Raw genomic sequence first — 72,089 nt, 5'->3', positions numbered from 1 at the left:
ATCCGATCCAAACAATATACCCGTGGTGGCGTGCCACCCGATCCGCACAAAAAGAATCTATAAGAAAATACTTACTGAGCTAAAATGCTCTTTACTACAAAATATCCGAATATCTGACACAAGAACGCTCAGTGCACAATATCATCCCTGGAAGGACCGATAGTGCCATACGCTACAAAACTCAAGTACAACTAAGGTGTGATATATGATATGAATCTCGAGAGCCATCCTGCTCACATAACACCATCGCTACGCGGAACCTCATCACATAAGAAATTTATCAAGCCATTTCATAACTCACACGGCACAATATAGTATTACATGAAATAACCGACAACAAAATGACATCCAACGTCTGAATACTCCACCATAGAGAGCTTTTATGCTGAAATGAACACATTCGGCCTGATATTGAGCCCGTATTCATATTTAAATCCATCCACATACCTCAAGCCGATTCTGATCGCACTGTACTAGGCTAATAACCTTTCAAGGATCCATAATAACCTTTTTTCCCATAACACACAAGAATAGCCATCATAATCGGAACAACTTCCACAGTCCAAAACCAAATGAACAGAGTGCCCTCTATGCATAAATTCTCGAATCAGCGATATTACCACAATCTTCATACTTGGTTTCAATCTTCACTCAATCAAGTAATTACATGTCACTCTTACACAATCTTTCCGTGAGACACGCTCCCACGACCTTTCGCACCAGGTAACAAATCTGCACATCCATGCTACCGGTTACACTAATGTTGTAAAGCATATCAAGAATCCACAAATTAATACACAAGGTCTCTTACACCTGACATCGACCTTAGATGATGCCAAAAACAATACCATCTTACTTTAAACATCTAAATCCCTTTCCTGCTCATCCGAGATCATGACATCCTTGTCAACACCGAACCGAAATCTTAAATCCTCAACTTTCGAATCCCATGCTACTTAGTGCACTTAACTACGCCAATGCGCAGGAGTACAAGAATTCCATCATAACTCCCGAACCACTAATAGGGTAAACACTTCATCATATAGAAACCTTCTTCTTAACTCATTTCAAGAGAACCATTGCAACACGTGACTGAATTCCCATATCCGTAAAAAATACCAGCCTCGAGTAGTGGTCTAAACCACCATAACTCTTCTAGGGATCCCTCTACACATAACATGTCTTAATACTTGAATTTCTCCAAATAAAATCAACTACGGCGACCGTCAAGACTCGCACGTACCGCCACAAATCACATGCATAATTCAATGCGCTGAAGGAACTGATCATTGCCACCATCGTGTCGATTCAACCATTGTGAGCTGATTCGTCTTTTCTCAATTTACTCTCAACTTGCCGTAGAAATAATAATGGTTCCATTCATTACATCACGAACTCAAATCCGCACTCATCCCAAGTGACCTTATTTCACGAGACCACGCTATTTCAAAACCCACTAATTATCTCATATCCATTCTTGTGCTCAATTTTTACATCTTCAACTAGTACACCCATTCTGATACTTCTTTTATGAATCCGAAGTTATTTTCTTCCGTTCTTCCAATGCTACACCACAACCTGAAGATAACATAGAGTACTCTAAGCCCCGTTTCATAATCTGCTACAAAAGCTCGATACTCAACCATACTATAGACTCGAGATCCTTAGACACCACACTTTAAATTTTTTTTTGAATCCACTAGGACCGTTATCAAGAGTCACTTGCTCTGACTTGTTCCCAAACATGATCAATTCCAAGGCCCTGCTAGCACATGGACACTTTATCAAGGAAACATCCGACTATTTCACTTTCCTGTGTATTACATCTACACGAAGCATAAACTCTGAGTCTTCCAAAAATCTGAATATGAATTAATAAGGCCAAATATGGCGCACATTCCTAAAATATTTTGCTCAAATTACTACTGATATTTTCTTTCCTTAGTTGCAATGACCCACCAATACACCGATAACCAGGAATCGCACAAGTTGACACTACGCAATCCAATCATAGACGGTGGGTCTTTCCCACTTAGCTTGAAGCTACAATTATAAAATTTTGGAATCCACCGAGATTCTTTCTTCATCGTTGACATGATCCTGCACACGCAACTCGCCAAATTTCTCAGAATCTTTCTATTAAACTTTAATAAACACTCCGAACCACTATCCACATTTACATATTAAATCTCTTATCGGGTAGCCAGTAAAATTCTTCGCAGAAGCTTTGTCAACACTACGCGACCGCTAACCTGTTCAAAGGAGATAACCCACCCGTGAAAATTACATGCCGACATATGCCAACGCCGCTGCACTGGGTGCAAATACTATAAAATCAGTAGATCATCCTGAGTCTAGGCTCATTCACTAGCTGCACCAGTCCGTTCACGCCTCATGGACGTCAACTAGAGGTGCGACAATACCTTCCAATCCAAAGTCATGTTGTATCCTTCTTCATATCAAGCAACTCCCTCATGTTGTATCCAATCTTCCTCAATATAGCAGCTAATATTGCAACTTAAGTCCGTAGACCTAGTCATTGTCCATTCTACATCCCAAATCACTCCAAACGTTCCTCAAGACGTGTAATCATCCTACCACGTAACCCATGTGCTACCTTAGCACTTTCCCACTTTGGTCAACCATTTCCTTTAAGCAACTACTCTGCTTCTGTTTTCTTATACTTGGCCTTTTCGGAGCCTAACCACCGCAAGGCACCTACCACATGTCCTTCCTCATCCTTCGCTGCCCAGTTGTTGTTTTAACTCAAAATCCATCTCTATAGCACTTGAACCAATAGCTCGTTACCAGCTTTAAACCATTCTGACGATCATCCTTCTTGAGACATCAACACTAGAAATGATGCTTCGATCCTGAATCACTGCACACCACGATCTATAACGACTGCTTCCCCTATACCAATTCCTAACTCCCCATCATGAAGGCGAGTTGAAGAAAACCATAACACCGACGAACCTTAACGCATTTTACAAGGCGATGACACCACATCAAAATTGAGAACCCTACCACACTCGAAAATATCAAGCTTCGTTAATCCATCAACCCCAAACCTGAACATTCATAGTCCGATTTCCTTTTCTCCGCTGGAATTAAAACATGGAACCTTTGAATCATGTACTGAGAAAACCTTCTTTCAAGTCGTTTACTGCCCCGATACATAGACGGGCATTTTACCATTTCATAAACACTGTGCGATAACAACGCACGAATCGTCATAACAATCAATGCCAAATCTCAAAACCTTAGGTAGTATTGATACTTAATTTGAAATGATAGAGCGGCCTTTCGCAAAGCGACGACAATAGCCCAATTAATTACACAGGGAGAAGCATCTTGTACTACATCTGTAGTACCATTAAAAATTTCCTCAATCCCCAATTTATAACAAGCGCTTCACATCGCATAAGATTGAATATGAAAGAAATGTAGGCATAAGCCTCAAAGGAATAGAATCGGACGCTGAGGAATCAAAAAGGGAAGTATTCCTAACAGCCCTGTAGCCTCTCGAGGATAAGCACAGACGTCTCTGTACCGATCCGCAAGACTCTACTAGACTTGCTCATGACTCGTGAGACCTACGTGAACCTAGTGCTCTGATACCATGTTGTCACGACCCAATTTCACCTATAGGTCGTGATGGCGCCCAACACTACAGCTAGGCAAGCCAACTAATAAACCAAACATATATTGATTAAACTTTTAATCCAAGAAAATCATAAAATACCAAATTCTATCAATGTGTGTGCTAAGACCCGGTATCACAAGTGCATGAGCATCTAGTAGATTATACAAAACTCCAAATACTGTCTGAAATGAAATAGACAGAATGTAAATATAAGAAGAGACACTGATAGCTGCAGAACGACTCAGAAAGGCAGCTCACCACTATGCCTCGGAATGGCGTGGATATGTGATGATAGGCCCTCCACTAGCACCTATCTCAGATCATGCACAAAAGGTGCAGCAAATGTAGTATGAGTACGTAAACAACGTGTACCCAGTAAGTATCAAGCCTAATCTCGAAGTGGTAGAGACGAGATGACCGACTTTGATACTCACTATGAGTCAATAATAATAATTAAAATAAACTAGAATATTTAAATCAGCATGATTCACAGAATATAACAATAATTTATTTAACCAACAAAAATAATTAAATTCTTTCAAATATATATATATATATATATATATTAAATCCTTCAATTTCAATAAAAATTTCAATTTATCAAATAGCTTTACAAGCTGCAATTCAATTTCAATTAATTTTCAATTTATCAAATAGCTTTGTAAGCTGCAAATTTCAATTCAATTTCAATAAATTTTCAATTTATCAAATAGCTTTACAAGCTGCAATTTAATTTCAATGAATTTCCAATTTATCAAATAGCTTTACAAGCTGCAATAAATCGTCAAAGTATCGTGTAATTATTATTATTATTATTATTATTAAGCACGATTTCTGCCGAGGACGTACGGCCCGATCCAGAGTGTCGTGTACACTGCCGAGGGACGTGCTGCGCGATCAATAGATGCATCTATCCTGCCGAGGCGTTCGGCCCGCTCCACAAGAAAGGAGGACATTTTCTTATGTACCTCCGGAAGGAGAGTATATTTATTAAGAGATAAATTCGGGAGGAAGAATAATTTCTTTTAACAATTAATTAATTTAAACGGAAAATCAAGCATATAAGGTTTCTATCCTTTAATATCTTTATCTAACAATTCACAATATATATTCATATATATCAATTAATATTAATTAAACAAAGAATATAATTTACACAAGTAATTCATGCTTTGAGTCCTAAACTACCCGGACTTTAGCATTAATAGTAGCTACGCACGGACTCTCGTCACCTCGTGCGTACGTAGCCCCCGCAATTATCAATAATTATTCAATTTAATCCCTATGAGGTAATTTCCCCCTCACAAGATTAGACAAGAGACTTACCTCGTCTTGCTCCAATTTAATCCACTATAAGGCCTTTTCCACGATAATCCAACTCTGTCTAGCTCCAATCTAGCCAAAATAATTTGATACAATCACTAAAAATTATAGGAATCAATTCTATAAGAAAACACTACATTTTTAATAAAAATCCCGAAATTAATTAAAAATTTATCTGTATGGCCCATATCTCGAAATCCGGTGAAAGTTATTAAATCCGACAACCCATTCAATTACGAGTCCAACCATACAAATTTTATCAAATTCCGACATCAACTCGAACCTCAAATCTTCAATTAAAATCTTTGAAGATTTTTACCATTTTCAACCCAATCTATACCCATTTGAACTCAACAATCTTTCCATAAACCTTATTGATATGTATAAATGATACTGTTACACCCAAGAATCATACTCTTAATCACCCATCTTTGCCCAAACTCGAAATTGAAGACTAGGGGTTAGAACCTTACCTTTTGGGTGAAGATCTTGTGATATTTCCTTGTTGGATTTCAAAGCTTGAATAAGATTTTGATGAACAAAGTACTTGAGCTTCTTCCTCTCTCTAGAACACTCTCCCTTCTCTCTAAAAATATCAGATTTTTTTGCTCCAAAATGAGCTTCAAGGCTTATTTATTGAAGTTGGGTCGGGTTATAACAATAGAAGAATGGATACTCCAAAAATTCCGGACCAGACTACAGACCTGGCCTCGCCAGGCTAAAGCCTGGTCTTAGCGCGCGACAGGCCTGGCCTCGCCAGGCTAAAGCCTGGTATTACACCTGGCCTCGCCAGGCCAAAGCCTGGTCTTACACCTGGCCTCGCCAGGCTAAAGCCTGGTCTTACACCTGGCCTTGCGAGCTCTGTAGCGAGCTACACGACAGCCTTTGGGTATTTGATCGTAACTTCTTGTAGGAATGTCCGAATGACGAACGGTTAAAAGCGTTAGAAACTAGACTCGAAGATATTTCATTTGATAGGTAGATCATCACATAACGCCATATATATATATATATATGTAGATATTCTCGTTCAAAGTTGGATCTTGTGCGAACTCACTTGAAACTTTAGTCTTATGAAATTTCCAACTTCTGCGAACTCACTTGAAATTTTAGTCTTATGAAATTTCCAACTTCTACATTCGATGCCGAAACCTATCGAATCAAGTCCGATTGACCTCAAATTTTACACACAAGTCATAAATGACATAATGGAGCTAAAAAAAATTTTGGAACTGGATTTCGACCCTTGTATCAAAAAGTCAACTCCTCAGTCAAACTTCCAAACTTAAATTCTTATTTTTAGCCATTTCAAGCCTAATTTAACTACGGACTTTCAAATAAAATTTCGAACATGCTCCTAAGTCCAAAATTACCATACGGAGCTGTTGGAATCATCAAAGTTCTATTCCGGGGTCGTTTTCACATAATTAGACATCCGGTCACTATTTGAACTTAAACATTTTAATTTTTCATCAAAATTCATATCTCGGTTAAGGGACCTCGAAATTTGATTTTGGGTATACGCCCAAGTCCCAAATCACGATACGGACCTACCGAAACTGCCAAAACACTGATCCAAATCTGTTTGCTCAAAATATTGACCAAAGTCAAACTTGGCCTTTTAAAGTCAACTTAAGGAACCAAGTGTTCCGATTTCAACCCAAACACTTTCAAATTACGAACCAACCATCTCCACAAGTCATAAATCATTTAAAGAACATACTGGGAGTTTTATTTAGGGGAAGGGGGTTCTAAAAGTCAAAACGACTCGTTGGGTCATTACAAAAAATGACAGAAAACTATTTTGGTTATATTAATTAGAGGAAGAAATTGAGTCATTAAAAATTAATATGACAATAAAGAAATAAATTTATCAATAATAAAAAATAATTATATAAATAATATACTACTATATAAAGAAATAATAATTTTGGGACCCTTAAGGGCCTAAAACAAGTGTTTCACTTGCTTTTGGGTCTGGCCGCCCCTGCGATATTATGGATTGTGCCGGCAAGCGCTACATAATCATTGTGCGTTAGAGGCGGATAGATAACAATGATTATGTAGCGCTAACTGAAAAAATAATAGAGTATTAAAATGTCGCATTTGCAATAATTTTTAAGTAAACCGTGTCTTAATGATTTTATAACCTCATTCAAGATCAAATAAGTTGAGATCTGATGAATAAGATTCATTTTGCCCCAATACGAATAGGGCCAATACAGAACACAATGAACACAATACAAGCATATGATACCGGAGTTCATGTCTTGAATTAGCTTTTTTCTGATTTCAAATGCGTTTCATTTAATTCTTTTAGTTGTTACTGTGAAATTTAGAAGAGCTGTAGACTTGTTTATTGTTGGTATTATTTTTACTTGATAATTCAAAGCCGAAAATTTCTTTGTGGTCCCTTTTTCTATTCTATTTTTTTTGTCTGTTGTGAATGACAAAGTGTCGCTCATTGGTTGTGGAAAGCCTTTTTCTTTTCCTTATATTGAATTGCTCTTTGTTGAGCTTGTAAATAGCTAGTAAAAAGGAGTGGTCTCGCGCACATAAGAAATTGGTCCTGAAGGCAAAACGGATTGATTTGCCATCCCCCAACCTTGTGCGCGAGGTTTACATGAGGCCTAATCTAAATCTGGTTTTGCTCAGAGGAATTTCAACTATTCAACCAAGGCATTTTATAATTGAACAACTTGTTTTGGAATTTTTTTTTTTTTGGGGGGGGGGGGGGGCGGGGGGGTGCTTTCACAGAGCCTTTAATTTTCATGATATAGAGCCTTCCTCTTTAATGGTCCTTAACAGCACATAAACCAAAATAAATAAGAACGAGACTTATCCATGGAAAATTTGATAGAAAAAGACCCAAAATCAACTCTCTACGATAATTGGCCTTTTGAAATATATGAAAACTACATAAACAAAAGAATGTTAGGAGCTTTCACGCCATTGCTTTTGAATTTCAAAGTAGTATTTGATATCCACATAGCATCTTTCTTTATCATCTATAACCTGAAACAGAAACAAAATTAATGTAGATACATCTCTAAGTTTTTGTTCATAAAAAATATTTACCTCATTCTATAAAGTAATTAAAGAAGTTACAAGGCTGCAATTACTTTAAGCTTTTAAATTCAATTATTTTTTTTTAAAAAGTAAAAATTATTTATTGGTGATGTCGCCGCCACCAGGGGTGGATGCGAACTAAAGACAAGGTGATTCAAAAAATATGCTAAATATTATAACTGCGAGTCAAGTTCATGGCCTGAAATAGAAGCAGAATTGAAAATAAGGAGATTCAAGAAATACGCTAAATATTATAACTGCAAGTCAAACTCATGACCTGAATTAATATTTAAATATTCTTTGTGGATGTTACACTAAAAATTCTATATTCTTTTTAACACAAAAAGTTTTATATGTAATTTTCTGAAGAAGGAGACTCAATTGATACCTCATGCTTATTCATTTAATACTCATAATAGTTGTTAATATTTTTAAAATAACTTGATTAAATTAAGACATTAAATTTCAAAGAGTTAATTTGGTTGCATTATTGGCATAGTTATACCTGTGTTCTTGCAGAATATAAGCCCCTTGCAAAGACACCAGAAGGTGTAACATCTTCCTCTAATTCATATACATATGGCTCTTTTCGAGGACTAAAATTTCCCAGCAACACTTGAGATTTATCAACTGCCATACCAATGAAATTATAAATCAATCAAAAACACTAATTAAAACTAAGGCTAAAAATAAAATTTATTCCGTCGCGGATATATGATGATAGAGTAAAAAAGAGTATTATTAATACATATTTTAGCATGTTGTAGTTAGTTACTTATTCTACGATACTAATTGTAGTAGGTTACTTGTTCTAGGATACGAATCTTGATTATTATGAATAAATACCTTGTAACTATCTTTAGATGACATAATAATATAAAATTTATATACTTTTTTGTCTCGATTTATGTGAAATACTTTTACCTTTAATGAGATAACTTATTGGTTATTGCCACATAAATGATTCTGGTTTATTTTAAATCACAAGTTTTTAAAAGAATTATTTTTTTTCTTAAACTAGGCACAGTCGAACACTGCCACATGCATAAATTGGAAAGAAATGAGTAGCATTCAGGGGCGGAGCTAGCTAGTGTCGACATTACGGATTCGGCTGAACCAAGTAACTTTGGTTCAAATTCTGTAGAGTATTATCTTAAGAAATTCATTGAACATGTGCAAAATATTAATTTAAAACCCAGTAACTTATAAATTAAATACTAGAATCTAGAATCCATAAGTTTTAAATACCGACTATGATCCGCCTCTGGACTATAATTTATGAGCAGTGGCGGAGCCACCTTATAGGAAGGGGTGTCAAATGGCATCCCTTCGCGAAAAAAATATACTGTGCAGGTAGGTAAAAAAAAAAATATATATGTATATTTATTATGTATTGACTCCCCTTAATTTTTTGGTATGTTTATTTTTATATATTTTGACACCGCTTAACGAAAATTCTGACTCCGCCACTGTTTATGAGTACTTTACTACGTACCTCTTACACCAGATTTCCAGGTAGTGTTGATGTATTTGAGACCAGAGACAGCGTTGTTTGAAACAGTAAAAGAAAATTTGAGCTTATAGCGACTTCCTTCCTTAAGTGTGAAGAGGCAAGCTTTAGGGCTGGAAATGAATGGCTCTGAAAGTTCTATATCTGATCGTCCTGGGCAAATTATGTATAGTCTTGGTTTTTGTACCTCTGGATCTTGGTTCTCTGCTTTGATTACAAGACAATAAAATAAAATCATAAATACTATTTATATTTTAATCAAAGTAAGTGCATGTTGATTCTGACACTATCGTTATAAAAAAGTACACTATCGTTATAAAAAAGTTACATCTATATTTTTTCCTAATCATTTAGAAAACATAAGAAGAAAGAAATGTCATCATGTTATGATCATAAGATACTCTTTGTGAAATAATTGGGGGATAAGTGCACATATGACAAGTGCACGTATAGTCATTCTCAGGGTTGCTATTTAAAGATTAATCAGTACTTATTTGTCCTGAATTTTTAAACTGAAAGTCTTAACTTCAAGACAATTCAGAATATTTTATACTGAAAAATTGAAATTCAGGATGCACTGGCTAATTACTAAATAGAAATCATTTAGAGTGGCTAGTTGGTGTCATTTCTACAATAATTGGTTCTTCTTGTTAAGTTGAACACTATGGGGATTTTTTTTTAAATGTATCTATAATTGGAGCATAAAGAAATTTAGTCTTATTTGAATTTTATGCAAATAAAATGATACCAAAATATTTATGAGTTAATTTGGACACCGAAGAGAGAGACCTTCAACTGCAAAGCCATCAACATTCCCAAGAAGCTGTTCCTTCCTCAAACTTTGATCATCCTTTAATTTCACGTAAACAAACAATTTTTAGTCATACATACAAGCATACAACTATATATCAGTAACCTTAATGATGTTCAATATTATCATAAAAATGCTTGAAAAATACTTTCATTTTCCGTTTCTGTGACACTATTTCCTTATTTATTTGATCAAAAATGAATGATACATTTCTCTATTTCGAACGAATTTAACTTTAAACTTCTTATTTTATTCTTAATGAAAAGAATTTTTGTAGTCCATAAGTTTCGAAAGTTTTTAGACATACAAATATTATAATGACATATTTAAATGGGCGTTTGGACATAACAATTGTAAAATTCCGAAAAAAAGTAAAAAAATTAAATTCAAGTGAAAATGGTATTTGAAAATTATAGTTGTATTTGGACATAAATACAATTTTGGGTTGTTTTTGGATTTTTATGAGTGATCTGAAGTGAAAATTTTGAAAATAATTTTTTAGAATTTTTAAATTTTCAAAAAATTTTAAAATTAATCTTTAAGTGAAAATTAAAAGTTTTATGGCCAAACACTGATTTCGGAAAAAAAGTAAATTTTTTTTATGGCCAAACAGGCCCTAAGATCACAAGTTTCAAATGATGTTCTTTCTATCTTAAAAATTGTATTGTTAAATTACATCACATAAATTATAATGCATGGAGTATTATACCAAGGATAACATACTTTATTTTCTTTCTCTAATTGTTCATTTTCAAAATTCACAGAATTAGCTCCACCATCCTCTTCATTCAAGGGTGATTTCTTGCACTCATTTGCTTCCTCTTCTTCTTGCTCATCAAATGCATCATTTCTCCTTATCATCTTCAAATTAGAATCATTAATGACTAAGGCCTTGTTTGGTGAAATTGGTTCAACCACAGCTGACATTCTGATTAACACCTTAATTAATTTTTTCAAATAATATTTGTTAATGAATTGAAGAAGAAAGGTTTGTGATGGTGATGATGAGCAGAAGAGAAGAAGTTGAAGTACAAAGAGGAGGAAATGATTATTTTTTCTTTGTCATGGAATGCAAAATAGAGCATCTAATTGTGTTCATTAACGTTGGAGGCTAAAATGGGAGGATGCAACAGAATTCTGTTTTATGCCAATGGATTTGAATGCCTGTTCTGTTATAGTTATGACTTTGAATATGTTATTATTATTATTATTATTATCATTATTATTATTATTATTATTATTATTATTATTATTATTATTATTATTATTATTATTATTATTATTATTATTATTAGTATTATTATTATTATTATTATAACAAAAAATTCAGTGTAATCCCACAAGTGGAGTCAACAAAGATAGTGTGCACTTAGACTTTGTCTTTACCTCGCGAAGATAAAAAAACTATTTCCAATAGATCCCCGTCCTAAAAAATTATTATTATTATTATTATTATTATTATTATTATTATTATTATTATTATTATTATTATTATTATTATTATTATTATTATTATTATTATTATTACGTACAGAGGGCCAAATATACCCCTCTACTTTCGAAAATGGTCTAAGAATACCCCTCGTTATACTATTGGGTTATCTATACCCTGCAGTCATACTTTGGGTTCAAATATACCCCTCATTTAAACGAAGGGACACATGTCGTCGTCCTGTTGGTCAATTCTAAATATCTCATAATTAATTAAAAAGACCCATTACCCATACTCGAAAAATATTTTTTTCTTAAAAAAACCTGGAAAAAACTAATTTTTTTTTACTAAAACCTGAAAATAACGAAAATATTTTTTTCCCAGTTTTTACAAAACAATGCTTTAAAAAAACTGAAAAATATTTTCTAAAACAATATTTTTGTAAAACCTGGAAAACAAAAATTGAAAAATAATTTTCTAAAGCAATTAAAAACTGGAAAAAACTGAAATATTTTTAACTAAAAACTGAAAAAAAGAAAATATTTGTTTTTTTCAGTTTTTACAAAAACATTGCTTTAGAAAATTGCTTTTTAGTGTTTGTTTTCAGTTTTTACAAAAATATTGTTTTAGAAAATATTTTTCAGTTTTTTTAAAGCAGTTTTTTCGTAAAAACTGGGAAAAAAATATTTTCATTTTTTTTCAGTTTTTAGTAAAAAATATTTCAATTTTTTCCAGTTTTTACAAAAAAAATTGCTTTAGAAAATTGATTTTCAGCTTTGTTTTTTCAGTTTTTACAAAAATATTGTTTTAGAAAATACTTTTCAATTTTTTCTAAAGCAGTTATTTTGTAAAAACTGAAAAAAAAAATATTTTCATTTTTTCAATTTTTAGTAAAAAAAATTCAGCTTTTTCTAGTTTTTTAAAAAAGATTGTTTTAAAAAATTATTTTTCGGGTATGGGTAATGAGTATTTTTAATTAATTAGGAGATATTTAGAATTGACCAACAGGACGATGACACGTGTCCCTTCGTTTAAATGATGGGTATATTTGAACCCAAAGTACGACTGCAGGGGTATAGATAACTCAATAGTATAACGAGGGTATTCTTAGACCATTTTCGAAAGTAGAGGGGTATATTTGTCCCTTTGCCGTTATTATTATTAGCAACAATAATAACAAACTCAATATAATTCCACAAGCGGGATTTCAGGAGGATAATGTGTACGCAGACCTTACTCTTATTTTGTGAAGGTAGAGTGACTGTTTTCGATAGACACTCGACTCGAAGAAATAATAATAATAATAATAATAATAATAATAATAATAATAATAATAATAATATTAAAATATAAGTCCTTCAATTACTATGAATAGTTACAAATATTAATATTAAATTAGAATTTCGTACTGCTAATTATTTTTAGAAATAAACTTTCTAATCTCAAATTAGTTACTCCCTCCGGTTCACAATAAGTGACAATTTTATATTTTTATTTTGGTTCAAAATAAGTGTCCATTTACATAATCAAGAAGGAATTAATTTTATTTTTTCAAAATTTGCCCTTATTTACATATTTCAATGTGTCAATGTAATAATTAATTAATGTTAATTTAGTGAATGCATCTTTTTTTTTTCTCTAGGAGTTTATATTTTTTTAATGGGTGTGTCAAAGGTAAAGGAGGAATTTTTAGAAACCACTATTGTTTAGTGGCTATTAACTTCCTATGGGTACCATATACATAATTACTTCCTATAGCTATTATTCAATTGTTACGGTAGTGTATTCACATGTATTCGCGCTGGTGTATTCATGAATACAACAGCAAAAAGTTTCTAAAATTAGGGCAGTCCAGTTGTACGTGCATGTATTCACGATATGTATTCATGAATACAACAATAAAAATCGCCTAAAATCAGGGCAGTCCAGTTGTACGCGCATGTATTCACATGTATTCGCGCCATGTATTCATGAATACAATAGCAAAATGCACCTAAAATCAAGGCAGTTCAGCTGTATAAAAGGCGCAATGTATTCATGAATACAGTAACGATAATCTCTTAAATGTCCAGTTATTTAAGAGAGAAGAAAAACATAAATAGCATATTTCGTGCCTCAATGGTAATATATACCATAAAATATTTATTTTGTTATAAAATATAAAAGATACATTTGCTACGAGTGGTAAAATTTCTAAGGTAAAACTGTTTGGACCGGAGCAAACAGTAGTAATTAATTTGAAATAAATCATACTTCTACGTAGAACATTTTAACTGAACGTGTCAGTTGCCAATGAACCGGCAACAGCCAGTCACCAATTCCCCCTCCAACCTCAACACTATTAAAAAGCCCAGAAATTTGATGCGCAGTTTCAACTTCTATTCTAATCAGATACCCTTAAGAAACCAAAAGACAAAGCAACAAGAAGAAGAAGTAGAAGAAAAAATAGAAGTTTCATAGCTATAGAAATCTTCTTTTGACACTGGTAAGTTCAATACACATAAATATTATAGATGCATATTCATGTCTGTTTATGCCCTCTATCTGTATGTGCACATTGATGGGAGATTTGTGTTATTTGCCTTGTCAAATTCCTCAACTTATGTTATAAGTTTCAAAGCCACGAAATGTTTTTTTTTCCCTTTACACTTTCACAAGAATCATGTATAATAATGTAGTGGTCATCCTTACGATATACTCCATATATACTTGAGATAAAGGGTGTGTTAATTAGGACATTGGTTTTTCTTTTATCCTTTGTTCAAATGAACTTTTAAGTTTGAAGAATCATTGGGGAGAAAAAAAAACTAATTTCTTGACTGCATTCACTAGGTCAATCCTTTCAACCAGTTTGGTGATTACTTTTGAATAGCTTATAGTTGATACAGTCGACCCTCTCTCTTTAACAGCCTCGTTTGTTTTGATATTATTAAGTTTTTATAGTGAATGGTTGTTATGGATAATAACGCTTAACGTTTAAATACTTTTTAGTTGTTATGGATAAAAATTATCCAAAAATCAATTGTTTTTCTTTTTTTAATGTTATATATAAAAGATAGGAAAGTTATTTAAATTTTAAATCTCAAAAGATATGCATATTTCACTAGTTAAATATTGAAGAGAGCTAATACATTATTAATAAATTCATAACTAAACATATAAAGATTTAAAATCTAAGGCAAGCATTTTAAAGCTACCTAGAAAAATATATTCTTAAGATTGATGGAAGAACTTCTTGTTTCGTAGATTTCATTCCCTTACTCCCTTACTAGTGATATAACGCTTGAATTGACGAAGATTCGTGTCCAAATCTTTAGCAAAAAGATATGCAATAGCTTTCCCTTGAAGACAATCTAATAGCTTAACAGTTAAATTTTTTATCTAAATATTATTTGAAATTTGTCCAATGGAAAAGATATCATGTGTAAATCTTCAAATCTTATTTGTTATGCAAGATAGAAACTTTGTTTAATGGAATAGATTGTGTGCATATTTTTAGAATTATTATTAGTAATCTTAAATATTCTATATGGTTGTTATAGAGAAGTGATTTTAAAAAGGGCGTTCTGCTATAAATATGGATGTTGATGTTATAGGTAAAAAGTTGTCATAGAGAGAATCTTATACAGATGGCTATCACTATCTCTCGGACAGTACCAAGTCCTCCTACAAGGCATTCTTGGCCGTGGAAAGGCATGTCTGGGTGCCTAAAGCTTTCAAGACCTTTGCTGACGCCAACAAGGACATAGTTCGAGACTTGATGTGGCACAAGGCTGGCCACCCCGTCTCTGTAAGTATCAAGGAATCAGCAGCCACTTCCCCTGCAGTTAAGTCCAAGTTGGAGTCTGAAAAGTTGTTTAGCGCAGTGTTAGGTTACCGGCCCTAGAGAATGATGTTCGTGCTGCGCTGCCCAAACTGTCCTCAACTTGTGTGAAGTGGTTTCCCCGTTCTGGGAGACAATGGGCGGTTATATGAAGGCAGATGCAATAAGAATTCGTCTACAGATTGTGCACGGGGTGGCCAGGGGAACATCCCGCTACATGCCTCCTGTTAAGTTGGACAACAACGTCACCATCGAGACGAGGAAGGAGGCACTCAACGAGCTCAAAAGGGTGGTCAAGGCGAATTCGCATAAAGTTGCGGTTGCCTACAGTTTTTACTGCGCCATGGCAGAAAATGCTGCCATGGTACGCATTCTCGCTGAAGAGTGAGTTGCCTTTGTCCTGAGCTCTTCAAAGACTTCAAGGCTGCCAAGGCAAAGGAGAGGACTGAGGGCAAGATGGAGATGCCCGAGAAGAATCTGATAAAGTAGATGTAACACTGGGCTAGCCATGCCGCACGCAGGGTAGTGGCAACTATGCCTTGCGCACCCCGGGTGAAGATGTGACACCGGACCTCCGCTCACGTCTAGCCTCAGGGGAGCGAGGTCTCTCGTCGTGGGACGAGGACTCCAGCCAGTCACCTGTTTGCGTGCACGAGCTCGTCAGTATAGGTTGGTGTGTGCGTCCTGGCCACAATGGTGGTCATGGCTATGTTAATTAGTAATGAATTAGATTCTAAAAAGGATATATATTCTCGTTGCCTACAAACATTGGTTTGGATAAAGATGATATCCAGTTTTTTTTGTATAAAACATTCTAATACTAATGTTCTATAACATTTAATGTGGTTTTTGGTGTAATGAACCATGAAGATGTTGTAAGTTTCAGATCCAAAAAGATGTTCAATTTTCTTAAAGATTTTCAAATAAATAGTTGAAAGTTATGCTTGTATTTCCTATTTTCGTTGCTTTTCTTGGTCATCCATTAGATATGAGTATAATGAAAAAGGAGTATTAGGATATTTCAGTTTGCTTTTTTCTTTTTCATTGTTTGAAATGAACTTTTAGGCTTATCATAAAGGAAAGCAACTAATTTCTTGACTATATTCTCTAGATCAATATTTTTTAAAAGTTTGATGATTTCTTTGGCATAGCTGAGTTGAGAATAACAAGAAAGTCATTGCCTGAGAAACTTTTTTGTATTATGGGTAATTTCATTGTTTAGGATTTCCAAATTTGTGAAAAAAACAGATTTTTAGCTTTCTTCTTTCTACTGGTGGTTTTGTGTGTATCAATTAATTTGTACTTACCAGAATATTATTATAGCACTCTCGGGCGGCCCTTCCATAAAGCAAGTAAAATAACTGCTTTAGGCCCCACATTTATGGAGGCCCCATTTTTTGTTATACCTAATAGGCTATGTATAAGTTTAAATGTTAATTTCTTTCTTTAACAAGTATAGAGAAGAAGAATTTGCAACTGCTATGATTTCTGCCAAGAAAATTGCACTTAGAAATGAATATTGAACCCGAATTTCGTAAGAAACGTATGATATATAGGATGTAACAATTTGATGAGAATATTGATAATAAAATCTCAAAATCTTTCGAATAGTCCTTTGGAATTGATTACTTTATACATAGTAGACAAGACTATTTTTTTCACTTCAAAATAGATTTGAACAATTCGAAGCATATGAAAATATATTTGGTTTTCTATTTAGCAGTAAAAATTAAGATCACTAGATGATGAAAATTTGAAAAAATATTGCCTTATTCTTGAATGTTCCTTAAAGCATAATAATCAATTCGATATTGATGGTTTAGATTTATTTTCGGAGTTAAAAATATTTAAAAAAATAGTATAATTAGAAGATAACAGTTTAATCGATACACTCGGTCAAATAAAAAAATTTGATTCTTTTTCCAATGCTTATATTATTTATGGAATAATGGTAATAGCTCTTATTTCCGTTGTTTCAGCGGAAGTAAATTTTCAAAATTAAAATTAATAAAATCTCACCTAATATAAATAATGTCTCAATAAAGCTTAAATGGATTAGCTATATTGTTAATTAAGAAAGACTTATTAGGAGTTATTGATTATAAGAAAATTGTTAATAACTTTGTATCTAAGAAATGCTAGAAAAATAGACTTCAAATAAATAAATAATTTAAAAAAAAAAATTAAGGCCCCTCGTAATATTTGGCTTTAGGCCACAAAACTCGTCGGGTCGCCCCTGATAGCACTGTACTGACAACACTGAACAACAGCCGCAGTATCAGAGCTTGGTACTATCATGGTTATATTCTGGCGTTTGATATTGGTAGTATTAAAAACTTAAACATGTCAACGTTTACGTGGCTAGGTCAATGTTTATGTGGCTATAGAAAGAGGTCATTTTTTTTGGAGGGTCATATAAACTAGATGGAAGAGTATTATTCTATGAGAAATAAATTATTATTCATTCTTTGTATTTCTAACAATGGAAATTTTACCTCCTACAGCAAAAGTAAAATTGTTGTAGGAAGAGTATTATTCTATGAGAAATAAATTATTATTCATTCTTTGTATCTCTAACAATGGAAAATTTACCTCCTACAGCAAAGGTATACACCGTATTTATTATAAATCAAAATTATTTTAAAATATTATTTTCTATAGTTACCTTTTATATTTTATAGCAAAATAAGTATTTTATGGTATATACTACCATTGAGGCATGAAATAAGGCAGGAAATACGCTATATATACATTTTCTCTCTCTTAGACAGCTAGACATACCTATTTTTAAGGGATTGCCGTTTCTGTATTCATGAATATATTGCGCGAATACATGTGAATACATGCGCGTACAGCTGTATTCATGAATACAGCAGCGCGAATACATATGAATACATACGCGTACAACTGTATTCATGAATACAGCAGCGCGAATACATATGAATACATGCGCGTACAGTTGGACTGCCCTGATTTTAGGCATTTTTTGCTGCTGTATTCATGAATACATGGCGCGAATACATGTGAATACATGCGCGTACAATTGGACTGTCCTGATTTTAGGCGCTTTTTACTGTTGTATTCATGAATACAGCAGCGCGAATACATGTGAATACATGCGCGTACAGCTGGACTGCCCTGAATTTAGGCATTTTTTTGGCTGTTGTATTTATGAATACATGATACGAATACATATGAATACATGTGCGTACAGCTGGGCTGCCATGATTTTAGGCGTTTTTGTTGCTGTATTCATGAATACAGCATCGCGAATACATATGAAAACATTACCATAACAACTGAATAGTAGCTATAGGAAGTAATTATGTATATGGTAGCTATAGCAATTTAATAGCCGCTAAACAATAGTGGTTTCTGAAAATTCCTCTATAACAATTCATATAATCCAACCACGCTAGTTAGGTGGGTTGGGTTGTTCTTCTCGTAACCCATTAATCATTTGGGTTCTAACTCTATATTTATTGATGGGATCTTTATACAAATAGCCGGTCATATTTATTATTTACTTTCTAATTATATACATAGGCTATACATTAAATATACATAATTATACACATATAATATATAAATTATACATTTATTATATATCCACCGGCTATTTTTAGTTTAAGCAATTGGATGAACGGCTATTTGGGTTAATTCTTCTTTATTGATTGGCCTCATTATCTTGGTTGGGCTGGTCCATAGGCCGAACATTAAAATTACAAGCACTCTGATTTTGAAGGGGTAAGCCGGTAAGGGCTCAAATAGCCACCTGGAGAACCGGTATTTAAAGAAAAGTCGAAATTTACAAAGTATTTAATGTTTAGCCACTTTAGAATCTAAAGAGAAAATTGCGGGTTTGGACTTTCAACTTTAGTTCGGGACTAAGTTGGGACTAGCCAAGCCTAACTTCAGACGTTTATTGAAGTTGAATTTTAAAATTTGAAATTTAGACCTTCGGGCTAAAATTTGAAAACTTTCAAATTAAAGATTTGAAGTTGAGAACTAGTTAAACCTAACTTCAGACTAAAATAACAGAAGTTCACTCTATTCATTTACAAGACATATAATAACTTATTTTTGGCATGGGACAAGGTGGCGATTTTGAATAATTCTACAATTCTTCGAAGAGTGTACTCAAAACCAGGCATATTTTTACCAACAACATCTAATTGAGAAGTAATCTATGATTTTGCTTCAGAAATTCGATTTGTATTACGAAAAATTTCAAGTGCTTATCCACCTAATAACTCATCCATCTATTTTCTTCAAACACGAGACCTAAGCAATCATCATCGCCCCCACCTCCCACAAAAAAAGAAAAAAGAAAAAAGGGAAAAGTAAAACCAAATTACAAATTTGTCTAAACTAACATCTTCATAGAGCAGCGGTGTTTGTTTGGAGTTGCCATCTTCAGGCTAAAATTTACTATTTTTATAAATTGGCTATTTTTTAAATAGCACATGTAAAAACAAATAACTCCAAATTCCACGCTTTCAAAAAAGCAGTTCACGAATCAGACCACGACATACATATGGCTAGATTGATTTGGCATTTTGAAGGTTCTTCCAATGATTGGACCAATAAATTTTATTATAGTCGTGCACAGAGGCGAAACATGATTTCAAACTTATAGGTTCAAGATCTTAACTTTTTTAAGTTATTGTATTCTAAATTAATAATTTATATATATTTAATAAACTTTTAAGATAAATACATGATTTGTACCAAAATTATTGAGTTCAGTAGAACTCGTAGCTGACACTTAGCTCCGCCTCGGACCTTGCATTAAATGGAGACCTAACTCAAGGTACAACTGATAAGACATAATCATTTTGGGGTAAGAATTTGTTTTCAAATGTCACTATAGAGTACAACCTATTTAATTTAAGATCATTTTGAGCCATTGCAATCAAATCCGTTAAAATTTAAAAGGATTACTTTGATTAATAAATTAAACTGGCACTCTAGTGGTGTAATTTATCCTAATTTATCTATCACTATTGCTATATTAATAATGTAAAGATTTTCTTAGCTATCAATCATCTAAAAGATACCTAAAGAAAAAGAAAAATTTATAATTTTCTGCTACATCATACTATAAAAATAATCTCGTTCCTCAAAAATATAAAGATAATCTGACACAAAAATGGACCTACCCTTTGGGTAGCGGGGTCACCGCTCCGTAACTTTGAAATATATATATATATTAAATAACAGATATATATTTTTATTGATACCATAGAATTTAAATCTTTCACGATTATATTAGTGGATTTGAAGGTTGCAATTTGACTTTTAGCGCATTGCTAGGTTCGATTCCAACTCCAACATTGGCTCAAAACAAACTTGGATTCAAGTCCAGGCCTCCGATTTGACAGTTATATTAAACTCTTTTTTCTTTTTCAGATCCACTAGTTTCCTTTCTTTAATTCTAAACTGAGCTGTCTTTACAGAGTTTCACACTTTCACTAAGCAAAACAAAAGAGCACGTCCAAAAATATAGATTAAAAAAGAAAGATAAAAAAGGTTGTCCCTTTCTTTTCTGTTATATTATTCTTTTCAATCTTTTTCTTAATCTCTTCTTCATCAAAGATCCGTGGACTCTTTTTAGGTACATTCGCTTCTATTTTTGCTCATTTTTCTACTTTTCAATGCTTAATGCAAAAAGGGTAATGTTCTTTTTTTGTGAACTGAATTTATGATTGCTGTATTTTAAAAATCTCACTTTTAACTCAGTATAGATTGTGTATTTAATTGGCGGGTCAACATTGGTTTTATCATTCTTGGAGGTTATTATACTAAAGATTATACTTTGGAATGTGGGTAGTGATGATTTCTTTAATTTGTATAGTTTTCCAGGTTTTAGGTTATTCACATTTGGATTTGCAATATAGTTTAAGAGTTTAAGGGCAAGTTTTAGTTTGTGATAAAGCTAAATAATTTTTGGTTTTCTCCAAGTTCAAAGTTTGAGAGAGGAGGAAGCTTTTTTTTTTTTAATAAAATCTTTTGGACTAGTAAAAAATTCCACTTTTAATTCACTGTAAAAATGTTTATTTAATTGGTGGGTCAACATTGGTTTTTATTATTCTTGGCGGTTATTATTAAAGATTAAATTTTGGAATGTGGGTTGTGATTATTTCTTAATTTTTATTTGCAGGTTTTAGGTTATTCACAATTTGATTTGCCATATTGTTGTTTATGAGTTTAAGGGCAAGTTCTAGTTTGTGACACAGCTAATAAATTTTGGGTTTTCTCCAAGTTCAAATTTTGAGTGAGGAGGAAGCTCTTTTTTTGACAATTAAGCTGTGGAAATAAATGGGAGGTAAGTTTTGGGATTTTACCTACTTGGGATTTAGTTATTTTGGTGTGTAAGTTCTTTTCTTTGTTATTGTTTCTGATGTAATAATAATGGATTTGACCAGGTAGTAAACTGACTAGTTCAACTTCCAGTCTGTGGTTAGCTCAAAACCCTAGCAAGAGATGGGGTGAAGTGTTCTTTCTGCTCTACACTCCCTTTTGGCTCACCTTGTGCCTTGGTGTTGTTGTCCCGTATAAGCTCTATGAGGTGTGTGACATGTAACTTATTAGCTACCGGTTCAACCGAACCTAGTATTTTTGACACAAAACATGTATATATATATTTATGTATGTGTGTATGTGTGAAAAGTCATTAAATTCTAACAATGTATTATATTTGAATCCATAATTACAAAAGTACAAAAAATTCAGTGCTTAGAATTTTTAAGGCTGAACTCCTCAAGTTTAAATCATGAATCCCCTTCTAGTTCGAATGCCATTGAATCGAGTGAACTTTCTCATCTAAAAGTTTAAGCTTTCGAGAGGAAGGATGCACTTGTATTTATTTATTTTGAATCTTAACAAATGCGTTAGAAACTTGGTGAGTTTCTGAAGGTTGTAGATTTTATTTGTCTGTTTAAACTGTGACTTCTTGTTCAGTTCGTGTTGATTTTTGAAAAATTTTCTATCAGGGGAAGTAGAATAGGGAAATCAGAGAAAAGGGTTGTGTAAAGGGAAGTAAATTTTCCTCATCACTATTGCCTATCGGAATGAAATTAGCCAGATAGATTGAAGTGTATGGATTTTATCAACAAAAAGGAAAAAAAGATTGGAGTGTATTGAGGATGCATACGGCCGACCCAATCAGATTGGAATTGCGACTTGTTGATAGATTGTCATATTGCCTACAGAAGGAACGAGCAATGTGCAAAATTTAATGGGCAGCCATAAATTTTGCAGGATTCAACTTGTGATGAAAGTTAGTGAAATCTTATAAATTTCTATGAGGCATCTTGAAATGTTGAAACATCAGATATAAATAATTAAAGATAGTAAATATTTCGATTCTGGTTTTGCTTGTGGGTAATGTTGTAAGAACCAACGGATTATCCTTATCTTCTAGGCACCCTAGAGACTTCCTATTTTATTAGGCACCATATTTTCATGTTGGGAAACAAGCCCCTGTGTAGAGGTCAGCATGTCCTAATTGTGTCTGTTGATACCGCTATAGTTGATACTTTTCAAGAAAAGAGTGACTCATTCTCCTATTTGATAGGCTTTGTTAATTGGCGGGCGGTGAGAGAGAGTGTGTTACAGACCAACTCCTTACTGTTGCTTAAATGGCTTCCCAGTTTCTTCTGATGAACTATCCTTCTTCTAGTCAAGCTTCTGCTGCTGAATGATGCAAAATTTTCTTTAAAATTTTAAATCGTGGCTTTACTAATATGATTATTCCTACTCACTCCCATGGTTACGTGGCTAAAAAGTTACATCTGATGGTTTACTAATTGTTGAGCTAATCTCTGTGTGTGTGTGTGTGTGTCTTGTATATAGTGAATTTTCGTGCTTTCTCTTGTTATGATACTGCATGCTTAGCATTTGTAACTTACAGAGTGGCTTATTGTGACAGAATTTTACAGAGTGGGAGTACCTCTTGCTGGGGCTTATTTCTGCACTTCCTGCTTTCTTTGTACCCGTGATATTTGTTGGAAAGGTAAATTGCTGTCTCCTTTTTCCTACTACTGGAGCTGTTTTAGTGAATCAACAATTTAAGAACTGGACCTGTAAAGGTTTCAGTGGCTAATTTAGCTGCAACGTGATTTTTGCAACCATATTTCTTATCAAATTACTACATTATCTTTTTGTCATCTTTTCTCATATCAAACTGCACTCAGTTAGGTCATTGTGGATCTGTTAATGAAGGAGACAAATTGCTCATTTTTGATAAAAAGGAGATAAATTACTCATAACTTTTGTGTTTAATATAGGAGATAAAACGACTTGTTATGAGTCTAAATTCTCATGTGCAAACTGTTGCATTTGAGTGATGAGCCTTTTCCTGTAATTAGCCAAGCTCTTGAGTGCAACTTCTTCATGTCAATTCTTGATGATATACATAACTAGTTAAATCAACATAGTTAAAAAGATGAGCTTTACAGGATTTACTAAAAAAACTAGTCACATGAAGGCTTACTATTACGTGTAACTTTTGCAGGCTGACAGGAGCATTCCTTGGAAGGATCGTTATTGGGTAAAGGCAAGTGTTCTTGAAGAAGAAATATCAATTTCTTGTCTGCAATTTTAAGGACCCATCTATAAGCCTCTATTATGATTGGTTTCTATATTCAATTTTCATATGACACATGGACAAAAGCAGACTCAGTTTGGAAAAATTCTCGTGGAGAAAAAAGATAAATATAAGTGACAGAAAAAGACAGGACATCATTTTTTGTGGCCATAGCTGCTTGTGAAATTGGGTTGTCTTTCTTGATTTATGATGCTTGAGCTCGCTCATCAGCATTTGGTGCTAACTGCTAAAAGACAACAACAACAACAACCCAGTATAATCCCACTAGTGGGGTCTGGGGAGGGTAGTGTGTACGCAGACCTTACCCCTACCCTGGGGTAGAGAGGCTGTTTCCGATAGACCCTCGGCTCCCTCCCTCTAAGAACTCCCACCTTGCTCTTGGGGTGACTCGAACTCACAACCTCTTGGTTGGAAGTGGAGGGTGCTCACCACTAGAGCAACCCACTCTTGTCTTTAATTGGCACAGGTTAATTTATTTCGGATTCTTAGTTGATTAATGTGGCATAGAAAAGAAATTTCCTTGCTACTTATTTCGTGATTTTACGATCCTATCTTTTGGTGCTTGTATGGACTACTGACTATTGACTTGCTGTTATACCAGGCTAATCTCTGGATAGCAATTTTCACTTATGTTGGGAATTACTTTTGGACCCACTATTTCTTCACTGTTTTGGGAGCTTCTTATACATTTCCATCTTGGAAGATGAATAATGTAAGCCACCTGTTAGGAATTTTTTCATTAGACCCCCATCCTTTACTTGGATTTTTCATCTTCTAAAAGCTTTATCGTCGTGTAACTCTGTGCAGGTACCCCATACAACTTTCCTTCTAGCACATGTTTGCTTCCTGTTTTACCATGTCTCGGCAAACATGACCCTTCGTAGACTACAACATGCTATTGCTGATTTGCCCGAGAATATTCAGTGGGCCTTCAGGGCTGGATGGATTCTGGCATATGCTTATTTTATAGCTTATTTGGAGACATTAGCTATTTCCAATGTAAGTGGTCCATTGTGAGAGTCCAGAAATATCTTACTTAAGGGTATATAGCCTTATCAGATGCCTTTGAGATATAAGCATAAGGTTATAAACACCACTTGTTTGTTTCTGACCTCTGCAGTTTCCATACTATGACTTCGTGGACCGAGCTATTATGTATAAAGTTGGCTCGTTGTTTTATGCAATCTACTTCATTGTAAGCTATCCAATGTTTTTCAGGTAAGAACTTCACCTGTAATTTCTGCCCCTGAAGTTCCCCTAGTGCAGATATCATTTATTTACAGCATAATTACAATGTCGCTTTTATAAAATCTTATAAATTTTTACTTTTGAGTGCATCAAAAAATTGAAGTAGAGTGAGATACTAGCAGATCAGTACTAAACTAGATTGGAAAATGAGGCAAATATGTAAGAAGATCGATGGATCACCACACAGACTATCTAAGTTACAACATATTTTTGCAATATTCAGTAGAATTGCTTTAAGATGCCTATTACCGGAGCAGCAACAAACAACAACAACACACCCAGTATATTCCCAGAATTCCCAGTGTGGGGTCTGGGGATTATGAGAGCAGCCAAAATTGAGTTTTTATGAGATGTACTTTGACAAGATTTCACATAAAAAGGGGAAAAGATTGTATGCTGAAAGGAACACGGGTTCTGAAGTTTAGCTTGCCTCACTCCATGTAGAGCAGTGAGATGCTCATTTTTTACTCTCCATATCCATTATGGCTTCTCTACCTTCACAAGGTAGAGGTAAGGTTTGCGTACATATTACCCAGACAAGTGGGATTATACTGGGTTTGTTGTGGTTGTTGTTGTAACATCCATTATGGCTCCAAAGGTTTTATTGGCCAACTGACTGACCTTGCAATTAAGTTTTGAGGAAGCAACAGATTAGTGCGTTATTGAGTTGATTGATGTTGCTCTAAGTGTTAAAGGGGCTATCTGAAGTCATGATCTTTCTTTTAGCGGTGCAGTAGCTCTCTTTGATATTTTCTAGATGGCCATTGATGAATATTACAACAAGATTTAGTGTACATTAAATATTGAATAGGAAAATGTAACGGTTCACTGGACATTAATTATTGAAATTTTTTACGTTTTGCTTTTGAAAGTGCGTTCTAGAACCGTCCGCAACACAAACACCCTTGTAACCATTTTGGATTTTAACCAAGATTAGGTGATCTAACACCATGTTGTCAGAGGCGGATCCAGGATTTAAACTTTCTCGCCTCGAGTTTGGGATTCTTCCACAACCCAATTTGGTTTACTCGGTTCAGGGTCTGAGCCAAAAGATCGGGTATGAATGAACCCATAACATATACACTACATCCGCCTCTGCATGTTATTCCAGTGTCGTTAGTTATTATAGCCAGGAACCTTATCATTTTAACGCTATGCTTCCTAACGAATCATTTGTGAGTTCTGTTGATGGTTGTTTGCTTTAATGCACAGGGTTGATGAGAAACCTGGTGATTCGTGGGACTTGCCAAGAGTGTCCATTGATGCTTTGGGTGCTGCAATGCTCGTCACAATTTTACTCGACTTATGGCGCCTTTTTCTAGGCCCCATTGTTCCAATGGCAGAAACCAAACAATGCCTTCAATCAGGACTCCCATGGTTTTCAGTGACATCTTGAAGGAGTTTCAATCGCGACGTGTGAAGTCAACAGCTTCTGCAAAATCAGAAGTTTAGGTCTCTTGAAATGATGTTGAGTGGATCAGTTTAGGCCCTTGTTGTACTCTTACCAACTTTAGACAACCTCAGAATGATGTTCACTTGTACTCTTCTTGAATTCTTATGTTTTATTAGCTTCTAAGGAACTGGAAAGCAAGTTAGCCAGTAAAAGCAGTTTCAGATTTCTTGGTGCCAATATTCTGAATTGGTTGATAAGAAAGAAGAAAAATAGGGGTAATAAAAGTGGATGAGTTGGTTACATTCTCATGTTAGCATTTTGAGCCCCTCTAAAATTGTATGGAGAAAAAACCAATCCTGCCAAAAAAAGGAAAATATTATAAATATTACTCAAAGTAACAATATAGAACAAGGAAAAATAAGCTAAGAGATATAGAGAGAAAGAGAGGAAGATATATTCTTATTTCTTCTTCAATTGTATGTATTTTTCTATTTATTACAAGGCCTTTATATAGGCATGAAAAGTGAAGAAAAATAGTCATTGGATATGTCATTAAGCATAGAAATATGTCATTGAATATATCATTAAGCATTTGAGAAGATCATGGAGGAAGAATAGACATCCACCATAATTTGATTTTTCTTATAACACTCTCTTTTGGATGTCGATAGATAATGTGCCTCGTTAAAACCTTATTAGGAAAAAACCCAATTGGAAAAAAAAAATTTAGTGAAGGAAAAAGAGTACACATGTTTCGAAATACGCCTTTTGGTTGCCTCGTTAAAAACCTTGCAAGAAAAACCCAGTGGGACAAAATCTTGTAAGGGAAAAAGAGTACAACGCGTCTTAACTCCCCCTGATGAGAGCATCAATTCACATCCTTGAGCCTTTGCATCCCAATCTTGTACACTAGTTTCTTGAAGGTTGATGCCGGTAGAGATTTGGTGAACAAATCAGCCATATTATCACTTGAACGGATCTGTTGCACATTGATATCACCATTCTTCTGAAGATCATGTGTGAAAAATAACTTTGGTGAAATGTGCTTTTCCTATCCCCTTTTATGAATTCTTCCTTCAATTGGGCTATGCATGCTGCATTGTCTTCATACAAAATTGTGGGTAGTTTGTCACACTTCAAACCATATTTGTCTCGAATAAGATGTATTACAGACCTCAACCATACACATTCTCGACTTGCTTCATGAATAGCAATTATCTTAGCATGATTAGATGAAGTAGCCACGATTGATTGCTTAGTCGATCACCAAGATATGACAGTGCCTCCATATGTAAACACATAGCCTGTTTGAGATCGAGCCTTGTGTGGGTCAGATAAATACCCAACATCGGCATAACCAACAAGATCAGGACTGCAATCATTGCCATAAAATAATCCCATATCGGTAGTCCCTTTTAGATACCGTAATATGTGTTTGATTCCATTCCAATGTCTCCTTGTAGGAGCAGAGCTATATCTTGCTAAGACATTAACTGAAAAAATTATGTCAGGCCTTGTAGTGTTAGCAAGATACATTAGTGCACTAATTGCACTAAGATATGGTACTTCGAGACCAAAAAGCTCTTCATTCTTTTCTTGAGGTCGGAACGGGTCCTTATTCACATCAAGTGATCGAATAATTATCAGAGTACTTAATGGATGTGCTCTATCCATGTAAAACCGTTTCAATACCTTTTCTATGTAGGCAGATTGATGAACAAAAGTCTCGTTTGCCAAATGTTCAATTTGCAAACCAAGACATAATTTTGTCTTTCCTAGATCTTTCATCTCGAATTCCTTCTTTAAATAATCAATTGCCTTTTGGAGTTCTGTAGGAGTTCCAATAAGGTTTATGTCATCAATATATATAGCAAGTACAACAAACTCCGATGTTGTTTTCTTTATAAAAACACATGGACAAATGGTATCATTTATATAACATTTCTTTAATAAATACTCATTAAGGCGGTTATACCACATTCTTCCTGATTGCTTTAGACCATATAAAGATCTTTGCTATTTGATTGAAAACATTTCCCAGGACTTCGAATTATGTGCGTCAGGCATTTTAAATCCCTCGAAAATTTTCATATATATCTCATTATCAAGTGAGCCGTAAAGGTAGGTTGTAACTACATCCATTAAATGCATGTCAAGCTTTTCATGGACAGCAAAACTAATGAGATAACGAAACGTTATAGCATCCATAACAGGAGAATACGTCTCTTCATAATCGATACCAGGCCTTTTGAAAATCCTTGTGCAACAAGGCGTGCCTTATATCTTTGTACCTCATTTTTATCATTACTTTTACGTACAAAAATCCATTTATAGCCAACAGGCTTAACACCATTTGGTGTTTGGACTACATGCCCAAAAACTTCACGTTTCGCAAGTGAAGTTAATTCTGTCTGGATAGAATCTTTCCATTTTGGCCAATCATTTCTCTGTCTACATTCATCAACAGATTTTGGTTCAAGATCCTCATCTTGTTGCATTATTTCAACAGCGACATTATAAACAAAAATGTTATCGATAACAATATTATTTTGGTTCCATATTTTTTCCGTTGAGACATAACTTATTGAGATCTCTCTATTCTCATTATTTTTAGGTACCTGAACCTCCCTTGAGGTTTTATCATTTGTTATGTCTCCGTGCTCTTCTTGAGCCACTACCTTCTTATTATGATCACTTTGATCATTTACTCCTTTTCTTTTTCGAGAATTTTTATCCTTAGAACCGATTGGTCTACCACGTTTCAAGCGTGTTTTAAACTCATTTGCTTTAATTGATTGTCCTATCGGGATATCAACTCGAATTGGAGCATTAACAGCTGAAATATGTGACTTAGTCACCCTTGGTAGGTCAGTGAATGCATCTGGTAGTTGATTTGTAATATTTTATAAATGAATTATCTTTTGAACCTCTTGTTCACATTGATTTGTTCGAGGATCTAAATGAGATAGTGTCACGACCCGAAAGTTTTTACCGACGGGACCATAATGGCGCCTAATATTTCACTTGCTAGGCAAGCCAACGTTAGAGAATCATTAAGCCAATTCCTTATTTTCATTCAGTAATTAACAATAATTAATTAAGATAAAATATAATAAGTGCGAAATCTCATAAAACTGTATTAATTACTACCACCCGAATCTGGAGTCACAATTCACGAGTATTCTAGAATTTACTACAAGTAATAGTCTGGAAGAAATACAATTGTCTGAATGAAAGAGAACAATAATGACATAAAAAGAAAACGGGGACTTCAAGGTCTGTGAACGCCGACAGATCTACCTTGAGTCTCCGGACAGCGGACCAATAGCAAAATCTCGATCAACCTGAACCGGTATCAAAGTCTGCACAGAAAGTGCAGAGTGCAGTATCAGTACAACCGACCCCATGTACTAGTAAGTGTCGAGCCTAACCTCGGCGAAGTAGTGACGAGGCTAGGACAAGACACCCACATATAACCTGAACAGTATAATCATGCTAGTGGCAACAACAATAAATAAAGCAATAACGTAGAAATAATGGGAAATGAGACATTCAGTGGGGGAAATACAACATAAAGAGTGAGAATAATGAAAAGACAGAATTAAACAGAAAATCCTTAGACGAATTGAGCAATTAAAACAACAAAGGAAAACTGCACGGCATCACCCTTCGTACTTTTACTCTCTTCCTCATAATATAAATAATTCATGCACGGCATCACCCTTCGTGCTTTACACTCTTTCTCACAATATAAAAAGATTATGCACGACATCACCCTTCGTGCTTTACACTCTTCCTCACAATATAATTAAATTATGCACGGCATCACCCTTCGTGATTTACACTCTTCCTCACAATATAATTAAATTATGCACGACATCACCCTTCGTGCTTTACACTCTTCCTCACAATATAGTTAGATTATGCACGGCATCACCCTTCGTGCTTTACACTCTTCCTCACAATATAGTTAGATTATGCACGGCATCACTCTTCGTGCTTTACACTCTTCCTCACAATTCACAGAATCAATAACAACGGATAGAGAGAAGTTTCACAATAAATCAATATTTCGTCAATGATTACTTTCATAATTTAACATCTCGACCTTGAATCAATATTCACAATTTTATCGACCTTGGTGGAACCGGATACAAGTCTCCCAAAATTTCAACAACAACAATAAGCATGGATAACAAGATTTAAGACTACAAATTTGCAAGAAATGGGATTTCACTCGCATGCTATGACTCGACCACAACGTATAGATGCTCGTCATCTCAACTATACGTCGTATTCAACAACAAAACACGTAGCAAATACACACACAATACCTATTCCCTCAAGCCAAAGTTAGACACAACACTTACCTCGCTCCGAAGGCCACTTAAATTCTCAATCACAGCTTTTCCTTTGGAATTCACCTCCAATTCACTCGTACCTATTCAAAAATGACTCAATAATATCAAATATTGCTAAAGGAATCAATTATATTTCATAAATTAAATTTCCCAAATTTTTCTCCAAAAAGTCGAAAAATCAACCCCAGGCCCGCTTGGTCAAAACCCGAGGTTCGGACCAAAATCTTTTTACCCATTCACCCCTGAGCCCGAATATGTAATTAGTTTTGGAATCCGACCTCAAATTGGGGTCTAAATCCTCAAATTCCCGAAATCCTTAGTTTCTACCATAATCCCTAATTCTACCATGAAAACTCTAGATTTTAGGTTGATAATTCATAAAATGTAATGGGTAATTGAAAGAAAATGGTTTAGAATCACTTACCAACACTTTGGGGAAGAAAATGACTCTTGAAAATCGCCTATACCCGTTTGACTCTTGAAAAATATTGAAGAAATGGCTTAAACTCGCGTTTGGAGTCTGTTTTAAGTCACTGGACATGCCTTCATCGCGTTCGCAAGAGGCCTGCTACGTTCGCGATGCACAGCGGCCTAAGGCCTTCGCGTTCGTGAGTCTTTCTACGTATTCTCATAAGGCAGCTCCCCCCAAGCCTTCATGTTCACGACCCCGTGGACGCGTTCGCGTAGAAGAACATGACCCCCCTCCCCCAGGTCCCTTAAACTATCGTGTTCGCGTGAGACAGATCGCGTTCGCGAAGGGTACCACCCCCAACGCTTCGCATTCGCGACTAGTCCTTCGCGTTCGCGAAGAAGAAAATTCCCTTGCCCCATTTTACCTTTCGCGTTCGCGACACTACCTACGCGAACGCGAAGAAGGGCACACCAGAACAGCTGCTGCAGCAAAAATGTCAGATTTTCTAAGTGCAAATCACCCCGTAGCCTATCCGAAACTCACCCGAGCCCTTGGGGCTCCAAACCAAACATGCACATAAGTCTAAAAACATCATATGGACCTGCAAATCAAATGAAATTCTCAAGAACACTTTAAAATTTCTATTTTCTCAACTGGACGTTCGAATCACGTCAAATCAACTCCGTTTCTCACCAAATTTCACAGACATGTCTTAAATATCATAATGAACATGTACCGGGCTCCGGAACCAAAATACGAACCCGATACTAACAATGCCAAATATCAATAAATTCTTAAAAACAAATAATTTCCAAACTTTTAATTTTCATAGAAAAAATCATAACTCAAGTTAGGGACTTCCGAATTGGATTCCGGATATACGCCCAGGTCCCATAATTTGATACGGACCTACCGGAACCGTCAAAGCACGTATCCGAGCCCGTTTACCAAAAATATTGATCGAAGTCAACTAAAATTAACTTTTAAGGCAAAAATTCTTATTTTCATTAGTTTTCAACATAAATGTAGGAGGGTAAAAATAAGATTTTTAAGGCTTAAGAGCGCATATTCGAGTTCTAAAATATAAGATGACCTTTTGGGTCATCATAGATAGTGATAATACAATCCAATCTAAATCCTTTCTGAGCTGCTTATTTTCTCCCCCTAATGTTGGGTATACTGATTCATCAAAATGGCAATCAGAAAATCTTGCAGTAAAAAAATCTCCAGTCATAGGCTCCAGATATTTTATAATAGAAGGAGATTCATACCAACATATATCCCCAACCTTCTTTGGAGACCCATCTTTGTGCGTTGTGGTTGAGCAATTGGAACATATACCGCACATCCAAATATTCTAAGATGGGAAATATTTGGCTCCTGACCAAAATCCAATTGCAATGGGGAGACTTTATGATAACTTGTGGGCCTTATCCGCACAAGTGATGCTGCATGCAAAATAACATGACCCCATACTGAAATGGAGAGTTTTGTTCTCATAAGCATTGGTCTAGCAATTAATTGGAGGCGTTTGATCAATGATTCTGCTAGACCATTTTGTGTATGAACATGAGCAGCCGAATGCTCAATTGTTATCCAGTTGATATACAATAATCAGTAAAGGCCTGAGATGTAAACTCACCAGCATTATCAAGACGAATTGTCTTAATTGTATAATCTGGAAATTGTGCTCTTAGCTTTATTATTTGAGCCAACAATCTCGCAAATGCCATATTGCGAGTTGATAATAAGCACACATGTGACCATCTTGCAGATGCATCTACCAAAATCATATAATATCTAAATAGTCCACATGGAGGGTGAATGGGCCCACATATATCACCCTGTATACGTTCCAGAAATGTAGGGGATTCCATCCTAACTTTAATAGTTGATGGTCTAATAATTAATTTGCCTTGAGAACATGCAGCACAAGAGAATTCCTTAAATTGAAGAATCTTTTGGTTTTTCATTGAATGTCCATGTGAATTCTCAATTATTTTATGCATCATAGTAGAACCAGGATGACCCAACCGGTCATGCCAAATAATAAAATTATCTTGATTAGTAAACTTTTCATTTACTATGGCATGCGTTTCAATCCTGCTAATACTTGTGTAATATAAGCCGGAGGAAATGGCAGGTAATATTTCAAGCACATATTTCTTACCCGACTTTATTGTAGTAATATAAAGATATTCAATCTTTTTATTATTTGTAGTCTCAATGTGATATCCAATTTGGCGAATATCTTTGAAACTTAGTAAGTTTCTTTGAGACTTACTACAATATAATGCTTCGTTAATAACCAAATTTGTTCCTCCGGGTAGTAATAAATTTGCTCTTCCTGAGCCTTCAATTAATCTTGTACTATCAGATATTGTATTAACATTGGCTTCTTTCATCACCAAATAAGAGAAATATCTTGTATCTCTTAAAATAGTATGTGTTATAGCACTATCAAAAAGACATATATCATCTTTATTGATCTTGGATCTAACTGAAGACTGGAGAATTTTCATATTCTTCATAAATAAACAAAAAGTATATCACAAGAAATACGAAAGACTATAAATAAAAAAAATATTAGAAATTACACGAGGAATATAGAAACTAACATATATGATGCTTTAGGAAAGTACACTTAAGAAGAACAAACTACATAAAGACATAATATGAAAATAATAACTTTTCTTAAAGCTTTATTCCCCAGTAAGATAATCAATTCCTCAGTCAATATCTTCAAAGAAGTCTCCAGCTTCTAAATGAGTAATATCTGCAAGGCCTCCAAAATCATCATCTTTATATGCAAGATTTATCTCAACATCATCATATTTGTTTGAGGGGCCTGCTTTATCATCATCAATTTGAAAAGTCAAGTGTGCCTCCACATTATTATCTTTTCTTTTATTGGATGCTTGATAAAGTTTAACAAAATGGTCAGCTGTACGACAAACACGAACCCAATGACCTTTCATACCACACTTGTGGCAAATATTAACTCTGCCTTTCAAAGGATTATTTTGAGGATCCTTATTGTTTTCTTGTTTATTTCCGCCATGATGATGATAATTATTTCGTCCCCTTCCATGTCCTTGTCCATGTCCACGACTATGGCCACGGCCACGACCACGATAATGATTTTGTCTTCTTTCATACTTTTGAGTAGCTGCTACCATATTCACTTCGGAAAATGGTGCAGATCCAGTGGGACGAGCTTCATAATTTTTTATTAAAAGGGTATTATGTTGCTCAGCCACCAGGAGGCATGAGATTAATTTAGAATATTTCTTTAAACCCTTTTCACGGTATTGTTGCTGCAATACCATATTTGATGCATGAAAAGTAGAAAGAGTCTTTTCCAGTAAATCCTTATCATTCACAATTTTCCCACATAATTTAAGTTGGGAAGTTATCCTGAATACAACAGAATTATATTCACTTACATTTTTAAAATCTTGTAACCGTAAGTGAATCCATTCATATCGAGCTCTTGGCAATATCGTTGCCTTCATATCGTTCCTTCAAACTGCTCCATAATTCAAATGAATCCTTTAGGGTTAAGTATTCGGTCTTTAACCCTTCATCGAGATGATGATGAAGGAAAATCATAGCCTTTGCTTTATCCCGGCATGATGTTTCATTTTCTTGTATAATAGTATTTTCAAGAGCTTTTTGCAGCAAGGTGAATTTCAGCATCAAGGACCCATGATAAATAATTCTTTCCGGAGATGTCAAGTGCCACAAATTCAAGCTTTGATAAATTTGACATAATGAAAATAAAAAGCAGAGTGGTGGTAGCTAGTGTGTACCGGATCAGACTTGAGTAGAAGCTAATTCGTGTTGATAACGTATTATAAATATTACTAAAAGTAATAATATAGAACAAGGAAAAACAAGCTAAGAGATATAGAGAGAAAGAGAGGAAGAGACATTCTTATATCTTCTTCAATTGTGTGTATTTTTCTATCTATTATAAGGCCTTTATATATGCATAAAAAGTGAAGAAAAATATGTCATTGAATATGTCATTAAACATAGAAATATGTCATTGAATATATCATTAAGCATTTGAGAAGATCATGGAGGAAGAATAGACATAGACATCTACCATAATTTGATTTTTCTTATAACAGAAAAGAAGTAGTGATTAGTGATATTAGTGGAAGTTTTCACCAACCATGTTGTTGATTATTAAGGCTTAATATTGTGTCATAGCTTCATACTACTTTCAAAATGGTTTTACAGAAACTCTTATTTTGAAATATTTTTGTAACCTATAGGTCACGGGTTCGAGTTGTGGAAACAAACAACTAATGCTTGTATTATGATAAGTTGTTTACATTATATCTCTTGGGGTACGACCTTTTTTCGGACCTTACATAAATACAAGATGTTTTGTACATCTGCCTACTTTTTTTTTTTTTGCAACATAAGTAGAAGTACTACCATTTCAAGATGAGAATAAAAAAGAAACAAGCCATGTGAGCTGTGGCTTTGACTGTTCTTGACCCATTTCAAGATCCATATGCATTTTCAAAAATCTGATCTGTCATTTTTTTTCTTCTTCCTCATTTTCATATCTAGAACAAAGTCATTTTCAAAAAGGACTTTTTCACCTTTTAGTTCGCGCTAGAAATAATTTATATTCGATAGTCGAAAAAGTTTATAAAATTTGTATAATTTTTGTATATAACATACACAATATATATATAAAAAATATATATTTTCGATCATTATTTTGATAGCGACTATGTATGTTAATAATTACTAATCATTTCGGGTCCGGATCCTACAATGTGGTATACTCTTACGGTCTTACCTCTTGTGTCATATTAAGGAATGATTAAAGAATTATTTAAATTATACGTTCTGTTGAGGTTATGCATAAAGAACCGTCAATTGTTTAGTGATATCGTGAAAGTTTTCCACATAATAAGGTGAGTTCAATTTCCATTATCCTTTTCCCTTTTCCTCCCACACATCCCATATGTAATAAGAAAAAATAAAGAAAAAAATATGGTCAACGTTGTTTTGAGATTATGATATGAAGACTGGAAAACAATGAGCTAACCGAATTTGTTAAATCGAACGTTGCTTTAGCTGCTGGTTCACGATTCTATTTCATGGTCCTTACAAATTTTGGACCTAAATCGATCTTAAAGTTATAAATTTTTCGTAAAGTGTATTAGGCTCAGCTTCACCTTGTTCAAATTAGTGTTGTAGTCAGACAATCGGAGAATAGAGAAAGTACTACCATTCGAGTGGGTGAAAATATGACTCAAATCAAAAGGTTGTGAGTTCGAGTCACCCCAAGAGTAAGGTGGTGAGTTCTTGGAGGGAGGAAGCCGAGGGTCTATCGGAAACAACCTCTCTGCCCTAGGGTAGGGGTAAGGTCTGCGTATAAACTACCCTCCAGAGACCCCACTAGTGGGATTATATTAGATTGTTGTTGGGGTAAGGTCTGCGTATAAACTACCCTCCAGAGACCCCACTAGTGGGATTATACTGGATTGTTGTTGTTGTTGTTGTTGTATGTATATAATTTGTGAAAAATGACTTATTATTACTGGATGACACCCATGATCAAAAGAGGCAAAGTGGTTTACTAGTTTTGGCCCCTTATTTCTTGCTAACTTAAGGTAATTGCTTATTCTTAAGCCTCACTTTTATTTTAGTTTTCCTAAAGTATCAATGGTGCATTCATATTCTCGAAATTCTGAATCCGCATCTGATTAGTGGCTGCTTTCTTACATCGAATGCGTAAACTATATGTTATAGGGTACGAGAGACACTTTATCACTGCTAATCCGCTACAATTCGTTGAAGTTAAACAAATGGGTAATAAAGCCACGTGCCACAGCCCACATGTGAACTGAGGTTGAGATTAATCATACGTAAAGTCAGCTTACGGTAAAAGAAGACAAATCATTACCCCGTTCTCTCTCCTATACCTTTTACACCCCCCATTTCCCCTCTCATTTCAATTCAAATTCATCAAATACCCAACGTCCCAACGGCTACTTCTTCTCCCTCAAAACCCTAATCCCCTTTTCTTCTTCATCTTCACCTTCACCATTTCAAAAAAAATGAAGCACTTTACGCAACAGAGAAACACAATCTTAAGGGAGAATAACGAGGCCGCAGCTACAATGCCATCATCTCCAAATCCTAGCTCTTTAAAGCAGAAATTCACAACATCACCTATCAACCCTAGTAGTAACAGTAACAGAAAGCATAACAAATCATCTAAAGAAAATGCTCCTCCGATGAATCACCTGACCGATCCAAACTCGTCCCCGGCCGTTGGATTGAAGATCAAGAGTCCTCTACCTCCCCGTCCGCCGCCTAACTCCAATAATTTGAAACGGAAGCTCAATTTGGAGTCCGTTGGTACTGAGAATGGCAACGCTGGATCTTCTGACTCTGGAGTCAAGGTAATTGTCAGGGAAAATTACCCTAATTTTTGCTCCTTTTTTCGAGATTGAATTAAACAGGTCCAAAAATAGCAGAGTTGATATAGAAGGTTACTATAGCCGATCTGAACTTGTTTAGGATTTAAGGTTAGCTATTGTTTAAATTGTTGTTTCGATGTTGGAGATATAACTGCAGAGGCGGATCATGATTTAAAGTTTATGAATTCTGGATTCTAACCCTTTTGAGTTTCGGAATTAATAATTTGTACATACATGGTTTGGGCCAAAGTTATTGGGTTCTGCCGAACCCATACCATCAACTCTATCCTAAGTTGCTCCGATACGGCAGTTTAGGTGCCGCACCCGTGTCGACACAACACTAGTATGAGTGTGGGTATGGGATCCGTACTGGATCTGGTCAAACAATTTTGGGTACTTTGACCACGACGACGGAAAAATTCGAGACGAGATACAATTTGATTCCCGAAATCAGAACCAAAATCAGAGTAAATTTGAAGAAAATAACATACTTTATCTAGAAAATCAATCCTTTACTTATCTACAACTTGAGAATAAAAAAGAAATACACACTTTACAAGCTATACGTAAGTATTCCATAAAATTTCTCATAATTTAAAGATATTTTTATATTTTTGAATTATTTTAGCCGGATTCCCGCAACCGTATCCGTACTAGGATCCGTATCCCCGAATCTCAGAATTTATATCTCGAAGGATCCGACCTCTAGATCCGCACCCGTGTCCGAGCAACTTTGACTCTATCCGTACGGGATATAAGATGAAGTATGTTGCACCCAAGGGTGTGGCCTAATGGTCAAGACTTGGTGGACAAAGTTACTCGGTACCTGTTGCTAGTTGGAGGTAGCAGGTATTCTGTAGAATTAGTCAAGGTGCGCGCAAACTGTCCTGTGATATGATATCACAATTATAAAAAAATGCCTTAATGGTTTTCTAGTTTCTAGTTTTCATTAATGGGAGCATACATTTATATGCATTGGTTTTACTTTTTTAAAATGCTGAGTGTGACTTGGTTTACTGTTATCAATACTGGCTTGCTGTTTCTTCCAAATGATATTTGATCCACTTTCTTTTGTCTGGCACTCTGCCTTCTGTTTGATTGGTTCAAACAGGCATTGTCTAAGTGCCTAGTGCTGGTAGGTCCTGTATTGATTCCTGCAACTTTTCTTGTTAAATCAGGTCATAGTGAGGATGAGGCCGCCAACCAAGGATGAGGAAGAAGGGGAAGTTGCCGTCCAGAAAGTCGCTAATGATTCTTTATCAATAGCTGGGCATACATTTACATTTGACTCTATTGCAGATACTCAATCAACACAGGTAAAAAGTAATAACCTGTTACCTAGGCTTTAGGAGGAAATAGCTGTATTGAGTATATTCTAATCTGATAACTATGGGAAGGGGAAGTTGTCGTCCAGAAAGTCGCTAATGATTCTTTATCAATAGCTGGGCATACATTTACATTTGACTCTATTGCAGATACTCAATCAACACAGGTAAAAAGTAATAACCTGTTACCTAGGCTTTAGGAGGAAATAGGTGTATTGAGTATATTCTAATCTGATAACTATGGTTGATTCTTCCTTGTTATTGTTCTTTTCTTCAATATAAAAAGTATACAAAAAGGAGAATAATGAAAGTGACATGCACTTGACCCTTCTTTCTTATTGTTCTTTCAGCTTGATATATACCAGCATCTGGGAGCTCCTCTTGTTGAAAATTGTCTTGCTGGGTTTAACAGCTCAGTATTTGCTTATGGACAGGTAGTGTTAGCCTACCACATCCTGCTACATGTTAAATATGCCTGCACAACTCCAAATGTTCTTTCTCGCGCTGACATGATACAATAACATTTTAATGTGATTGACTTTGATCAGACTGGTAGCGGAAAGACATATACAATTTGGGGACCAGCCAACGCCTTGTTGGAAGAAAATTTAACCAATGATCAACAGGGCTTAGCCCCACGCGTTTTTCAGCAGCTATTTGAACGTATTAAGGAGGTGATATGTTGTCTCTGTGATCTTCCAATTCTCAGTGTCCTGGATTTGATATGTTGTATAAAATCAATTCCGTAATGTATGCATTTTCTTTTCAGGAACAAACCAAGCATGCCGACAAGCAGCTCATGTATCAGTGTCAATGTTCTTTTCTTGAGGTTAATTTGACTGGCCCTGGCCGTTTTCATGGTGAAACAAAGACTATACTTGCAGTTGTTTAATCTTTAACATTAATTATGTACAGATATACAATGAGCAAATCACTGATTTGTTGGATCCTAGTCAAAGAAACCTCCAGGTAAAAAAGGAAATAAAACATAGAAGATGAGTGTTGTAACCGTTATCTGTATCCTGACTTCTATTTATTTGTTAAAATATTTGCAATTTGCCTTCTCCTTTCAGATTAGGGAAGATGTAAGAACAGGTGTTTATGTGGAAAATTTGACTGAGGAATGTGTTTCCACCATGAAGGATGTGACAAAGCTTTTGATGAAGGTTCAGACTGCTTCTATCTTTTTATTACACTTTATTAGACAGAGTAATGCAGGCATGACTAGGTTTGCCAGATAGAATAGACCAGTAAAAGGAAAACAGTTAGCCAGGAGAATCTGTGCAGTAGGTAAATCAATTAGACGGTAATGTGAAATGGATAATAAACCAAAACTTACTTAGGTGCAGAATGTGCAGTAACATAAATGATTAAGTTCGACTGCCTTTCTTGCTAAGCACTTACTTATTTACTGCAAATATCAAAGTATCTGACAAGGAAGCTCAATCTTAATTTTCGAATCACATTTGGAACTTTTTTTTTGTTTTGTCCCCTGGTTTGCTCATTATTTTGATTTTCTGAAAGATGGAAGGACAGAAGTTTTGGTGTCCTAATGCTAATGCCTTGCCTTCTAGATCCTTATGCTGCAGCTTATTTTTGTCTTTTCTTAAATTTCATCACTGAGGTACTTGTCAAAAAGAATTTTATCACTGGGGTCTCTGCTGCAGCTTATTTTTGTCTTTTCTTAAATTTCATCACTGAGGTACTTGTCAAAAAGAATTTTATCACTGGGGTCTCTGCTGCACTTTTTCCCATAAATGAACATAATTCGTTTAAATAGGGAGGGTGTGGGGTATATACAAAATTTTATTTGTGTTTTCTTATTTGTATCCTGGCTGGTACTTAATTGGAAGATAATCATTAGGTATCGACTGGCATCCATTCTCAAATGGAGTCTATCATTTAGCAAGTTAATCTTAGATCAGTGTCATAAGTTATTGTTAGTAGTTTTTTCTAATTCTTTTACTTGGTCTTCTGGAGTTTTTACGATAAAATGGACTGGTACACTCAGAAAAGCTTACGGAACTTTCTCAATTATTACAGGGACTGTCAAACAGGAGAACTGGTGCTACTAGTATAAATGCTGAGAGTTCACGTTCTCACAGTGTATTCACCTGTGTTGTTGAATCACGATGCAAGGTGATACAATCTTATGTCCTTTCTGACAATAATCTGAATTCTTTTAAATGCCAAGTTATCTAAATTCATAATACCACAGTTGTGGTATGCCAAGTTAGGCATTGTCTGTTATCCGTTATTATGCTGTTCTAATAGCAGTTATAATTTGCATGTACTCAGTGTGCATGCAAGATGCTAGCATAATAAATTATTTGGTTATTATTGAGATCTGAAAATTCTCTTGTTTGGCTATTCTAAACTTTCAATTTCAGAGCTTGGCAGATGGTTTAAGCCACCTAAAGAGGAGTAGAATAAATCTTGTTGATCTTGCTGGATCAGAAAGGCAAAAGCTAACTGGTGCAGCAGGTGAGCGCCTGAAGGAAGCAGGGAACATCAACAGATCACTTTCACAGTTGGGGTACGTTTGTTTCTTTATCATTTTGCGAAAAAGAACTGTTCTTGGTTTAGCTCTCAAGGAGGTTACAACTCATTGTTAATGTATGTGACTAGGAATTGCATACTTTCCTATAACCAATGGATTGAAGACGAATAGAATTGAGTCCACTCTATAACCAATGGATTGAAGACGAATAGAATTGAGTCCACTCTAAGATGAAACAATATTTCTTACTTTCCTTAACTGATACCCTGTAACTGATCTTTCCGGACGTTATCGGTTATTCTGGTCAGTTCCTGAATTGAAACTTTTATGGCGAGATTTCGTTGACTATTTACTTTCTATATTTTCCAATAAGCAGAGAAGCGTGTTAGAGTGTTAAGTGAGTATTAAAATGTCAGTTATTGAGTTAGAATAGATGAAGCTTTAAGTTCTTCGGTTAGATATTGTCTCATCTTTCAAATTCGACATATATCATTTGTGTCTGTGGTTACCTATAAATAAGCAGGTCTTGTATTCTTGAAATCATCTAGTAATCAATATTCTTCTCTCATTTCTTATTTTCTCATAGGTACCGTTTAGGTGTAAGTGCTGACAGTTAAGATATCTAGGCTGTCTTTCAGGAGTATGCCATGATAGATAAAGATGTAATAGAATGGATAAATTGGAGGAATGATACAGAAGTGTTACGCGATTGGATGACACTTATCAAAGTGAAAGGCAAGTTTTGTAAAACGGTTATGAGACTAGCAATGATATATAGGAGTAAATGTTTGGTATCTAAGATTCAATATATCCAAGTAGAGGTCTTAGAATATAGTGGTTAATGCTATATGCCCTTTATTGCTGGGGTTACGTACCTTTCAGGGACTTACTAAAGACTCATATTTTTCACTATTAGCTAGAATATTTGTATATGCTACTGATCCCACTACTTTTTGAAATTTACAGGAATTTAATAAACATTCTTGCAGAAGTTTCTCAAACGGGCAAGCATAGGCACATACCCTATAGAGATTCCAAGTTGACATTTTTGCTACAGGAATCTCTCGGCGGGAACGCAAAGCTTGCAATGATCTGTGCCGTTTCTCCATCCCAAAGGTAGATTCACAGCCCCACATTTCAGTGCGATTTTCGCTCTCCACTCTGTTTATCTTCATTATATCTAGAACTCTTAGTTCTTTTCGGTAATGCAGTTGTAAGAGTGAGACTTTCAGTACCCTGAGATTTGCCCAACGTGCAAAGGCAATCAAGAATAAGGCGGTAGTCAATGAAGAAATGCAAGATGATGTAAATGCTTTGAGAGAAGTTATACGTCAGCTACGGGTAAACTCTGTTCCTCTACCTGTGACTGATGCATCTTGAACTTAAGGTGCATCTCTCAATTATGACAACTGGTTGAATGCCTCTTTTTTCCTTTACTCTAACTAGGAGGAACTGCTAAGAATGAAGGCAAATGGATATCAAGCAGATCAAAATGGAAATTATTCATCAGGGTGGAGTGTTCGCAGAAGTTTAAATCAATTAAAATTCAGTCTTAACCGTCCAGTGACACTACCTATTGATGGTGACGGTGATACAGAAATGGAAATTGTGGACGAAGCCGAACTGTTAGGTCTCTTGTCCGGAGGCAGCAAAGAGAATAGTATGCTTGGGATCCTGCGGAAGACTTTTTCAAAAGGTTCATCACTACTTGATTCTGCAGTACAGCATGGGGAAAATGAGAATGACTGCAACAGGGAGCAAGGCTCCGAGGATACGGATGTTACCATGGAAGAAGAGGTATCTGACACAGTTGTCGAGCATGAAAATGATACTGTTGATGGACTTCAGAACACCAAGAAGAGTTTAATTGTGGACGAGTCGTTTTGCGAAGGTAGCATAGGAGAAACTGTTGAGGCTGATTCGGATCATTCATTAGTGAAAAAGCTAGGTAATGATTCTTCTATGAAGCCAACTGAAGATGAGTATCTTCTGTCTTCTGCCAGCGATATGCTAAATCAAGGACGAAGGGAAGTGGTAGAGGACTCTCCATCAGAGCAATATTCTGAACGGACTCCAGAGAACTCTTCTAAATGCTTGGAGGGCAATACAACCTGCACTAACCTCAGTATAGTTCCATGTGATGTGTCGCCTATTTTAGACTCTCCCACTCCAAGTGTTTCACCAAGAGCTAATAGCGGTAGAAAAAGTCTTAGGACTTCAATGCTGAGTGCTTCAGAAAAGGATCTTGGAGATAAAATGGATAACCCGAACTTGTCCTTCACAAAACCATCAAACAGTATTTGTTTGAATTCTCTAACAAGTCAAAGACACAAAAGTTGTTTCACATCAACTGAGCATTTGGCGGCTAGTCTTCAGCGGGGACTTGAAATTATTAGTACTCATAGACAAAGTACATCTTTGAGGCGCTCCTCGGTCAGATTTTCTTGCAAGCCTTCTGAAATTAGTGCAATTATACCAGTTGCTAAAATAGATGTTGGAGTTCAAACTGTTATAGAAGACGATGAATCATTTGAAGGAGGTTCAACATTTTTGTGTAGTAAATGTAAGGCAAGAAATTCGCTGCAAGAGCTTAAAGATGCCGATGATGGCTCAAATTTGCAGTTGGTACCTGTTAATGGATCACAGTTGGCATCTGAAACTGGATCACAGTCCTGCGAAAACTCACAGATTCAAGTAGTACCTAAAGTAAGTTGGAAGATTTAAAAACTGGAGTTTTTGGTTATTTTAGTCTTGCATGATTCTTATGCCTGTGCAACCATTCTAACTTTTTACAGGCAGTAGAAAAGGTCTTGGCTGGAGCTATACGGAGAGAGATGGCACTTGAAGATATACGTGCCAAGCAAACTTCTGAGATCATGCAACTCAATCGTTTGGTATGTTTGATTTGTTCAATCACGGAACCTGCCAATTTTCATTATTTCTTCATCCCTTTGACCTGCTTTGCAACCAATGGCAGATCCAGCAATACAAACATGAACGAGAATGCAATGCTATAATTAGCCAAACACGTGAAGATAAGATCATTCGCCTTGAGAGTTATATGGATGGAATTTTACCAAAGGAGGAGTTCATGGAGGATGAGTTGTTGGCACTGATTCATGAGCATAAGGCATGCATCTGACCTGAAATTTGTCTTCTGAAATGTTTTTGTTTCCCCTAAACATGTTTCATTTGTCATTTGCTGCAGCTTCTGAAGGCAAAGTATGAAAATCATCCTGAAGTTTTAAGTGCCAGACTTGAACTAAGAAGAGTTCAAGAGGAGCTGGAGCGGTATCGTAATTTCTTTAAATTAGGTGAGAGGGATGTTTTGCTGGAGGAGATTCAGGATTTGAGGAGCCAGCTACAGTTTTACGTGGACTTTTCACCAAAGTCATCCAGGAAAGGAAATTCTCTTCTACAATTAACTTATCCATGTGAACCCAGTGTGCCTCCAACTTTATCCACGATTCCAGAGTCAGATGAGGAGAGTTCTGAACAGAGACTTGAAAGGGAGAGAATTCAGTGGACTGAAACAGAGAGTAAGTGGATTTCTTTGGTAGAAGAGTTGAGGTTAGACCTACAAGCTAGCCGCACATTGTCTGGAAAACGAAAACAAGAACTAGATCTGGAAACGAAATGCTCGGAAGAGCTGAAAGAAGCAATGCAGAGGGCAATGCAGGGCCATGCACGCATGATTGAACAGTATGCTGAACTTGAGGAGAGACATATTCAACTGCTTGCGAGGCATAGGAAGGTCCAAGTTGGCATAGAAGATGTTAAAAAAGCAGCCACAAAAGCCGGAGTTAGAGGCGCTGAATCTAAATTCATAAATGCTCTTGCTGCAGAACTTTCAGCTCTGAAAGTGGAGAGGGAAAAGGAAAGGTGCTACTTTAGGGATGAAAACAAGGAGCTCCAGAACCAACTCAGGGATACTGCTGAAGCTGTACAAGCAGCTGGTGAATTGCTAGCACGGCTAAAAGAAGCAGAAGAAACTATTGCAGCTGCAGAGGTGAGTCTTGGAATCCATTGTTTTCTTCTTACTATATTTATTCTAGCAGTACATATGTTCTTTTTGTTTTCTTGAGTGGTTCTCTTGATTGTATGCGGTGTAGGGATAACATGAGTTTCCTGTTGACTGTTTTTAGATGTCAAGATTTCCAAGTAATTTACAGGTTCATTTTGTGTTTATCTTTTTTTTTTTTAAAACTAATTTTATATTATTCGATTTCAATAGTATGAACTCGTTTGGTAAGATTATGAGGAAATATGTTTATAATTCTTTAATCAAGTATAACTGGGTATTTTTAGTTATCTAGTTACAGTCTTCTATTGCTTTGATCTTCCTAAAACTATATAGTAGCTAAAGTTAATATCTTTGTATAACATGGAAGGAAGCTAAACAACCTCTACAATTTCTTGGAATCAATACAGGTTTTGCTGAGGACATAACATAACACAATGGAAGGAACTGATCCATATAATCAATACTCTCTAATTGGGGTTAAAGCTTATAACTTATTGTTACAGTTTCACGTTAGCAAGAGTCTTTTTGTCTGGCCTAGAACTTGTATGCTGGTGTAGGGACAAGTGTGTGATCTAGAGGCACCCAAAGGGTGTGGCCTAATGGTCAGTGAAGTGAGTCAATACCTTGGAAATCACGGTTTAAATCCCTGTAGAGATAAAAAACATAAAGTGATTTCTTCCCACCTGCCTAAACCTTGTTAAGCAGAGTTTTATGATACATGTGCTAGTGGGAGGTAGCAGGTTACTGATTGAATGATCGAGGTGCGCAAGTTGGCCTGGACACCACCGTTATAAAAGAAGGGTGTGTGATCTAGAGAATCTCCAGTTCTGAGGAACTCCTAATTTGCTTTAAAAACAAATTATTCATAGGCAAACTAGTATATATTGGACTTAGTTGGGCCTGAATGGAGTTTGAATGGTTTTGGAGGATTCAAATAGCACACTCAACTTTGTTTGGGATTGAGGTGTAGATGATTGACTGATATTAAAGATCTGTCTGGTATATACTGACATATTAATCTAGAAGGAATATTTTGCCTGGTTTTTGGGAATCCAATATTCTGATGCTGCATGACTTTGGAAGTGTGTTGTCGAAATCTGTTAAGAGTTTTCCTTCTTTGTTTCTTTCTTAAATTCAGTCTCCATATTTGATAAGTAAACCATTCTGATCCTATTACAAACGAAGTTATCTTATTTATGGGACGTCCTTTCAGGTAAACAATGTGAAGAATTCTATCTATAAAGGTAGCTGAATGCAGATACTTGGCTATGTGTCCACACATCAATAATACCGTCTTGCCCTGACTTTTCTCTGTGTCTCTTAATAACATTCCTGTAGATTCCAAGAATTAAGAGACCTCTTCGTGATGATTGCACAAAATAACCTAGGAGAAATATGACTTGCCTAGGGAGTAAGACCTTGCTGTTTATCCCCATACAGCAAGGTCCACTGTTTATCCCCATACACAAGGAAACTGGGACAATGTATCGTGTTATATATGTGCCTTCCAAGTATATTGTTTTTCCCATTCTGTCTGCGTACGTCCACTGGTCACTTTTGCTTGTATATATATACTTTCTTTCTAGAATATCCTAACAAGTTTCTGAAATATGCAGAAACGAGCCATTTATGCGGAGCAAGAAGCTAATGAAGCTTACAAACAGATTGATAAACTGAAGAAAAAATACGGGAAAGAGATCACCAATTTGAATCAGTTACCAGAAGAACCCCATTTACCTAAAGATACATCAGGACCCGTATATGATGACCCCGAGACAGGTGATCAGCGATGGAGAGAAGAGTTTGAGCCATTCTACAATACTAAAGAGGACTTACCAAACTTTGGTGAGCCCTCTTCTTGGTTCTCTGGGTATGATAGATGCAATTTATAGACAGGAAACGCGTCATAGATTGTTGTTGTATGCATTAATAATAGTGTAATGTATAGTTTGGGAAGCTGTTGTTTTTTCCTTCAAAATTAATGATAGTGATTGTCTAAACCAATTGTGAAAAATAACAGCTTGAATCTGTCAAGCTCTTGTATCCATTTTGCCTGATTGTTTCAGAGATATGAATTCTCTCACTCCATTCAATTACAAACCAGTTTTCAATTGTATTCGAGGATTCATTCTTTGTTACCCTCTCATAGTGTGTCAAGTAAAGTGAACAGTTAGGATGGCTCATCTACAAAATCAAGAATCAAACAATTTTTCCTATGTTTCTTTTTCGTTGGATATTAAAAAGGCGTGGAGTGCGAGAATTAGGGTAGAAGGTTAGTAGGTAGTCGAGCGTATCTCTTTGCCATACTGGTATTTCCATTGCTTTTGTTATCTTATTATCTTGCTATTGTTATCTTATTATCTTATTTTCTTTTGCTTGAGCCAAGAAACTAAACTTGTCTCTACCTTCGCAAGGTAGGGGTAAGAAGATTACGTACACACTACACACTACCCTCCCAGACCCTACTTGTGGAATTACACTGGATTTGTTATTGTTGTTGTTGAGGCCATAATTCTGCACAAGAGTGAAAACCATACGTTGATATAGGCATATAGCTGTGAAAGAAGATAATATGTGATGATAATGATTTTTCTTTTTGGGGATTGTTTTCCAAAATTTATGTGATAAATGATTATTTTTTTTCGAATTATGTTTAGAATTTGAATGAATGCGTTATTTGGATAGGGTGGGACATACTGCAGTAGAGACAAGTATGGAATTGTGGAAAGATCCCAAGAATGAACATTGATGTGTTTTAGTAGCTTAGATCATTTATTTGCTTGGTTTGCATGTCAAGTGGATAGGGGGCAATCTTCAAGTGGCTCAGACTAGTAGATTTACGTAGAATAGTTATAACATATATTTAAAATTATGTACACTGATAACGTAAATAACTTTTATACTATCAAGTGTAATTTCACTTATTTGAGCAGCTTACTTACCTTATTTTTCAAGTAATTAGTTCCATCTATGATGGACAACTCACCTGAAATTCTTTATTGTGACTTGATACACGAACCCCGCGCATAGCGAGAGCTTAGTGCATGATGCTGCCTTTTTATATATCCAAGAAGGGACAGTCCATAGGAAACGCCTGAACTTGTGCTGATATTTTAGTCTATCATGTTATGAAGACCATAAAACAAGTAGCTTATGGGATTGTCTTCTTTGACATCTAACTCTTTCTACTTGTGGACCATTTTGTTCCTTTTCTTAAGTGGCACTTCTTTTTCACTCAAATATGTAGATATAAAATATACCAAGTAGGCTCCAGCCCTAGCCATAGAATAAAATGTGGAACCCATAAATTCTTTGTCTGTCTGTTCTCAGTTAGTCTTTTATGCAATAGTAATTCAAATTGCCAGAATTTACAAAGTTGTGGATATTGGAATGATCCAAGTATCTAACGCTGTTGGATAGCAGCCATTTGCGCTTAATCTTATAGCCGGGCCAAACTTATGAAATCAATTTATTTTGAGAAATATTTTTTTTCAAAATTGCTTTTAAAAAAAGTAATTTTGGGGAGAAGCAATTTCTGTTTGGCTACTTAATTTGAAAGCACTTTTGTGTAGCGATTAGTGTTTGATCAAGTTTTTTTTAAAAGTATTTTTCAAAAAAGTATTTTTGGAGAGAAGCTATTTTTTTTCTGCTTCTCAAAAACTGCTTCTACTTTTACTCAAAAGCATTTTTTTTCCTTTCTAAAAGCTTGGTCAAACATCTTAACTTTGGAAAAAAGTACTTTTGACAAAAAAAAAAAAATACTTTTGACCCAAAAAATTTTTGGCCAAATAGGCTATCAACATATTATGGTCTTGCAAAGTCTCAATTCTTCTTTTTCGGTTTAATCGTCCAGCATGTGAAGTCTATTGGTCTAACTAATCCGAATTCACGCCAAGTGGGTCCTCTAAAGGAGCTTAAGTGCTCTTCACCGAAATGTTCTCAATTTCTAGTGCTCAAATCCTAAACTTCTGGGTAAGAGTTAAAGGATCCTAACTAGGGGCGGATTTAGGAGGCGGAAGGGAGTTCGCGCCGAAAAATTACACTTTAGTCAAAATCTATTTTATACCTTTATATTTTATGTTTTGACTACAACCCAAAAGCATAGTTTAGTGGTCAAGGGGATTCAAAGTCTTTGTGAGGTCGTTGGTTCAATTCCCACTAGCTATAATCTCTTCTAATTTTTAACTTTTTTTTTGAACGCTCTTAACGAAAATCCTGACTCCGCCAGTGATCCCAACTATCACTACCCTATAGTAAGATTGTTGCTCAAGTCATATTTGTATTGAAAAGGACATCTAGATGAAACCTACCACTTTGAATAGGAAAAGGCATTGAAATAGTAACATGGGCGAAGCCTTTTCCCTTTTCTGGTCCATAATAATAGATATATTTGGTAGTTGATAGAGAGAAACAAATCTCTGAAAATAACTGAACTTAAAAAAAGAGACTATCTTTCTATGGATGCAAATTTTTGGCTTATTTCTGACTTTCATTAAAAATAAAAAAAATATTCTATACACTTTGCTTTACGTATCAAAGTGGGGCCAGTTAAAGGACTAAAAATCATCATTCTTTTACTCTATAGGAGGAGGAAGCCAAATAAATACATTAATTTACATGAATCAATCTCTACAAGGATATATCGTTGAAAAAGTTTTTATCTTGTCAGAATAAGATATGATCTTAAAATAAGTTTGTATCATGTTTATATTTTCCTTTGACATTATCTAAACTACTCTAGTATTATATATTATCAAATCCCATCCACCTTCATACAGCTAAAATCTTGAGATATTAAAAGGGCAAACCGGTGCACTAAGCTCTCGTTATGTGCGAGATTTGGGGAACGGCCGAACCACAAGGGTCTATCGTACACAACTTTACCCTGTATTTTTGCAAGAGATTGTTTTCTCTGCTCGAACCCGTAACCTCCTGGTCATATGGCAGTAACTTTACCAGTTACGCCAAGACTCCCTTTCAAAATCTTGAGATATTGCTTAGAGATAAAAAGGAATATTGATAATGATATTAAAGCTTGAAAGTAAAAGATTTAGTTGGTGAAATCATAATGATGGGCTGGCTATTCAATCTTCAAAATCATAACCTATTTTTTCTTTTCTTTTTTCCTAACTTTAGGCATTTCGTACTTGAACTACTAATCCGACTAATTCAGATTTATATCCCGTCCATCTACTAAAGGAGATAAAACGCTCCCCACGAATGGGTTTTCAATTTCCACGTTCGAAATCAGAATTTCTGATTAAGTACGAAGGAATTTAAACTATTGTAGCACAAGTTTTTTCTCATATTTCAAATCAAATATGGTAGGAAACCAAATCAGAGAAATTTGCTGCTTAAGTTGAAAGAAAGAGACATAAAGTGAAAGGAAATTTTCGTACTTTTTTTTTTCTTTCAAGAGTTGATAATTCAAAGTGAAGTAATATCATATTATCATAATGCCATAACTTGTACAATGATTAAAGCGCGTAGTACAGTATTAATAACTGCAAATTGCTCTGACATGGTGAAGATATTAAGTAATATCATTAGCTTCCCACCAACCCCTAAAGTAATAAAAGCATTAGATTAATGCATTATAGCATATAATCCAAAACTTATGAAGAACATAAAGAGTAAAATGTTCCAACGGAATAAAAACTTATTCGTATAGAGTATTTATATATAAAAAAAAAGACATAATATTTGTTTGTACATAGATTACTTTCACTAAATCATAATAAATTGATATATATTATCATCTTTTTAATCACTTAACTATAATAAGTTAATATGATTGGATACACCACCTAACCGAAGTAATTTTTAACCTTTAAAAGAAACATATAGGGCAAACAATAACAACAACGACAACATAAGTATACCCAGTGTAATCCCACATTGCTGGCTCTGGAGAGAATAAGGTATACACAGATTTTACCCTTACCTTCTGAAGGCGAAGAGATTATTTTCGAAAGATCCTCGGTTCAAGAAAATAATTCTTAACATGTTAGAATAAGAGAACAATAATAAAAAGGTCATGTCAGAAATACTAAAAAAAAAATATTAATTAACAACACAAAGCAAAGCATAGGGCAAAATCCATCAATAGTTCTCTTATTTGTGGACCCTAATTAATTGTTCGTTATATCCGGAGTTAATTACGGAATGCCATGATTAAGCATCTTTTCATGCCGTCAAAATCCATTATCTTTATAGTTTTTTCTCCTTGATTTTTTTAAAAAAAAACTGCAACCTTTTTTCACCTATCTAGTTGACTTTATAGTTAAGAAGATTCATGCTTATTCATGGCTTTTTTTCTCTTTCTTTTGTTCCAGAATCATTTCTACTACAATATATGTTAGAAAATATGAGATTTTTTTGGTTTTTCGTTCGGTGTTCGGTATTCGAATTGGGGTGAAATTTAAAAATAACTAGATTTAGAAGTTATAATTGAAAAATAGCCACAGTTTCAAAAGTAATCGAAATTTAGCCACTTTTCATGTAAAGATAAATTTGAACGAAAACACTGTTCAAAATCTGAAAAATATTCCAGCATAATATACGGGAGTTCAAATTTTTTACATGTGAACTTCCAGCATAATATACCGGTCCAGCATAATATGCTGAAAGTTCATACACATGTGCTTCAATCTCCAGTATATTATGCTAGAACTTTCCGTGTGCTGGAGTTCTAGCATAATATACTGAAAGTTCATACACATGTGTACCAATTTTCAGTATATTATGCTGGAATTTTTCGTGTTGCAGCAAAATAATGACTATTTTTCAATGACTTTGCAAACACTGGCTATTTTTCAATTACCAGTCCGAAAATTGGCTAGCCCGTGCTATTTTTACTTCGCATTGGGACCCCGAGTAACCCGGATTCGCACTCCGTAAGACGCATTAAAGGGAAAAGTGCTCCCTACTATGATTTGTTTCATATCTTTAAGACTCGAATTCGAGACCTCTTGATTAAGAATGAAAATATGAGACCAACTTAATATGTAAGATTTAGCATATCTAAGAATAAGAAAAATTGAAATATCAAGTGTTGCTTGGAATCAGTGTTTTAAAAGGCGTGGGCATAAGGCGAGGCGTTTTATATATGCCTCAGCGGGGCGTAAGCCCAATAGATATTTAATTTTTAATATTTTATAAAATAATATAATGACAGTAAATATTTATAAACAGGTAAAATTGCATAAAAATTGAAGAAAACTATATATATGTGTTCCCCATCCCCACAAAAAACTAATCAAAACAATCTATTATACGCTACTTACAAGCACAAGTAATTTGAGTCTAAAAGAATAAAGTTTTCTATACGGAGGAACAAAAATGACGATTAACCTACAATTTGAACTTTGAATTTGTTGCTATGAAGGAGAATGTAGTTCTCTTTGTATTTGTAAAAAAAATTAAATATTCGTTGCTTTTGGGAGATATTAGCAGACTAGCGGACAAGATAAAAAATTGGAAAAAAATCATGAATTAGGGCTTAAATCAATAAAAAAGGTTTTGACTTTTAAATTTAATACTTTTGAGTTCCTTTTTAAATCTTTTGAGTAATTACCAAACTGACTTTTGAGAATTTGGGTATTATATGAAGGACTAATTCAACAAATTTTGTTTTAATTTGAAAAAGTCTCTGGGGCTTACTCCTCATTAAAAAAACGCGGCTCGAACACCCGGGCATAGACCCCGAACGCCCGGGCATACGCCTCTTGAGACTTTCGCCCCACACCATCACCCCGAGGCGTTTTTGGTATGCCTCACCCCGAAAACGCCTTTTAAAACAGCGGTTGGAATTAAGTGGACCAATGTCCTTTTTGATGCTCGATAATGAATTCAATATAGTACACAGGATTTATGTGTATAGAAATAAATTTAATTATGCGCCATAGAAAATAAAGAGAAAATTCAATATTATAAAGTCTCAATGAATTAGTTATAAAACAAATACAGAATGGTAAGGAACTATGGTTGAAAGGAAACTCAAGGTTGAAACAATAGGTTACATTGAACTAATTAACCTCTCAAATACACTTTCTTACCATAACTACTATAAAATAATTTACAAGTTAATTAGAGTTATCACACCCCATGTGGTGTCTGAAATTGTCTCTCCAATTTAATAAAAATAATCACATATGGGAAAAAAATTTGATAATCATCATGATTAGCCAAAGTAATCATTGAATAAATCAAGAATTGGAAGAGAGAAATGATCTCTCTTTCCTTTTTTGTCTTCTTTTTTCCTTCTTCTTGAATCAAAGAATTGCTTTGGCAAAAAACTGCCAATTGTCTGTTTATGTGCAGAAGCATCTCTCATTTGGGGCCTCGAATGAATGCAACAATTTTAACCAATGGTCTTTTGGTCATAGGCTCATAGCTCAACCTTCATTTGTGCTGAGGGCATATTGCCTACATTCAACAAAGCAAAGTATTAGATTTACACAATTATGTCACCTATCAGTTAATTAATTACATGTAAATCTTTATATCAGTCACGGATAATGCTTTCATTAGGTTAGACTGTCTACATCACACTCCGTGGAGTGCAGCCCTTCTCCGGACCCTGTGTGAATGCGAGATGTCTTGCGCACCGGGATGCCCTTTCTTTAAATCTTTATCAGGTAATGATGGGTAAATTTTTATGATAAGTATTACTCCATATGATAACCTTATAAAAATGGTAGCTAACCTACTATGACGATTAATATAAAAGATCTTTATGCAGTCAGTGTATATAAGTTAAATCCGTAACAGTATACTAACCAGGAAAGTTCTGTGCCTGAATTTGGCCAAAACCCATCTGGATAACACTATGGAGATCATCCTCAAAGAATGTTGGAACCTGAAAATGTTAAAATTTCCTATGTTAAGTGAAAAACTGGAATTACAAATTCTACAACATTATTACAGTTCCTAGCCCCAATTCTTGATTACCTGAGGAGTTTGTTCAACAAACTCTTCCATATGAGGCAATTGCATGATGTTTACATTTCTAGCCATATAGCCATTTGGACAATGCTGAGATTGGAATTCATATGGAAATGCTGTTGAGGTTTCTGATGGATGCAAGTTATGTTGCAACGATTCGGCAGATTGAAACATCTGAAGTTGACACAAAATTATAACTAAGAGGTCAAAAACTCATGAATAATACTAGTATGAGTTTTGAATGACTTACATTCTTGGAGATAAGAGATTCCGTGTTGAAGTCCATTCTTGGATTCATATTAGATAACTTCATTGAGAGGAACTACATCAAAGTACACAAATATACAATTCAGCCATCTTGCTAAATGCTAATGTTTAACTCCCCATCATTTGGAATATGCATTGCAATTGATGACTAACTCTTGAAATTTTTGAAAGATTTGAAAAATTGAGCTTGAAAATCTTTGCAAAAAGTTAAATTTTTGGTTGAAAAAACAACAACAATAATTCAAGTATAGTCCAACAAGTGGGGTCTGAGGAGAGTGGTGTGTACGCAGACCTTACCAATGGCTGTTTGCGATAGACTCTCGGCTCAAGAAATAATTCATGCAAAATCAGTTTTTGCAAACTCTAAAACAAAGGTCACTTAAGAAAATTACCTCAACTTGACACTGAAGGGATTGCACATAGTTAATGATCTCATCAAGCATCACAGCTTTTCCAGTCACCTATTAAGAAAAAAAACAATAAACTTTCCATATTAGAATTCTGCATATTTTTCTCTTAAAATTATTAAAACAAGTAAAGAAGTATTCTCATAAGCAATTACTTTATTGCAGCCAGGTACAAGATCTTGTAAGAACTTCATTCTTTCACCAATTTTCTCTCTTCTCACCTGTCCAATCAAAAGAATGAGTAAAAAGAAAAAGAAACATTCTAACTAGAAATACACCAAAACAATTGCAGCCGAGTATCTTCCGGAAACAGCCTATTTGTCTTTCTAGGGTAGGGGTAAGGACTGCGTACATCTTAGCCTCCCCGGACCCCACATGGTTTGCTGTTGTTATTTTAAACAAAAACAACAACAACATATCAGTATATTCACACAAGTGGGATCTGGGGAGAATAGTATGTACGCAGTCCTTACTCCTACCTTATAAAGGTAAAGAAGCTGTTTCCGAAAGACCCTCGTCCCTCGGTTCAATACAACAAAATAAACTAAGAAATTTTAAATACCCTTTCAGCTAGACTATGTGCATCTGTGGCCTGACCCCTTCTGGCTCTAACATGAATATAATCCTTTGGTGGCTCTGCAGTCTTTGGATTATCTTTATTTTGTTCTTTTGTTTCTGCAGCATCTATATCACTTCCATTTTTTTCATCAGACTTGCTTCTTTTAGCACTTGATTCATTATTTTCTGTCGAAACCTGCATAAAATTAAGTAACATCTATTTCAGTTTTTCAATTATGGACCAAAAAGAGATTATGTTCTATACATTGACAGTGTAAAAAAATATTTACATAATCAGGTAACATATAATCACAGGCTATGTTGCTCGGACTCTTCGGGAATGTTGTCGGGTGCATGTTGGATTCTCCAAAAGTAGTATATTTTTGGAGGATTCGACACGGGTGCGGCAATATTTTGGAGAGTCCGCGCAACATAGATCACAGGTAGATCTCTATGACAAGCATTAATCAATAACTCGATAAAAATGATAATTAATCTACTATCATCATAAGTTAAAATTCAGTAAAAAATCTTTAAACTCTCAATTTCAGTGCATATAACTTAAATCAAATTAAATTAGGAATTGCAAATCCAAGAACTTAGAGAAAAAGAGAGAGTTAATCACATTGGCATTCTTGGCAATGGTTTCTTTAGCTTTCTTCTTTGGAGCTGATTTCCTCTTCTTGGAATTGGCATCATTTCCAAGTGGGATTTGTTCAGATACTGAAGAATTCTCCATTGACTCTCCAAATTCAGATTCTTTGAATTCTTGAACACCCAATTGAGATCCAGAAACATTAATACACTTGCTACTTGAAACTCTTGAAAGTTTCCCACTTTCCAAATTTTGAACATTTCTATTAACATATTCAGAATCAACAGAAAAATGTGCCAAATTAGTACTATTTGGCAAGTGATTTACACCAAGAAGTTGCAAATTCCCATTGATTTGATGATCAAAATTGGAAAGATTGAGTCTTGGAGGGGAATTCAATGGAGTAGTATAACAAGAATTATTAGTACTATTAACATAAGAATTTGGTGAAATTTCACCAGAATTACAAATATTTCCTAGTTTACCAATCAACTCCCTCAACACAAAATTGTCACCACTACTATTGTTACTATTGCTAGGCATAATATTAGATGTAACTGGAGAAGACACAATTGAACTTAATGTAGATTCAAAAGGATCATTCTCCCAACTGGGGTTGTAAAAACAATTCAACTCATTCATTGTGTTGACATTATTCAAGAACATGTTTTTCTTGTCCATTTAACACATATGAGATACTAAAATTCACTTACAAACCAAGAAAACAGAACCCCAGAAAATGTAAAGGGAAAATGAACACTACAAAAGAATTTAGTATAGTACTAAATTTGGAAGAATTAAGGTAAGAGAAAAAGGAAAGAGAGAAGCTGAAGTCAGAACCCAAAAAAAGTGATTATGAGATTGTTATTTGAATACACTCAAATAAGAAGGAATTGAGATGGTTATGATCAGGGGAAAGGAAAGGAAAGGAAAGCAGAGAGAAAAATGTAGGAAACTGGAAAGAAAGCAAGATGAGAAGATAAAGAAAGGGAAATGTCTGTTTGACCTTTTTTAATTAAGAAAGATTTCTTGAAATTTTGAGTTTAACTTGCGTAACCGGTAAAAATTGTTGCGCAGGAATTAAGTCGTGAAAATAATCTCTTGTAAAAATGTAGAAATGTAGGATAAGATTGCATACAATAGACCCTTGTAATCTTTTTTCCCGAACCCCGCGTATAGCGGGAACTTAATGCACTTGACTGCTCTTTCACGAGTTTAACTTCTACCTATTGACATGTAAAAATATTGGTACAATCAATATGTAAAAATATATATTGTCATGCAAAAATACTCTTTAATTTTATTACACTATTGTGTCTCTTACTTTGATTATTTTATTATTTTTGTCGTCAAAACTTTTCTTTTCTTTAGTATTTTCATCTTAGTTTTTTTACGCTTTTATTTTTTAAAATTTGTGAGGAAAACTTGCCGAGGTTATATCAAAAATAACCTTTCTATCTCACTCGAGATAAGGGTAAAGTCTGCGTACACCTCCCACCCTCTCTAAACTACACTTGTAGGATGATACAGAGTATGTTATAGTTGTAATGACAAACTCTATGATAAACATTAATTGACAATGTGATATAATTTAAATCATGCCTTTATTTATTTGTGGACCACATATCTAATGTTTTTTTTTTCTCTTCATTGTTTTGCAAGTATACATACATAGGTAACGTGTCTATATATACTACAATATCTCAGCCATAAAACACCGTAAAAGCCGGTGGCGGTGCGGGTGTGATGGGTGGCAGGGTGGCGTGTCTTTAGATTGTCGGAACTTTAATGTCAAAATAGCTGATGTCTTTTTTGTTAGAAGGTGATGAAAAAAAAATTGTTCATATTTGACTAAAAAGAATAACAATACTATGTTAAGCCTTTTTTTAAATTTTTTATATAATTATATAGTATTTGAAATTCACCGATTGATTAATTCACAACAGGTAAAACCAGTTATAAAAGAAAACATTCTCTAATAAGATTTTTTATATTTTTCTAACTCAATATCTCAGATTAAGGTGAATATTCTCACCATACTCCTTGGTGGTAGACCTTCTTTGATTTCTCATAGAGTTAATTTTTTTTTTATGACAATAATGTCTGAACTAACTTGCGTATATCTCAACTAATTTCATCAGATACTTATTATTTTTCACTAGCACAGTTATTTATCTGTTATCAGGTAACTTTGCCCCTTAATACTTGGATAAGTGGAAAAAAAATTGCCTAGTATTTTTTATTGTCGGCGAAATTTGACTTGAGACCTCGTGATTTTGTCCGACTTTGTTGATTACTAGGCGAAATCAATAAAAAAAAAGGAAAAGAAATCTTTTGGGTGTGGAGTTGATGCGAAATAGGATTGTGGTGGTTAATATATACTGGCAAACAACCCTGTTACACTGGCACTGTTTTGTCTATGGTGGATACCATCAATGATTAATGGCCAGTTAAAAACGTTAAAAAAAGGAACTATTTTTCCTGGTTGTTTCTTTTAAAAAGGATCTATTTAATTAATTAATGAAAGGGAGAAACTAAGGGCGTAGTTTAATTTGAATAATAAAGTGTAACATGGAGAAAAGTGGAGATCACGAATTAAAAAAAAAACTCCTTGGATAATTATACATTTTCCTCCATTTTGTAGTCATTAAGGAAAAGCATATACATAAATTGATAGTTCACGATTTTTATAATTGAGTTTTGTAGCTCCACTGTAGGGGAGCTTTAGAACAACAGTAAAGTTGTCTATGTGAGTCACAGGTTCGAGCCGTGAAATTAACAATCGATACTTGCATCAGGGTAGACTGATTACGTCACATCCCTTGGAATGTGACCCTTCCCAAGACCATGCGTAAATACAGAATATTTCGTACTCCCTCCGTTTTAATTTATGTGAACCTATTTTCTTTTTAGTCCGTGCCAAAAAGAATGACCCCTTTCCCTATTTGGAAATAATTTACCTTTATCCAATGATTTATAGTCACACAAAATATATGTGCCTCATTTTACACCACAAGTTCAAAAATCCTCTCTTTTTTCTTAAACTCCGTGCCCAGTCAAATGAGATCACATAAATTGAAACCCAGGGAGTACATGTTTTTCAGTTTTGCATCTCACTCTACACTCAATGAAATGATAGTGTCAGAGAGTGGTTAATTATTATTCAAAGTTGGTTTGCCAAATAGTAAAAGAAATAATTAAATTGAATAACATATCTTTTAGTTTGAAAAATTAGTTGTGTTTAGTTGAATGAAAAATAAATTACTAAGGGGAGACAAGAATGTAGAATATGTGAGTAGAAGACAACAATAGAGTCGTTATGTCTCGATCCTTTTCTCGTGCTTTCTCAATTATTGCTCTATTAAATATGCATATATTTTTCTTAATTATTAATTTTGAAATTGTACAGAGTAATGGCCACATGCCTGAGGTATTGTTCTTCATTTATGTTTTTCTTTTTCTTTTTTCCTTTCCGTATAAATGTATGAAAATGATTTAGTTATTGCATGTTTTATTTCATGAAATTTTGTATAAGCTCTGTAAAAATGCAATAGCACATTAAATTTGAAGAATTGAGAATTACTATACGATAGAAATACAACAATTTTGAAAAAATATACTAAAAGATAACTAAGATTAATTTTTGTATATAATTTAATACAAAGCGAAGACAGTATACAAAATTTCCACTAAACATCCAGGATGTCTCCTTCAATCAAAGCTTGGAAGGAATCATTTTGAATATGAAAGGAGGTTAATGATTAAGGGAAGATAGATTTGTTAAATGATTTAATTAATTCAAATTAAGACAGGAGTGTCAGATGTTATTAGTTTTTTTATTGCAATATTTTATTGTAAGACATCTCATTTCAGTAATCAATTGCCGACTTCTTTTGCTTCTATACGTAGAGGGAGATAAACAAATTAATTAAAAACCTTAAAGTCAAATATAAAAAAAAACAAAACATAAATAGTAGATTAAATGACCAGAAAACAGTTTACTTCGAACGCAGTAAACTTGACAGAAAAGTTTCTCTTTTATGAATTTTGAGCAGATTATTTTAAAAGGATTGTATATTCGCAGTACACATCGGAAAAAGCAAAACTTTCATAAGTTTCAATATGTTATTATAAAAAATAATATTACTAAAACAATATCTTAATTTTGAAGTCAGAGTCACTTTCCTTAACATAATAATGTCAACGTACATGCATGGCAAAAAATTCAAAAAAATTCAATTTAAAGGCTTTTTACATTGACTTGATTCATTTTTTGGTGCAGTGATTATATGAGAATTGAGATAGGATCCAAAAGTGACAAAAAAATACAACAAATAATGGTGATTACGCTTTAATTTCAAGTTAAATATTGCGAAAATTCATCATAAATTAGTTAGTTTTAAACTGTCCTCATTACTATATAACTTTTCATTTATATATGAACTCGGTTACTCGGGACAGATAATGTGAGTAAATTTATACAGACAACTTTTTTTTAAAAAAAAATACACCTAGTGAATATTCATGGGGGTTTAATTTTAAGCAAGTTAAAACGAATACATGAAAAAATTTAGGTTTAGTAACAGGCAAACTTCCCAACTTTACGCTTGAAATTGTTTTTATATTTTAATCAAATCCGTGCATCAATTATTACCTACTTAAAGCAACCTAAAGAGAGAAAAGGATATGAAGATAACGTGAAGCTTAGAATATGTAGTATTGGTTATGAGTGGTATTAATTCCTCTAACCAAATTTGATGTTACGAAGCTATATTAATTGTGGTCTACAAATTTAATCGACAAAGTTTGTTTTTAAGTGTTCATTTTAGTTTTTTCCCTTCAATTTTGTATAGCAAAACTATCTATGTTTACCTTAATATTTTGTCTTTGGATGTATGCATTTAGTTATTTAACACCACTATAGTATACTAAATTCAAAAATTGCTTTAACTCATAAATTCAAATTTCAATTATGACATTCTACTTCTTTTTAAATCCCCTTATATAAATTTTCGGCGGCGAATTTAGCTCTGTTTGAGAGACTCTTATATGGCACGTAGCACGTAGAAATTATATCAGGTAGCCAATCTAAAGAGCCGCTATTTAAGAATTAGCCGGTGTGTCCTGAATTTTAATTTTTTCGGTTCAAATTTTCGGGACAAAAATGTCCTAAATTATCCTGAAGCTAAGATTTTTAGTTTAAAATTTCAGGACAAAATAAGTGATGGCTAATCTCTAAATAACATCCATGAAAATGGCTATATGTGCACTTGCCCCGCACGTAGAAATGACACCACGTTGGGCTTTGCCCCATCCTTCACACAACTCATAATCTAATGACTTGTACATGATATATATACTAGTACAGTCAAACCTACATATAATAACCATTCACTATAAAAATCAAGCTTTTTTCGGAACCGATTTTTATGTTAAATTATAAAATATGTCTTCTATAACAGTACTTCACTGTAGCAGCAAAAAAAATCAGAACAAACGAGCCTGTTATAGAGAGATTTAACTGTACTCAAAAATATATTTTGATTATTGAATCAACAATTTGCTGAAAGTTAAACTATGAAAAGTATTTTACAATGAAAGAAACAAATAATCGGACAATTTTGCTGAATTTGTTAAGCTAAATAAAGAAATAGATACTGATCTTCTAAACTGCTCCTGATTCAGTTCTTCAAACGCTGTAAAAAGAAATTCCAATGAGTTAATAGCTCAAAATGTAGTAATCCCTCCATCTCATTTTATATAAGGGTGTTTGACTAATTAATTGTTTACATTGATAGAAACTATAGGCTTTCTTGCATTTATCCATCTTTAGTTTATTGCTAAAGTTCATATTTTCAATTGATAGCACTTCTATTTTAAGAACCTGTACCTTTAATACTTAGTTAAAGACACATCAGACAAATGGAAAATTGATTTAACAGAGTTTTAATAAGACTTGAATTTTCTCAGTAGTGTACCTGAATCTGAATTGTTATCCTTCTCTCTAGTGAATGAAGAGCTCCAAGCCATAATTCAGAGTTTCAATGTCTGTTGGAAAATTCAATAGATAGTACTGAAATTTGCCAACACCCTCACCCTGGAATGTGCATTTTTTGTAGTGAAGCTGCAATTGGAAATATGCAGATGTCTCAATTTAACCATATCACAGAGTCTTCTGGATAGTGTCATTGCTCCATAACTGTGTAAAATCAGAGTTTTAAGATTCCAACAATTGGTTATGAATGATATAATTGACGGCTTCTGAGTTCGTGCAACAAAATACCTCATGTAAATTAGATCAGTGGGGAAAGAATCAATAGTAGTAAACTCCAAATCCAGCACTTTTAGAAACTTGAAGCTGTAAAAAATCTGGGAGATGATATCAAATGCAAGGCAATCATCACAAACTACTTCTCAAGCGAATTGGCCAAACACAAACATCTTTTCCGCAAAACTACTTCTCTAAAAAGTTGTTTTTGACAAAAGTACTTCTCAAAATAAGCAGTTTTTGGCGGCTTGGCCAAACAAGCTCTTAATTGTTAAATCTAATTAAAGTGAAAAGCCTACATGAAAAAAATGAGCAGATAAAGTTATGATATTCACCCTACTAGTTTGTGCTAGAGGGTACCTAGTTGCAGTCGGTGTTGTATGATATTGTAAAAGCGAAATACATAGATAACCCCTATAAGTTGTCCACAACAATTAGATAGACATTACATAGTTAAAGTGTCTATCTAATCTGGTCGTTATGGACAACTTAAAGGAGCTATTAAGAGGGCAGTTACTAGTTAAATGTTTGCCTTCGTAAACACTAATTGGTTTTGAGTCATTTTTCAGCATTATATAAAGCGGTGGTTAGACCGGCCATGTTGTATGGGGCTGAGTGTTGGCCAGTTAAGAACTCACATATCCAGAAGATGAAAGTAGTAGAAATGAGGATGTTGAGGTGGATGTGCGGGCACACTAGGATAGATAAGATTAGGAATGATGTTATTCGGGAGAAGGTGCACGTGGCTCCCATTGATGACAAGATGCAGGAAGCGAGACTTAGATGGTTCGGACATGTTCAAAGGAGAAGCCCAGATGCTCCAGTACGGAGGTGTGAGCGGCTGATTGTGGAGGGCACGAGAAGAGGTAGAGGGCGGCCTAAGAAGTATTGGGGAGAGGTGATCAGACAGGATATGGCGAGGCTCTAGATTTCCGAGGACATGACACTTGATAGGAAGATGTGGAGGTCGAGTATTATAGTTGTAGGTTAGGAAGTAGTTGAGTCTTGACTTACTTCGTACCATTGTGGGACTAGCCATGTAGGGTTTTTGTCTAAGATAGCTAGTGACAATGTTGTGTTTTACTACTTCGCTTTTCAGTGCATGTTCTATTTACTAGCTATCGTTTTTGCTTTGCATCTTTCTTCTGCATTTCATGGTGTTCCTATTTTTCCTATGATTGTTGTGGTGATACTAATATTATCTCCTTTTGTCCTTTTGTCTTTTTGTTTTCTTGAGCCGAGAGTCTTTCGGAAACAATCTCTCTACTCTTTTGGGGTAAGGGTAAAGTCTGCGTACACACTACCCTCCTCAGACCCCATTAATGAGATTTTACTGGGTTGTTGTTGTTGTTGTTGTTTCAACGTTATATAAATCTTTCTTTTTAAAGATACACAATATTACTATTTAATATATTTTACCAAAATGTTATCCTAGATAAGTATCGAGTATATACTACAGTAATAAAGTTTCAGCTTCTAGCTTATACCAGCCCCTCCTCCTTGCTTTATAAATAATTTACATAACCAATCGTCTGTGTTTGTTTTGACAAAACACTATTTATGAGGAAAAAATTTCCTAGTTAATTGTATACATTGCTAGAAACTGTATATAGGCTTTCTTGCGTTTATCGATCTTTTTATTGCTATAATATTCATATGTTTAATTGATAGAGAACTTCTTTTCAAGAACTTTTACCTGTAATAAAAAAGGATACTACTGTACTAAATAAATGAAAAATACTAAAGCTTTAACCAACACCGTTGATAATGCATTTCAGTTCCCAAAGATTAGGCGTTTTTCTCAAAATCCGCTCCACTTCCCCGATGTAAGAAAAACATGGAGTTGGAAAGAGTTTTCAGATCATAAAGTTTTGCTTTTGTATAATCGTAAGTGAAGCTGCAAGAGCAAATATGCAGATGTCTCAATTTAACCATCTCATTGCAGAGACGTCTAGTGGGTAGTGACTCAGACTCTCGAAAATAATTCTCTAATATTAGAGTTTCTCTATTGGTTGTAACGATTGGTTATGAATGATAAAATCGACAAGTCCTCCCCAACGTATGCAGCAAAATACCTCAAGTAAACTAGACCAACTGGGAAAGAACCAATAGTAGTGGACTCCAAATTCAACACTTTCAGAAACTTGAAGTTGTACAAATTGTGGGAGGCGGCGTCAAATTCAAGGCAATTGTTTAGCACAATTATAGAGCAGACATGTGATCAACGCAAGCTCCATTCTCCAATACGATAGCCTTCACCATAAATGGACATGCGATTAGCAAGTTGCTCAGGACAGCAAACGCGGGAAGAAGAATTGGCATTTTGATCCCTGCGAATATACAAGTTAGTAGTATAAGATTATAAGATTATAAGATTAACTGTGAATATAAGCTGAACACTTAATTAATAGAAACAAAAGAGCACAACTAACGGGTATATTACCATTTCAGCCATTGGAGATGATTCTCTTCTTTTGCTCTCTCCTTGCAGAAATCATGCAATAGGTCATGAATGCGACATGCTTTGATCTTACCTCTAGAACTTTTCTTAGTTTCCATCACTAGATTTCTTCCATAAAGATTCTCCAGATAACCCTCTGCTATATCCTCCAAGCTCTTGCCTTCACAACATTTTACAAATCCTTCGGAAATCCACAACCATGTTAACTTTGAAGCATCAATCACACTATCCTCTAAAAATGCTCCAAAGTAAAGAAAGCAAGACCTCAGATGGTAGGGTAACATCTGATAACTTTGTTCTATAATGGCCCTTGAGTCTTTGTGAATGTAGGGACCCAAATTGTTGGCCAATTGTTCCCAACATTCTTCTTTCTTCTCCATCTTAGCCAAGATACCAGCCACCAAAGCAACCGAAAGAGGCAATCGACCACACTTTTTTGCTATTTCTAGCTCAATATTTCTTAGGAGAGGGGGACAGCTTTCTTCACCAAACACCTTCTTTTGGAGTAACTCCCAACTTTCATCCTCTCTAAACATACGAAGCAAAAGGGGATCGCTTTGAAATCTAGCATAATTGGCAACTTGATGAATTCGCGTTGTTAGAATGATTCTGCTTCCATTATTGGCATCTTGAAAACAACCCTTTAGATCATCCCATGCACTAGCTTCCCACACGTCATCAACAAGGATGAGGTATCTTCTAGAAAGTAAAGCTTTGCGAAGCTCATCGGCTAATTCATGATCAGCGCGGTTTTCTTTACTTTTAGAGTCCTTACCGCTAGCATCGCGTAGAATCGCCAGTAGCAAGTCCTTACGTGAATATACTTGAGACATACAACACTGTGCACGAATGTCAAAGTGAGAAGCAACTAACCTGTCGGAGTAGAGTCTGTAGGCCAAAGTCGTCTTGCCTAGACCTGGCATACCGACAATTGAGATAACATCTCGCCCTCTAGTTCCTTTTATTAGTTGGTCTCTGAACTTTTCTATGACATCCTCAAACCCCACAACTTCTTCATTCATTCTTGAAGACCTTGCCAAATTTGATGACGTATGAGTTGTGACAGTGTTCATGGCATCCCCAACCATCTTGTTTTCTTGAATCTCTACGACCTCTACTCTTATAAGAGTAATCTCCTCCATGATATCCAAGAGCCAACGCTCGACGCACCAGACAGGACATTCTTTGCTCATACAAGTATCAACTATGTATTCTACCTCATATGCTTTGCCGATCAGTTGTGTAGCGCAACGTTGAATTTTGTTGAGGTTATTGTTTCGCTCTTCAGCAATAGACTCTAGAAAAGGTTGCAAGATCTCAAATTCCTTCTGAATTATTTGAAGTTGGTTCGTAACAGAAGCTAGTGAATTTGAATGGCGGCTTTGGAACTCCTTCAGGTTGTTTAAAACGACATCAACATAGCCTAGTCCATGAATCCTTGGCAAGTTTGATTGGAACACCTTCCGAATGGTGGTAATTATACGTTGAATGTTGCCCGACAAATCAAGAACTTGTGTTGGGTTCACTTCTCCCGGTGCCATGACTTCCTTCTCATCCTCCTCCTCGCCATTATCTAACGAGTAAATGAGAAATCCGATGTCAATATCTCGAAGAAAAAGTTCAGGATCTCGTATAGGCACATGCATGATACCGTCTCTCAAGATGTCGAGCATCTCCTTTAGGATTTCCAAGTGATCCTTCAAAGCAACTCTCTGACTGGAGTTACTATTAGTTGGCAGCTCCACCAAATCGTGTTGAATAGTCTCCAAAAACTTGGCTTCAATGTCACTAGCATGCTCATGATTTTGAATGTTAGGAGACCATCCTGATTGTATTGTTGACTTCAAAACTTGCAGCACTGAAATATAAATCTTGCGGATGCTTGGTTGAATGGGCTTTAATTTCATTTGCAAGAAAAGAAAAACATTGATTTCACCTAGAGCACCATCTTTACTTTCGTAGCCACGGCTTGAAAAATACATCAAGGCAAGCATTGATGCATGGCTGGTCACAACTAAAACATGAGTGAAGAAATTAACATGATTTTGGCCTTGAGGCTCTATGAACCTTTCTGAAACAAAGCACAGGAAATTTTGCAGCAATTTCAGTTCCTTTAAAATATCTTCGATATGTTCCTTGGTTTTTGGAACATAAAGAAGTGATAAGCAGGGATCATCGATTAGATCACGAAGATTCTCCACCACAGTATCAATGAATTTAGTCAAAAAAACTAGGAATATCAATACCATCCTTGTTGGCTGAAAGTGGTAAGGATGATATTTTAGGAAAGGAGTATTTGGCTCTAATTTCCATCTTAATCAACCAAATCTTGTATTGTACCTTAAAGGTACAAAAATCAAAGTATTCAGCTAGGTGTAATTCAGAAAAGTCAAGTAGAGCATCTTGAAACAGCGCTTGGACTTTCTGAGCGACATCTATCAGATTTGGTTCATCTATGAAGCTCTGCAAGCTGAGAAAAATATCCAAGAATTTGAATTCTCGTTTAAAGAACCTGACTGTATCTGTCGAAATTTCAGGGAAACAAAAAGTATGGTCAAGTTGTTGCAGGCGTTCAAAAAGACGATTCTTTGAAGATAGATATTGGTTAGAGGACATCTCTCTCCCTTTTTTCACCCACAACTGGTGATTAAAAGAAACTTTAATGAACTTGAACTGTAAAGGGGAAAAACAAGAGAAACTCAGATGTTTGCTACTAAGCCTTTATACAAAAATACATTTTATACTACTCAGAGGTTTTTTTTCCCTTCACACTGGATTCTTCTTTGCTTAGAATTTTCTATTCTGGAACTACTGTATTATTAGTTGCTTAGAATTTGCTTAGAATAGTTTTCTTATATTCAATTATCATGACCCGCCAAGTGCCTTCACAGTTTTCTGTTCACACACAACTAGAATTCATTTGTTATCATGTACAACGTCAAGTTTATAGCAATATATAATATAAAGACTACTTAAAATCATCTTTCAAAATTAGAAATAGTCATATAACATGGATATAAAATCATCATATACATAGATCTACAAAAAGCAATACGAGATAGAATCATAATCCGAGGAATATAATCACAAACGAAACAAACACTAAAGTTTCTTTATTTTGCTTTTGTTTTCCCTAATGTTTACCCGAAAAACGGATTGAGTTGAATTTATACGTAGTTCTAAGGATACGTGGTATAAATTGGTACAAATTGAAAAAATAAGTAAAGATATATCGGATTTTAACTATAAAAAGAATGAATACAAACCCAAATTGAATAGAGAATAATTGATAAGTGAACAAGATGAATCAATATCCAAACCCAAAAAGGATAATACTTGCTAGATGTAATGGAAATCTCAGTGAATCTGAACGTGCATGAATCAATGTCCCCATGTACAGATGATAACCACTCTTGATATAGTGGGGGAATCTTACTTTGGATATAATTAAAAATACATAGTGGGGATCTCATGATAGATTAATTAATTAGCTTTTCCTCGATTCAAGCCCTGATTTCCGCCGAGATTCTCTCCCCAAATGCGGCTATAACAACATCTTGCTCCTTGACTCGGTCTCAGTCTTGGCCAGTCTCGGTATTGGTCGGTCTCGGGGTCTTGAGCTCGATCTTGATTCGGTCTCGATCTTGGCCGGTCTTGGTATTGGTCGGTCTCGGGGTCTCGAGCTCGATCTCGATATTGATCGGTCTCTGGGTCTCGAACTCGACAACCTAACTTCACATCACCGCTCGATATCATAATGACGAACCTCGGTCCATCATACTCCAATCTTGATTAGTTACACAAAGGGCAAACTCGATTTTGACTGTATACAGATAGTCCCCTCATTTCTCGGAATGACGGTGGCGAGAAACGATATAATTTTTCAACCTCCGACTAGATAAATACTAACGTCTGCAACGAGCCCGATTGTGACGTATGTGACAAACGTCCCGTCGGTCCAGTTACCAAGGCATTAAATACGCGTCAGTCGATGGTCGGCCACTGCCAATTTTGAACCGTCGCTGTGAAATCTATAAATAGCCCCCTTCTTCATTATTTCAAACTTTTACCTTCAAATCTTTTTCATTCCAATCTACACAGTTCTTCTCCTTCTTCAAAGCTTCCTATTTTCAGGGTTTGGAATTTCTTTGTTTGTTATTCTCAAAATACCAAATACTTCAATATCCCTTCTTCTTTGTTCACATAAATTTAGATGGCCAAAACATCTAAAATCGTTCCGCAGAAAGAGACTGCTTCCTCATCTCGACCGGCCGGCGAGAAGACAGTGGTGGAGCCACGCCTTGAAGAACTTGTTCCCGAGGGGTGCGTTATTAATTCTGACTTTAAGGTCGAGAAACTCTCATCAGTTGCTGGTGGATGCGAGCCGGTATCGAGATATATATGCTCGTTACCAAAAAGTCTTCTTGATCTGGTGAAAAATGATTGCAATTGGGAAAACAAAGAGGTTATGATACCGGCACGGGAGGAGGCGATCACTATCCACGTGGAAGGGTACCTGAGTGTTTATACCTATCCTTTCACGCTGGGTCCCCTCGATTCAGTCATCGACGATTTTTGTAAGAAATACCAGGTGACCCTCAGTCAAATTCACCTTTCTTTCTGGAGGATTGTGATACTGCTTCGCTTCTTTATGAGAAAAATAGACGGGCTTACCTTTACCCTCGACCACCTCGTAAGATTATATAGCCCTCGACTTTACCGAGGTGGGCTGATAAAGCTTCAACGTCGGGCCACCAAGGCATTCACCTCGAGTATAGATAAAGATAAAGATCGGGGTTAGATGTGCCGGTTTGTTCGGGTGAAGACCTCGGACCTGATCCCGGCTGAGAGTATGCCATTTCTCGAGAAATGGAATATGAAACGTAAGTATGATTCCGTTTTTAGTTTTTATTGTTTTTACTTTTGCATCTTTTCTTATCAGTGTTTTTCTTGATGCAACCGTTGCTTGGATGCCGGGTGCGATTCCCCACCTTGAGAACTGGGTTAGGAGCCTGGTTTCGACGTCAACATACGCCGAGCGTGCGTGGCGCGATTTGTCAAAGGGTCGGTGGGAGGCTCGTACTCATGGTAAGCCTTCTTCTTGGCTTACCGATTTGCCTATCGTTCAAGCATTTTTCCTCAAGTATGAGTTTATTTACTTTCTCCTTTTGTAGGTCTCAGAAAGGATACGGTTATGAGACCCTCGCCCGGAGATGAAGAGGCTTTACCGTCTATCTCGAAGTGGACGCAGTGAAAGCGGAGGCCGAGGAGTGGAAAAAGAACATGGACCGCCTTGCATCAGAAAAGGAGGTTGCCCGAGCTCAACTGGCTTCGGCTGAGACCCAACTCCAAAGCTTGAAAGAGAAGGCCTTGGTGCAAGCCAAGGAAATCGAGGATTTCAAGTCTTGGTTGGGCTCAGCAACTTCCGATCGAGAGAGACTGGCTACAGAAATTGCAACGGCCAAATCAGAGGTTGAAACAGCCACGGCTGATGCTGATGCAATGGTGGCCGTCTACCGGTTCGATGCTGAAGCTGCTTAGGTTCGAGCAAAGGAGGTTGTCGAGGCTGCTCATGCTCAAGCAAACTGGGTCACTGAGCATGCTAAATGCCAGTCTCAAAGGGAGACTCTCGAGGTGATCCATGCTCGTGGCTTCGATCTTACAACCGAGATCGAGAATGCTAAGGAGCTTGAAGCCAAAGCCAGAGTATTGGCCTTTCCTGATGATGATGATACCGAGAGTATGAGTGGATCTGAAAGTGAAGGAGGCCTCAAGGGCGAAGATGCTTCTCCCGGAGAGGACTAAGTCCTTTAGTATTTTTTGTGTTTCTTATAAGACCGTTTTGGTCTTTTTGTAGAGAAACTTGATCGGGCCATGCTGTCTTTGTAAATGATTTTTGACATATTTATAAAACTTTCTTCCTTTTTGCCTTATGAATTTGTATTCTAAAATCCGAGGTTTAAACAATTTGATTGGAACCGAGTTAGTATAGCCCGTAAACTTTATGGTCGAGTGAGTGCTTGCTTGAACTCGAAGTAAGGTAACCCTTAGGTTTTTTATTTGAGCGAGGATGGTCTCTAGAACTCAAGACAAAAAATAGCCCTTAGGCTTTATGGTCGAGTGAGTGCTTGCTCGAACTCGAAGTAAAGTAACCCTTAGGTTTTTTATTTGATCGAGGACGGTCTCTCGAACTCAAGACAAAAAACATCCCTTAGGCTTTATTGTCGAGTGAGTGCTTGCTCGAGCTCGAAGTAAAGTAACCCTTAGGCTTTTGTGAAAAATATTGTTTATGGCTTTGTTCTCTTTTCGGCTTGAAAGAGTTTCTTATCATTCGTATTTGCGAAACTTGTAATGCCTTAGCATGAAATAGGGAATTGTTCGAGAGTTCGAACAATTTTGTACTCATTAGAGTTTTCGAGGCTTGATATTATCGAAGCCTTTTATGATTTTGCCGGGGGGTAGCCTTTTTAACCGGTTTATGATTGATTTCGAAGGCCTGTTTTGTTACGGAATTCGGATGTCTCCAATTCATGTTAATTCGGGCGTAGCCTCTTTAGTCCTGGATTTGCATCTTGGGCTTATTTTCCCGTTTTACTTTTGAGCTTGCCCGAAGTATCAGTCCCCGAGTGGGGTAGCCGTGGCTT

General features: G+C 35.2%; 5 protein-coding genes and 1 pseudogene across 9 annotated transcripts; 2 read left to right on the top strand and 4 right to left on the bottom strand.

Moving 5' to 3' along the window:
- Window positions 1–7,791: 7,791 nt before the first annotated feature.
- LOC107763895 (rho GDP-dissociation inhibitor 1-like) lies at window positions 7,792–11,429 on the bottom strand. Its single transcript, XM_016582403.2, has 5 exons — window positions 11,083–11,429; window positions 10,338–10,398; window positions 9,534–9,752; window positions 8,544–8,668; window positions 7,792–7,984 (listed from the first exon to the last, which is right to left on the bottom strand). The coding sequence occupies exons 1-5, from the start codon at window positions 11,284–11,286 to the stop codon at window positions 7,904–7,906; spliced, it is 690 nt and encodes a 229-aa protein (XP_016437889.1). The 5' UTR covers window positions 11,287–11,429; the 3' UTR covers window positions 7,792–7,903.
- A 9,584-nt stretch (window positions 11,430–21,013) lies between these two features.
- On the top strand, window positions 21,014–27,164 carry LOC107797131 (cycloeucalenol cycloisomerase-like). Of its 4 annotated transcripts, none has more exons than XM_016619996.2 (9): window positions 21,014–21,146; window positions 21,778–21,942; window positions 22,043–22,185; window positions 23,548–23,631; window positions 24,133–24,174; window positions 24,827–24,937; window positions 25,033–25,224; window positions 25,346–25,443; window positions 26,686–27,164. In XM_016619996.2, the coding sequence occupies exons 2-9, from the start codon at window positions 21,936–21,938 to the stop codon at window positions 26,867–26,869; spliced, it is 861 nt and encodes a 286-aa protein (XP_016475482.1). In that variant the 5' UTR covers window positions 21,014–21,146; window positions 21,778–21,935; the 3' UTR covers window positions 26,870–27,164. The 4 variants fall into 4 exon arrangements, with proteins under 4 accessions (XP_016475482.1, XP_016475480.1, XP_016475481.1 ...); XM_016619994.2 differs by having other exon boundaries at window positions 21,077–21,231; XM_016619995.2 differs by lacking the exon at window positions 21,014–21,146 and adding an exon at window positions 21,232–21,289.
- A 7,204-nt stretch (window positions 27,165–34,368) lies between these two features.
- Window positions 34,369–35,154, bottom strand: LOC107797127 (uncharacterized). The gene has a single exon (XM_016619991.2). The coding sequence runs from the start codon at window positions 35,152–35,154 to the stop codon at window positions 34,369–34,371; it is 786 nt and encodes a 261-aa protein (XP_016475477.2).
- Window positions 35,155–37,599: 2,445 nt separating this feature from the next.
- Window positions 37,600–48,059, top strand: LOC107797130 (kinesin-like protein KIN-12B). Of its 2 annotated transcripts, XM_016619993.2 has the most exons (16): window positions 37,600–38,076; window positions 39,273–39,410; window positions 39,770–39,853; window positions 39,968–40,093; window positions 40,189–40,248; window positions 40,335–40,388; window positions 40,493–40,585; window positions 41,463–41,558; window positions 41,810–41,955; window positions 42,886–43,035; window positions 43,131–43,260; window positions 43,366–44,625; window positions 44,715–44,813; window positions 44,897–45,049; window positions 45,128–45,928; window positions 47,560–48,059. In XM_016619993.2, exons 1-16 carry the CDS (start codon window positions 37,729–37,731, stop codon window positions 47,833–47,835), a joined length of 4,014 nt encoding a protein of 1,337 aa, XP_016475479.1. In that variant the 5' UTR covers window positions 37,600–37,728; the 3' UTR covers window positions 47,836–48,059. The 2 variants fall into 2 exon arrangements, with proteins under 2 accessions (XP_016475479.1, XP_075087399.1); XM_075231298.1 differs by lacking the exons at window positions 37,600–38,076; window positions 39,273–39,410 and adding an exon at window positions 39,454–39,586.
- Window positions 48,060–53,854: 5,795 nt separating this feature from the next.
- LOC107797129 (transcription factor bHLH77) lies at window positions 53,855–57,705 on the bottom strand. Its single transcript, XM_016619992.2, has 8 exons — window positions 56,747–57,705; window positions 56,126–56,317; window positions 55,719–55,784; window positions 55,549–55,617; window positions 55,140–55,211; window positions 54,896–55,063; window positions 54,725–54,803; window positions 53,855–54,370 (listed from the first exon to the last, which is right to left on the bottom strand). The coding sequence occupies exons 1-8, from the start codon at window positions 57,395–57,397 to the stop codon at window positions 54,333–54,335; spliced, it is 1,335 nt and encodes a 444-aa protein (XP_016475478.1). The 5' UTR covers window positions 57,398–57,705; the 3' UTR covers window positions 53,855–54,332.
- Window positions 57,706–65,099: 7,394 nt separating this feature from the next.
- Window positions 65,100–68,191, bottom strand: LOC107797128 (late blight resistance protein R1-A-like; annotated as a pseudogene).
- Window positions 68,192–72,089: the final 3,898 nt, after the last annotated feature.

The sequence above is a fragment of the Nicotiana tabacum genome, chromosome 15, assembly GCF_000715075.1.
Source record: "Nicotiana tabacum cultivar K326 chromosome 15, ASM71507v2, whole genome shotgun sequence".
NCBI classification, from domain to species: domain Eukaryota; kingdom Viridiplantae; phylum Streptophyta; class Magnoliopsida; order Solanales; family Solanaceae; genus Nicotiana; species Nicotiana tabacum.
This window is presented reverse-complemented; position numbering and strand designations above follow the sequence as displayed.

Bases quoted from the DNA above. Each gene is read 5' to 3' on its own strand.
- LOC107763895 (XM_016582403.2), bottom strand. From the start codon at position 11,286: ATGTCAGCTGTGGTTGAACCAATTTCACCAAACAAGGCCTTAGTCATT. The intron at 10,399-11,082 runs GTATGTTATCCT...GTGAAATTAAAG, and splicing joins AATTAGAGAAAGAAAATAAA to GATGATCAAAGTTTGAGGAA. The intron at 9,753-10,337 runs GTCTCTCTCTTC...TAATCAAAGCAG, and splicing joins TGATGGCTTTGCAGTTGAAG to AGAACCAAGATCCAGAGGTA.
- LOC107797131 (XM_016619996.2), top strand. The intron at 23,632-24,132 runs GTAAATTGCTGT...TAACTTTTGCAG, and splicing joins CCGTGATATTTGTTGGAAAG to GCTGACAGGAGCATTCCTTG. The intron at 24,175-24,826 runs GCAAGTGTTCTT...CTGTTATACCAG, and splicing joins AGGATCGTTATTGGGTAAAG to GCTAATCTCTGGATAGCAAT.
- LOC107797127 (XM_016619991.2), bottom strand. From the start codon at position 35,154: ATGAAGGCAACGATATTGCCAAGAGCTCGATATGAATGGATTCACTTA.
- LOC107797130 (XM_016619993.2), top strand. From the start codon at position 37,729: ATGAAGCACTTTACGCAACAGAGAAACACAATCTTAAGGGAGAATAAC. The intron at 38,077-39,272 runs GTAATTGTCAGG...TTGTTAAATCAG, and splicing joins CTTCTGACTCTGGAGTCAAG to GTCATAGTGAGGATGAGGCC. The intron at 41,559-41,809 runs GTGATACAATCT...TTTCAATTTCAG, and splicing joins TTGTTGAATCACGATGCAAG to AGCTTGGCAGATGGTTTAAG.
- LOC107797129 (XM_016619992.2), bottom strand. From the start codon at position 57,397: ATGGACAAGAAAAACATGTTCTTGAATAATGTCAACACAATGAATGAG. The intron at 55,212-55,548 runs GTAATTTTCTTA...ACTTTGATGTAG, and splicing joins CCCTTCAGTGTCAAGTTGAG to TTCCTCTCAATGAAGTTATC. The intron at 54,804-54,895 runs GTAATCAAGAAT...TAACATTTTCAG, and splicing joins TTGTTGAACAAACTCCTCAG to GTTCCAACATTCTTTGAGGA.